Below are 72089 nucleotides of genomic sequence, written 5' to 3'. Positions count from 1 at the left end.
TGTAACAACAGTACAGCTTTTGATTTCACTTTTATCCGTTATTTTTCACACTGCTTACTCTTGCTTGATCCCCAGCCTTTTACATTAAACTTGACTTTTACTTTATTTCTTTAAACATACAACCAGGCAATTCCATATCTGCACCTCCAAAATTCCATATCTGCAGCTTTAGAGAGTTTTGTAAAGCTGCCTGTTTCCTTAGTAGTTTTGTTACGTTTGCATCTTCCCTCTTGTGGCCATTCGTTTTCTATATGTTTATTTTATAAACAAGCTGCTTGTTTCCTTTCTAGTTTTAGCGGTGGGGCTTCTTTAACCTTTGGGATGCAGCCAGTTTGCTCATGAACTCCCTTCAAGGAACGTTGGGGTTGAACATTTCCAGACCACGCAAATGGTGGCGTCAGCTCGCCAACCCTTTGGAAAGTCAGCTCTGCCTCCACGTCTTAAACCGTGATTTTACGTGGCTTTCTTTGGGGGCCAGCATGGCTGGGGGGAGTGGTAATAGCTCTCACTCACTTTACACGGAGGGTTCAATTCCTTCAGGGCTTGGACATACTGGAGGGATTCTCCAGTAAGACAACTGCTCTGTGACAAAGGAAAATTAACACCCTCCCTGTGCTGGTTTCCCAATACCTCCAGGACGAAGTTCTGTGACCTAAAGTCCATCTTCAGGTTGTCCCTTGATTTCCTGCTAGGTCAATGCTTTGAAGAAGAGGTTTTCTATCTGCCCAAGATTTACAGTTGTTTCAGCACAAGGGGAGCTGCAAGTATCACCAACCCTCCCAGCTCTCCCTGTACAAATGGCTTTGCCCCCACATTGTTTTTTAAAGATTTATTTTTATTTATTTCTTTCCCCTCCCCGCCCCCAACTGATCTGTTCTCTGTGTCCATTTGCTCTGTCTTCTTCTTCGTCCGCTTCTGTTGTTGTCAGCGGCACGGGAATCTGTGTTTCTTTTTGTTGCATCATCTTGCTGCATCAGTTCTCCGTGTGTGCGGCACCACTCCTGGGCAGGCTGCACTTTCTTTCACACTGGGCAGCTCTCCTTACGGGGTGCACTCCTTGCGCGAGGGACTCCCCTACGTGGGGACACCCCTGCGTGGCAGGGCACTCCTTGCGCGCATCAGCACTGCACATGGGCCAGCTCCACACGGGTCAAGGAGGCCCGGGGTTTGAACCTTGGACCTTCCATGTGGTAGATGGACGCCCTAACCGCTGGGCCAAGTCCGCTTCCCCCTTTGCCCCCACATTGTCCACCTTTCCCCCACCTTAGCACAGAACAATCTTTCTCAGTCCTTCTTGCCCCTGAAATAAGCACTTTCTCCTCTTGAGAGCTCCTCAGTGGTTTTCTGTTGTTTTTCTTTTTAAGAACTAGTGAAGATGGAATGCAGAATGGAGGAGAAAATGCTCCTGCCCTTACCCACCGCTCCCTCCATTTTCAATCAAATCCTGTCATAAAGTGTCAACTCTGTACCCAACACGTAAAGGACTAAATGAAGTTTTTCTACCTGCAAAAGGGATTCTTTTTTTTTTATTTTTGAGGTACCGGGGCTGAGGAGTGAACCCAAACTTCGTATGGGGACAGCCGGCGCTCAACCACTGAGCCGCATTGGCTCCCATGAGTTCCTGAGTTGTTTTTTGTTTGTTTGTTTGCTTGTTGTTTGTTTGTTTGATTTTGCTTTTGTAGGAGGCACTGGGAACTGAACCCGGGACCTTCCCTGGGGGAGGCGGGTGCTCAACCACTGAGCCACATCAGCTCCCCTGAGCTGGTTTTCTTTTTGTATGCTTGTTGTTTGGTTTCTTTTTGCCTTTTTAGGAGAAACCAGGACCCAAACCCGTGTGGGAGGTGGCAGCTCACCCACTTGAGTTGCATCGCTCCCTGCAGTAGGGACTCTGACCCAAGTGATAAGCAGACCAGGCTGGGAGAATCGGGGAGGGATTTTGGAGAGGGTACGCGACCTTTTGTCTTAGCAGAGGAGCCAAAGAAGTTCTCTGTGCAGTGGCAAGTTCTTGGCAAAATCCCAGGACCAGGGAGGCAGGCTCCCAAGCTCACCTGAATGCAAAGGTAGCTCCCGCCTGGTGGAGACGGTCCGCCCCTCCCCGAGCAGGGATGCGAGCTCAACAACTGGGCAGACGCCCCGGAGGGGGCTTGTGCCCAAGGCGGGCAAGCAGCCCTGGCTCCCTGCTGCCCCAGCCAGCTCTGTCCTTTCTTCCCTCCTGGGCACTGTCCAATCCGACACCTGGATTTACCTTCGTGGGGCTCTTGGGATGAGCTCTGAGGTTTGCTCTCCCTCTCCTCCCTCTTGGGTCTCCATGTCATCCACCTGCCCCGCTCCCTACATAGAATGTATGCCCTTCCTTTCCATTTATTGAGCCTCCGCCAACACACATACACATAAGCAATGACAGATGTAAAGCTTCAAGAGGAAGAAACAAAGTCTATGTTCGCAAAAGATGATAGCATATAAGAGCGCAAAAAAAATAATAAACCAATCTACAGGTAACTGATGAAAATCAATAAGAGTTCAGAAGTTTGCTGGGCACAAAATGCACGTTCGCAATTCTATTTTCTGTTGCATTTTTATGTACCAGCGGCAAAATGGTCAGAAAGTGAATATATAAAAAATTACCATCTACAATGCTTTAAGCAAAACAAAATACGTTAAGGAAAAATCCAACAAACCCATTCAACATGTTTATGGAGACAGTTACAAAGCTTTATTTCATTCAATTACGTTAGAGACCTAAACACATTCAACATGTTTATGGAGACAGTTAAAAAGCTTTATTTCATTTAATTACATTAAAGACCTAAATAGCTGGAGTGCTATATCAAATTCATGAATTGGAAGATTCGAGATTTTAATGATAATGATTCTCCTCAAAATGCATACACAGATTCAGTGCAATTCCAACAATTATTCATATACATATATTTTTTTCCCTTATGAGTGATAGTTCTAAGAGTGCAGGTAAATGAAAGAAACTGTCTCACTAAACAGAGAGATTTGCCTGCCCAGGAATGGCACCGCACACAGGGAAAGCTGACATAACAAGATGACACAACAAAAAGAAACACAGATTCCCGTGCCACTGACAACAACAGAAGCGGACAAAGACGACGCAGCAAATAGACACAGAGAACAGACAACTGGGGAGGGGGGGAAGGGGAGAGAAATAAATAAAATAAATCTTTTAAAAAAAAGAAGAAACCATTGTGTATATTTTCTTTTTTTTTTTTAAGTTTTAAAAAAATTTCTCCCCCCTTCCCCGCCGTTGTCTGTTCCCTGTGTCTATTCACTGTGTGTTCTTCTGTGTCTGCTTGCATTCTTGGCGGAACCAGGAATCTGTGTCTCTTTTTTGTTGTGTCATCTTGCGGCGTCATCTCTCTGTGTGTGCAGCGTCACTTCTGGGCAGGCTGCACTTTATTTTGCGCTGGGCGGCTCTCCTTACGGGCACACTCCTTGCGCGTGGGGCTCCCCTACACGGGGACACCCCTGCGTGGCAGGGCACTCCTTGCGCACGGCAGCACTGCGCATGGGCCAGCTCATCACACGGGCCAGGAGGCCCTGGGCATCGAACCCTGGACCCCCCTATATGGTAGGTGGATGTTCTATCAGTTGAGCCACATCCCCTTCCCTATATTTTCTGTATGACTTTCCTGTAACCTAAAGCTTCTAGGAAGATAAATTGAATATATATATGTATATATTTAAAGAAAAAGAGGCCATAGTGGCTGTATATCCCTGAGGAGATATACAGGTATATCTACTGAGCACCTGCTGTACATTGGGTTATCGACTGAGCACTAGCTACATACAGGGGTATCTACTGAGCACCTACTACATACAGAGATATTACTGAGCACTAACTACATACAGGAATATCTACTGAGCACCTACTGTATACAGGGGTATCTACTGAACATCTGCTGTTGACTGCGTTGTCGACTGAGCACCTACTATATACAGGAATTCTACTGAGCACCTACTATATTACTGAGCACTAACTACATACAGGAATATCTACTGAGCACCTACTGTATACAGGGGTATCTACTGAACATCTGCTGTTGACTGCGTTGTCGACTGAGCACCTACTATATACAGGAATTCTACTGAGCACCTACTATATACGGGAGTATCTACTGAACATCTGCTGTTGACTGGGTTGTCGACTGAGCACCTACTATATACAGGAATTCTACTGAGCACCTACTATATACAGGGGTATCTACTGAACACCTGCTGTTGACTGCGTTGTCGACTGAGCACCTACTATATACAGGAATTCTACTGAGCACCTACTATATACGGGGGTATCTACTGAACATCTGCTGTTGACTGCGTTGTCGACTGAGCACCTACTATATACAGGAATTCTACTGAGCACCTACTATATACGGGGGTATCTACTGAACATCTGCTGTCGACTGGGTTGTCAACTGAGCACCTACTATATACAGGAATTCTACTGAGCACCTACTATGTACAGGGGTGTCTACTGATCATCTGCCATAAACAGGAGTATCTACTGAGCACTTACTATGTACAGGGTTCCTACTGAGCACCTACTATATAGGGATATCTACTGAGCACCTACTATATATAGGGGTGTCTACTGAGCACCTACTATGTACAGGAATATCTACTGAGCACCTACTGTTTGCAGAGATATCTGCTGAGGATCTACTGTGTGCAGAGATATTTACGGAGCACAGAGGGATCTCTACTGATTACCCGCTATATACAGGGCTATCTCCTGAGCAGCTACTCTTTACTGGGATATCTGTTGAGCCTTGACTATGTACAGGATATCTACTGAGCACCTACTATGTGCAGGCTATTACTGAGCATCTATTATATACAGGGATATCTACTGAGCACTTCACATATACAGGGTTATCTAGGAGCTCCTACTATACACAAGAGTATTTATTGAACCCCAACTATATACCAGGCTCTAGGTATTAGAGATCTAGGAGCGAGCAATGAATATAGGAATTAGTGAAGTAAGACAAACCATGTGTTGTGTGTGAGCAGGCATGAGTGTGTGTGAGCAGAGAGAGAGGAGCTTGCCTCGGCATAAGTGACGAGAAGTTTGGAAACTCACTCAAGGTGACAAGGAAGCAAGGCCCAAGAAAGTGAGAACGTGAGCCGACCGGGATCGCGGCCGCCCGTCTCCATGGGCTCCCCAAAGCGCCTTAGCCCTTCTCTCCTCCCTGCCCCTCGCCCTCCACCAACTGCAGTGCTTGCAGGAAGAGAAGACCGTGCAATGAGGAGACCAGAGGGTTTTATAACACGACTCACGCTAAGTCCTCCGGGCATCCCCCACTAAGCCCCCGATGCTTTTATTTATCTTAATTACCCACAATAAGAGATTAAAAAGACACACAGCCATTCCAGAGGTTTCAGCTCCTTAGCCCAAGGAGTCCCAGGACTGAAGCCAATTTCCTGGGTTCCAACACACAGACCCTGCTTCTAGAGGATTCTGCACCTGCCGAGAGTCCCTTACTTTAGGTCATTTCTCTTTGAAATATGACACCAGTGTGTGGTCAGAACTTTAGCCCCAGCTCCTGCCCTCAGGGATAAAGCAGCACGTTCTTCTCCCAGCGAGCTGGACGTCAGGTTCCTCTCGGACCTCCCGTGCAGTTTAATTTTGCGTGTCCACCTGGCTGGGCTAGGGCTCCCGACACAAGTCTAGGGTCTCTGAGCAGGTGCTTTGTACATGGAGCTGTCATCTACAATCGGCTGAATTGAGTAAAGGAGGTGACCCTCCAGGCCAAGTGGAGGTGTCCCGAAGAAGAAGAAATCCTGCCTCTGGGACGCGGCTTCCCCTCCACTCTGGGTTTCCAGTCTGCGGGTCTGCACTGCGGATTTCAAACTCAAGGCTGCGAGGTTAATTGTGCCTGCGTTTGCAGCTTGCCAGCCCGACCTACAGGTTTTGGACTTACCATCACATGGGCCAATTCCTTAAAATAAATCTGTGTGTGTGAGTGTACATAGCGTAGGATATATACATGAATGGATATATATATACACACATACATATTTACATACACAGACCTTAGGAGACATATAAATGGATATATATGCATATATACATACATACACATAGCTTAGGATATATATGAATGGACATATATAAATACATGTGTACACACACAAAGCTTAGGATATATATAAATGACATATTTATACATACATATATACATCCACATAGCTTGGGATATATATGAATGGATACATATATTCATATATATACACATATGCATTGCTTGGGATATATGTAAATGGCTACATATATACATGCATATACACATACACATAGCTTACAATATATATAAATGAATACATATATACATATATATACACACATAACTTAGGATATATGAAAATCGATACATATATACATACATATACATATACACATAACTTAGGATATATGTTAATAGATATATATACACATACATATATATATACGCATAACTTAGGATCTGTATATAAAAATGGATACAAATAAATATACACACACACAGATTAGGATATATATATAAATGAATATATACTTATACATATGTACATACACATAGCTTAGAATATATATAAATATACATACACATACATATATAAATATATACAGCTTAGGATATATTAATATGTAAATGGATACATATGCGTATATGCATTTATACAGACACATACATTGGAATATATATAAATGGATAAATAAATGCATATGCATAGGTTAGGATATATATGTGTGTATATATACACACATATACATACACATAGCTTAGGATATATATTACTGGGTATATATGCATGCATGCATATATAAATATGCATAGCTCAGGAGACATAAATGGGTATATATGCATGCATACATATATGCATATACATAGCTTGGAATATATATAAATGGATATATACTTAAATATATGCATACACATAGCTTAGGATATATCTATGTATATATATACACATACATATATGCATACACATAGCTCAGGCGATATGCAAATGGTATATGTGCATGCATACATATATGAATAGGCATAGCTTCGGACATGTAAATGGGTATATATGCTTGCATACACATGAGCATGCACATAGCTTAGGTTATATGTACATGGAGATATGCGCACCTGTATCTCCCACTGTTTTTTCCCCCTGCAGAGCCCCGTCTGATACAGCTGCACCCTCTTCAGTAGGGCAGGCTTCCTGGCGTGGTGCTCACAGCTCCCATCCCAGCTCCCCTTTTCTGGGCTGCACCTCCTCAGCTCGGCCCACAGTCACCAGCTCCTGGGTGGAAGCCAGGGAGGCGCCCAGGCAGTTTTCAGGGCTCTAAAGGGCCTCTCCGAGCAACTCCACTCCTACTTAATTGCTGGTTAGCGTTGCCACAGCGGCTTTCGCTGGGAGATTAACCTCTGGGATGAGTGTGATCCTCCAAAATAGAAAGACCTTTCTAAATTCCAGGAAAGGAACCCGAAGCATGACATTATCGAGAGCTAATGAAATCCTGACAGAAGCAAGACACAAATGCAAAGGCCACTGTCTGGTTTTCAAGGCGGGGGGCCCCCAATGAAGCTAGAGCTGATGACAGGCGGAATCTGTGCGAGAAAAGAGCCACGTGTGAACAAGCCACGTGTTTCTGGGAGAAAACAAAGCATAATTCTCCTGGTTCTGAGCCAGTGGATTTATTTCAAGGACATGTTAAAGTTTGGGAAATGTGAATGTGACTGGACTCGGTCCTGCTTCAAGCTCTGGAACTGCTGCCCCACCATTCACTGATCCACCCACAGTCTCTCCAGTGTTTGCAGTTCTCACGCCAAGAGCCCTTTCTCTGTGTTAGCACTGGCATGCAAGGATTAGCTATTAGCTTTTATGTCTTGTTTCCTCCCATTCAGGCAGCAAATGTTCACTGGGTTCCCGGGACCCTGATACTAGAAAGAGGCCAACTCAGCCACCCACAGCTAAGGAGGGTCTGTGAGAAGACAGTTTGGTCCATTTTGGCACGGGACAAAATTGTTATGCTTGGAGGGAACAAGGAAACTTTAGCAAGGAAACCGTGCCCTGTTGGAGCTGGAAAGATCTTTCCTTCTGGTGCAGGGATTCCCCAACCCATGGCATGGTCAGTCCCCTGGGGAATTTCCTAAAAATGCAGATCCCTGGATACTGGGACTCTCTTGGATTAGGGTAGCTCCCGGGGTGTTCCCCGTATTTAAAAAATTCGCTATGAGTTTCTGTTGCTCTGAGAAGTTTAGCAATTGCTCCTTTAAGCCCTTACATTCAAAACCATTTTCTAGCCTTAAGCCCTTTCTTTATTCATATGAAATGATCCCTTGCAGCTCCCTATTTGCAGATTCACTTCCCCGTCCATATTTTATTTGCAAACCTGAAATCCACAGTTACGGCACTTTCACAGCCCCTTGCAGGCACATGCAGAGTGGTGAAATATTTGAGTCACCCGGTGGACACATTCCCAGCTGTGATGGAACTAAGGCTTTCTTATTTCAGTTCTCGTGCCGCAAACAAGTGTTCTTTTTGTGATCTCTTGAGTGACACATTGTTCTCATTTTTTGCCTGTGGGGATGATTTCACTTTTTAAATGACCCCCACACTGAAATACTGTGTCGAGTTTCTAAGTCCAAGAATGTTGTCATGAGACTTAAAGAGAAAATACTCATGTTTGAGATGAGTGATAGCAATGTTGGCCAAGAGTTCAATGCTAAAGAATCAACGATACATAGTAAACCAGGTACTGAACATAAATGCTCATGAAACAAATCAGCCATGTGGAATCTAAGCCCTGTCTTTTAAAGGTGGAGTGGACATCACCATCCCAGGGTCCACAGGATGGAGGAATAAAATATGGATTAGAATGAACTTACTGGTATTCTACTATAGAATTATTGTGACTCTAGCAATGGAAGAAATTGTATCATTGATGTGGAGACAGGGGCCACTAGAGTTGCTGAGGGCAGGGAGAGGGAGGAAGAGGTGTGATGTGGGGCATTTTCAGGACTTGGAGTTGTCCTGAATGATATTGCAGGGACAGATGCTGGACATTATATATCCTGCCATAACCCACTGAAGGGACTGGGGGAGAGTATAAACTACAATGTAAACTATAATCCATGTGGTGCAGCAGTGCTCCAAAATGTATTCCCCAAATGCAATGAATGTGCCACAATGATGAAAGAGGTTGTTGATGTGGGAGGAGTGGGCGGGGTGGGGTGTGGGGTATATGGGAACTTCTTACTTTTTTAATGTAACACTTTATGTGATCTATGTATCTTTAAAAAAAGATAAAGTCTATTTCATCTAAAGAAAAACAAGGTCAGGGATTGATCAATTGACAAAATGTGATCAGAAACTTCAGGAATCTTTGTTACCCCAGGAGCAATGGTTCCACATTTGCTAATTCAGGGTTCGTTGTGACTTTTTTTTAGGAGGTACCAGGGATTGAACCCCGGACTTCATACATGGGAAGCAGGTGCTCAACCACTGAGCTATATCCACTCTCCATTGTGACTTTGCAGAACATAATACTGTGACTGTGAATACCAAATATATATATACACACACATACACACACACACACATATATACACACACACGGGTATATATATACATACACAGATGTATACAGATACATACATACAATAAATACATGTTGTATTAGTCAGTCAAAGGGGTGCTGATGCAGAGTACCAGAACTCTGCTGGGTTTTATAAAGGGTGTTTATTTGGGGTTGAAGCTTACAGTCACAAGTCCATAGAGTTATTTCCCTCACCAGTGTCTGCTGCCACGGGTTGAAGCAAGATGGCAGCTGACGTCTGCCAGGGTTCAGCCTTCCTCTTCCTCATCTTCCAATATCAGCTGTGTGGGTTGGGATAAGTCTCTCTCCCAGGGCTCATTTCTCTCTGGGCTCAGCTGCTCTGTTCTCTCCACAAGGTCAGCTGTATATGCTCAGGCTCGTCTCTCTTCCCTGGGCCTCTGCTGTGTCTATAGAGCTGTCTCTACTCCCTTATGTTCTTCTCCTGTGTGTTTACTTCCTGGGGCTCCAGCTCAAAACTCCAACTCTCTCCTCTGCCATGCTGTTTTCTCTGTGAGTCCCCACCCACCAAGGGGCTGAGGTCTCAATGTCCTACTGACATGGCCCAATTAAAGTCCTAGTACTAATTTAATCAAGTAAAAGTGAAACCTCTGAATTTAATACCAAAGGGTATCAGAGCCCACAGAAACAGACCACCTTGCCAACATAATCAGTATTTCTTTTTTGGAATTCACCAGTAATATCAAACTGCCACATATATATATGTGTGTGTGTCTACACTTCTCTGCAGGCAAGTGTATATACATATAATAACTTTATGAATACACGCACACACACAGTTTTACAATGAACTCTTTCAGGTTCATTCATTCACAATGATGTGTGATTTCCAGCATCAGCTGCAGAGATTTAAACTGCAGAAGCAACTGAGAACCAGGTAATTGCCAACCAGCTGTGGGTGAGTAGCCACCTTGGAAAGTTGGAGCTGGGACAGGGCCCCCGGTGTGACAAGCCCAGAACTCCCATCCTTGACCCTGGATGCCTTTGAGGAATCGGCTGTCTACATGGTTTGAAACCCAAGCCTTGTTTCTCCGAGACCCTAGGGCAGTGACCAGTGTGCCATGGGGTCAGCCATGAATATACATTCCAGCAGTGAAGTGGCCCCTGGAAGGATGCTCAAGGAATGCATGTGAGTTGTCCTGACCAGGGCTTGGGTGAAGGTCACTCAGGGCTTGCCCCCTCAGCCTGTCCTGACCTCATACTTGCTGCCAAAAGGTCTTAAGAAGTAAAGTGACCCCATTAGACGTGAATTCTGCAAAGACCATTGTGGTGTTCCTATGGAGAATACCTTTGAGGAGGGCGAGTGTGGAACAGGGGATGGTGTGGGAGTTTGAGGCTTTTGTGAATCCCAGAAACAGATGTCCTCAAAACAGTCCAATGCTGTGATTAGATTAGGCTCCGTTAAGGGCCGTTTGACTAGGTTACTCCACTAAGGCATAGCCCAGGGGGGCTCTTAATCCTCTCACTGGAGTCCTTTATTAACTAGACTTGGCAAAGGCTGCAGAGACAGATAAAAACTCACAGAAGCTTAGAAAGAAAGCCACGAGAGCAAGAAGCTGAAATCAATGGAACACAGTCGTAGCAAAAGGCAACGGAGCCTGGATGAGAAGGGAGAGATGAGTAGATGCCGCCACGTCCCTCACCCTAAATCATCTGAGAGAGGAACCCAGGGACACCAGCAGCTGGTCCTTGGGGAGAAAAGCAACCCTTGATGATGCCTTGATTTGGACATTGTCATGGCCTCAGAACTGTAAGCTTGTAAGTTAGCAACCCCCATTGTCAAAGCCAACCCAAATCTGCGATATTGCTTCCAGAAGCTTTTAGTGAACTAAAACGGGAAGCTTGAATGAGCGACATGGAGGGCAGATGGGCAGAAGGGAGTGGTGGTAAGGAGATGGAATCTAGGCTCTGGGAATGGAAGAGACAGAGGAGTCCAGGAGAACCGACAATCCGTGGTTTCCAGAGTGGGAGAGGAAAGGCGGAGGGGAGTGTTGGAAGACTGGGGCTGGGGGAGGACAGTGGTGAGTTCAGCTATAGACCCAGTCGAAGGACTGTGAGGAAGCTTCCAGCATCCAGTTGCCAAATGCATCTGGACCACAGGAAAATGATGTAGCAATTACTCAGTTCTTGCATGAGGAGAGAGACTTTGGAGACATCATGTTGAGTGGAATGTCACAAAATGACAAATATCGTATGATCTCCCTGATAGGAAATGATAGCTAGGCAAATTCGTAGGGTTGGAAACTAAAATACAGGTTACCAGGGGCTAGGGTGGGGCTAGAGAAAGGGGAGTCAATGCTTAAATTGTACAGAGTTTCTCTCTGGGACGATGGAAACTTTTTTTTTCTAAGATTTATTTTTTATTTATTTCTCTCCCCCCCACAATTGTCTGCTCTCTCTGTCCATTCGCTATGTGTTTTTCTGTGACTGCTTCTATCCTTATCAGTGGCACTAGGAATCTGTGTCTCTTTTTGTTGCATCATCTTGTCTCAGCTCTCCGTGTGTGCAGCACCACTCCTGGGCAGGCTGCACTTTCTTTCGCGCTGGGCAGCTCTCCTTACAGGACGCACTCCTTGCACGTGGGGCTCCCCTACGCAGGGGACACCCCTGCATGGCATGGTACTCCTTGCACGTATCAGCACTGTGCATGGGCCAGCTCCACATGGGTCAAGAAGGCCTGGGGTTTGAACCACGGACCTCCCATGTGGTAGGCAGACGCCCTATCCATTAGGCCAAGTCTGCCTCCCAGAAACGTTTTGATAATACATGGTGGTGATGGATGCATAATATTGTGAATAGAATTAACACCATGTGTTAGTCAGCCAAAGGGGTGCTGATGCAAAGTACCAGAACTCTGTTGGCTTGTATAAAGAGTGTTTATTTAGGGCAAAAGCTTACAGTCACAAGGTCCTAAAGAGTCCAACTCAATTACCAAAAGAGGTACTTTCTCTCCCAAAATCTGTTGCCATGTGTTGATGTAAGACGGCGGGTGACGTCCGGGAGAGTTCAACCTTTCTCCTTCTCTTAAGGCTCCATGGTCCCAGCTTCTTTTGATCTCAAGTGGCATAAAGTTTGTCTCTCAGAGCTCCTCAGCTGCTTCGGTCTCTTTATAAGTTCAGCTGTAAACTATCAGGCAAATGTCTCATCTCTCCCAGGGTCTCCAGTGTCAAAACCAAGTTCTCTCCTCTGCCCTATCTTTCTGTGTATCTACTTATTTCTTCCTCTGTGTATCTTCTCTGTGTGTCTACTTCCAAGTGGGAGTCTGTTTCATCAGCCCACCAAGGGCACTGAGATTCAACTCTGAATCACACCCTGAATCAAAGCCCTAATCTTAACATAATTTAATCAGACGTCTCAGCTGAATCTAATGCAATCAACAGGTATCACACCCAGAGGGACAGACCCAGTTCACAAACATAATCTATATCTCTTTTTGGAATTCATTAATAAGGTCAAACTGCTAGATTATATATTTTAATATGGTTAAAAGGGGATATTTTCAGTTGTATACATCATACTAGAACAAAAATGTCTTTATTTTTTATTTTTATTTTTATTTTTTTTAGATTATTTCTTTATTTCTCTCCCCTTCCCCGCCCCACCCCGGTTGTCTGTTCTCTGTGTCTATTTGCTGGGTCTTCTTTGTCCGCTTCTGTTGTTAGCTGCTATCATATTTCCTGATACTGATGTACAGATTCCGGGACAATAGCTTTCAAACAAGGTGACATCTGTGCTTACATAGAACTATAAAACATGGCAAACCCTAATGTAAACCATGGACTGTTAGCTACAATGATATTTTTTCATTGGCTGTAACTAATATACCATACTCATGCAGGATTTTGATAATGTGGGGCATATGGGAACCCTAATAAAAATAATTTAAAAATTCAATGACTGTCCAAATTGGATTGAGAACTTTTGCTCTATAATCTAAGATCTGAATTCAGGTTTATCTGTCCGAAATGAACAATTTGTTTTAATTATGCAAACAAATTATCTCGACTTTGCTTTGTGCAGGAAGATACAAGATGTATCATTATGCAGCCTGTAGATTCCCTAAGAGGACAACAAGCACCCATGAAATGGAATGATTTTTCCAGTGGTTTCTGGCAGCTCATTGAATCTCTGGAGGTTGCTTCACCCCTCCCCCCCCCATGCTCCTAATGAGCGAATTCAAATGTTCCTTGTTGGGTAAATAACCTGAAGAACTCTTTTTTTAAAAAATATTTATTTTTTTATTTCTCTCCCCTCCCCCCCACCCCGGTTGTCTGTTCTCTGTGTCTATTTGCTGCGTCTTCTTCTTTGTCTGCTTCTGTTGTTGTCAGCAGCACGGGAATCTGTGTTTCTTTTTGTTGTGTCATCTTGCTGCGTCAGCTCTCCATGTGGGTGGAACCATTCCTGGGCAGGCTGCACTTTCTTTTGCGCTGGGCGGCTCTCCTTGTGGAGTGCACTCCTTGAACGTGGGGCTCCCCTACGCGGGGGACACCCCTGCGTGGCAGGGCACTCCTTGCGTGCATCAGCACTGTGCATGGGCCAGCTCCACACGGGTCAAGGAGGCCCGGGGTTTGAACCGCGGACCTCCCATGTGGTAGGTGGACGCCCTAACCACTGGGCCAAGTCCGCCGCCCCAAAGAACTCTTGAGACAAATCTCACAGCTCCTCTGAGTAGCTCCTCATCCCAATTTCCTTCTCCTTTCATCTCCTTTCTTTTATTTTTTATACAGAATCTTTAAAAATCTTTATTTACTCTCCTTCCTTCCCACAGAGGGTTGGCTCCTCTATCTGCTCATTGTTTGCTCGCCTTCTCCAGGAGACACCAGGAACGGAACCCAGGACCTCCCACCGATTGGGCCACATCCGCTCCCCTCGTTTCCTTTAAAATTCTCAGCACCTGTGTTTGCCTGCACCAAATTCACATCCAGAGAAGCTCCCGTCGCCTCGTTTGGGTTGTGAGATGAAAGTTCCCTTCTCTGGAAACTGCCCTGGCTTTGGACACAGGGCAGCTCCCGGGGTTCCTTGACCCAAACCCTCATCCACCCCCGCCAAGGGCAAACTTCTCCTGGTGCCTTGGAGACAAAGGGATTGGGCTGCTGTCCAGGCAATTAGACCAGTGCGGCGAGCTCCTGCACACACCCGAGGCTGGAGACGCCGCTCTGACCGCCACCGTTAATCAAGTTGGCGCGGGGCTTCCAGTAAATCTGTGTATTTAGGCACGCTCCCAAAACGCTCCATCGGTCCTTTTACTGTTGGGAAGGGAAAAGGTCACCCCTTTCGGACATTTTAGCTGGAGGATCTGAAACCGCACATTTTAACTCACAGGAGGCATGCTTGGAATGTAGACCTGCTCTTGCCGCTTCCAGCACTGTTCCTCTTTGAGTTCTTTTGACCTTTGGGTCCATGCTAATCTCTTCCAATTTGCTCAGAAATATTAGAATAATTACTGATTTTCAAATGGAAAATCGGGCCCTGCAAGGCTTCCTCCTTATGGATTTCAGACCCGGGATTTCCTTTGGTCATTTGGTCCTGCTAAACATTTTCCTTGCCGCGGGTTCTCAATCTCAACATATAATTGATGATAAAGAAGGGGTGTGAAGTAAGGGAAAGCAAACTTATAAACTGAAAATGGAAAAAAAAAATCAGCTCCCAGCATGGAAAGCCGACTAATTTTATGAATGATGGAATTGAACTACAATTAATTTTATGGGTGCTTTTGCAGTTACTTCTGCACCACATTTTATAACAATATAAAAATCCCAACATGTCATGAATTGATGTCTGCAGACATGGTATAGATTTATCTTCTGTTGTAACCTGCACAAAGTCGCTCTGTGTCCTCATTTCCAAAGATTCCTTCTGATCCAGTAATTGTTCTATGATGACTCTAGATGAACCAAATTTTTTTAAAAAAATTTTAATTTCTTTTTAAAAGATATTTAGATTACATAAAATGTTACATAAAAAAATATAAGTTCCCATATGCCACACTCCCGCCAAGCCCCACTTTTCCCACCTCAACAACTTCTTTCATCAGTCTGGTACATTCATTACAATTCATGGACACATTTTAGAGCACTGCTACACAGCATGGATTATAGTTTACATTGTAATTTTTTAAAAAGACTTATTTATTTCTCTCCCTTTCCCCTCCATTGTCTGTCTCTGTGTCCATTCGCTGGGTGTTCTTTTGTGACCGCTTCATTCCTTACAGCGGCACCGGGAACCTGTGTTTCTTTTTGTTGCGTCATCTTGTGTCAGCTCTCATTGTGTGGCGCCATTCTTGGGCAGGCTGCACTTTCCTTACAGGGTGCACTCCTTGCACGTGGGACTCTTTTACATGGGGGACACCCCTGCGTGGCATGGCACTCCTTGCGCACATCAGCACTGTGCATGGGCCAGCTCCACACGGGTCAAGGAGGCCCGGGATTTGAACTGCAGACCTCCCATGTGGCAGACGGACGCCCTATCCATTGGGCCAAGTCCAATTCCCTACATTTTAATTTATACACTCTCCCACTCCATTCATCGTAGGTCATGGGAGGATATATAATGTCCTGCATCTGTCCCTGCAATATCATTCAGAATAATTCCAAATCCTGAAAATGCCCCCACATCACATCTCTACTTCCCTCTCCCTGCCCTCAGCAGCTACCATGGCCACTGTCTCCACATTGAGGATATAATTTCTTCCATTGCTAGAGTCACAATAATTCTATAGTAGAATACCAGTAAGTCTACTCTAATCCATAATTTATTCCTCCATCCTGTGAACCCTGGGATGGTGATGTCCACTCCACGTCTATATCGAGAAGAGGCTTAGATCCCATGTGGCTGATGGATGTGATTCTCCTGCTCACAGTTGTAGGCACTCTTGGCTCCCTGGTGTGGTGGTTGACCATCCTCACCTCCCTGTTAGCTGACCTGGGTAAGTCCAACAAACCGGAGAGTAGGAGCTGCAACTCTGCTGAGGCACATGGACAGTCCAGAGATTCAAGTCTCCTGGGCATATACCAACCCCAGCACCAACCACAGGTTCAGTAAAAGTGACAGAAGAGGCCTGTGTAGAAAGGTCACATCTGCGTCCAACTCCATCGCACCCAGGAGCACAAATTCCAAAGGAGGGCTCACTGACAAGGCAGTGAACTCCAGAGCCATCTGCCATGACCACAGGACCTGGGTGTCTCCGTAGCCCTCAGGAGAACCATGTCTTGCAAGATCTCATAGGCTGCCAAAGTAGATTCCACCCCAAATAGACCAACCTAATTTTAATGCCTTTGGGACACTTTTAAGGTAGAATTCCACAGTAAATGAATAAGAGCACAAATATGGGAAAAATGATGACCAGGAAAGGCTGGGAATAGAGAAGGATATTAATTTTTAGGGATCTGACACAAAAACAGAAGATTCCAAGGAATACCTACACCATCAAATTGCAAATCCACTTTCCTTCATTGTGTTTTCTGAAGAGCATGAAAATAAATTCATCTCCTCTGGATAGCCACATGGCAGACTGGAAACTCCTGCCTCTGTTTGGTGCCCAAGAAGCGTTTTTGGAGTCTGAGCTCTCAGCTATTTTTTCTTTTCCATCACCAGTTTTCATTAGGTTAAGGGACTATTCACTCTTTCTCCTGGGAGTCAATATGTGAAACAAATTAACCAGAACACTTATTCCCCTAAATTAGTTAGGGAAGGCCAGGTTATGCTGAATTATCACCCCCACTAAAGGCGGTGGGGTTGAATGGGACCTCATATTTTTCGAATGTAATATTTTTAAAAAATGAATACAAAAAATTTTTTTAAAAAATATGGAAAAAAAATAGAAGTGAAAAGAATGAAAAAAAAAAAGACATGCTCAACTTCTAATCCTCAGTCCCATATATGGGACCTCACTTGGAAATAGGGTCTTTGAATATTTAATTACTTCAGATGAATTGTAGCATGGATATAAAGGCAGTGGCCCCCAGAGGTTCTGAGGGGAGGGAAAGGGAAGAGCAGGTGGGACATGGGGCATTTTGGGGACACTGGAATTGTCCCGCATGACATTGCAATGATGGATACAGGCCATGATACATTTTGTTAAAACCTATACAAATGTGCAGGGCAAAGTGTCAACCATAATGTAAACCTGTCCATGGTTAGTAGCAATGCTCCAATATATATTCATAAATTATAACAAATGTACCACACTAAAGAAAGATGTTGTTAATGGGGGAAAGTATGGGAGGGGGACATGGTGGGATATATGTGAATCCCTTATATTCTTGATGTAAATGTATATGATCTAAAGAAATAAAGACAAGAAGAACAAACATTTAAGCTTTCAATGTTAAAAATAATGTATTAGAATTTTTGTAAATGCCTCTGTCAGGAGGAAGAAGTGCCCTTCTATTGCTATTTTACTGACTTTTTTTATAATAAATGGAATTTGAGTAAGTATTTAAAAAAAAAAAGATGAAGCCAAAATGGATTCGGGTGGATCCTGATCCATTAAGACTGATGTCCACAATGAAAGAAAAATTGGGTACCTTCTCCAGATTCAGAGGAGATGGAAATGTGAGCCACAGGATGAGACTGCCAAGAAGTTCCAAGGATGTCCAGCGACCACCCAAAGCCAGGAGAGAAACACGGAGTGTATCCTTCCTCTACAGGTTTCACAGGGAGACCTCTGGTCTCCCGAACTGGGAGACCATCAATCCCTCTTGTTTCCAGCCGCCCAGTTTGGGGTGTCTTTTGATGGGAGCCTTAGGAATCTCAGACTTGCTGTACCTCCAGTATCTCAGGCGCTTAACCCAACATGGGTTTATCTGCTCAGGGCTGCCCTGCTCCAGGCGGTGACACAGGGATCCAGGCTCACGGAAGCTGCTTTGTTTAAAACACTATCCCCTCTGGTCACACGGGAAAGACACAAGACTGCAGAGCCATGTTCGGGCGCTCACCACTCACTTCTGCTCAGGTGACATTGAAGCAGATGCCACACGTGCCCTACGAGGCAGGCTGGGATATGTGGGGAGATGACACGCTGCTTGTGGCCACCCCTGTCTCTGCCCCCAACTCAGCTCTCAGCTGCCCTGACCCAACTTGCACACCAAAGAAAATACCATTTCTAAACTCATCCCAGGAGATAGCCAATTCTTTCATACTCATCGTGGGTTGACACTACAGCCGTGCATTGGCAACCACAGCAAGCTGGTTGAGTCGAAACGTCGGGGCCAAGGAAGATCCTGACGTAGATTTCTGGTTAGAGCAGAGCCCAGGCTGCATGGCAAGCCTGAGAAAAGCAATAGGCAAGGAAAAATGACATAAATGAAACCGAGCAAGGAGACCGAATGTGGGCTGAGAAGGGGGCGCTGATGCTGGGTGTGTGTAGATGGTTTAATGAGGTCGGTCGTAAGTAGGTGGTAATGGATGAGGTGAAGGTAACACATTAAAATGAGTATCGCTAACGCTGCTGATTTATAACTGTGACTGTGGCTGAAAGCGTTCGTCTGGGAAGGTTGATGTTAACTGAAAGGCAGCTAGAGGATAATCGAGGGACTGTATGCCGTAGCGATTTGGGTGGTAGATGACGATTCTGGTTAATAACGAAAATACACAAATGTTCTTGTACGGCAGGGGTTCTTAACCAGGGGTCTATGAAAGATTGCAGGGGGTCCATGAGCTTGAATTGAAAAAAATCAACTTTTAATCTTCATTTTCTCTGACTTCTAACTGAAATCTAGTATGTCCTTCACTTAGGAATGTGTGCAATAAATTACAGTAGTACTCATTTCATACCACATTAGAGTTGTTGCATAGCTCAAAAAATCTCTTATGTGCCCGTACTTCAAAATTATGATAGTTGTTAGACCTGATGCTTGCCGAATGTCATAAAACTATCTGCCGCTACATTCTGAGAAGGGGTCCATGATTTTCACCTGAATGGCAAAGGGGTCCATGGAACAAAAAAGGTTAAGAGCCCCTGCTCTACTGCAAAGTATTAAGATTATGGGGAGGCATGGGGTCAGTACAACTAATGTAACTTACAAACGATAGTTAACAGTAACACTGTAGTATTTGGTAGCTCTCAGGTCTCCTGAGAGCAATACCATATTGATGCTAAAGGTCAAAAGAAGAATGTGGGGCAGGAGAATTGCGATCTTCAGCCACATGGGATCTCTTGATTTAGAGGTGAAGTGCCCATCAACATCCCTGGGTCCACAGGATGGAGGAATAAAAGATGGATTAGAGTGGACTTCCTGGTATTCTACTATAGAATTACTGTGACTCTAGCAATGGAAGACATTGTATCATTGATGTGGAGACCGTGGCCACGGGAGTTGCTGAGGGCAGGGAGAGGGAAGAAGAGGTGTGATGTAGGGGCATTTTTGGGACTTGGAGTTGTCCTGAATGATACTGCAGGGACAGATGCTGGACATTCTATATCCTGCCATAACCCACTGAATGGACTGGGGGAGAGTGTAAACTACAATGTAAACTCTAATCCATGTGGTGCAGCAGTGCTCCAAGATGTATTCACCAAATGCAATGAATGTGCCACAATGAGGAAAGAGGTGGTTGATGTGGGAGGAGTGGGGTGAGGTGGGGTGTGGGGTATATTGGGATCTCTTATGTTTTTTAATGCAACATTTTGTGTGAACTATGTATCTTTTTTAAAAAAAACAAGAATTTTTCATTTTCAAAAAATAGAAAGAATATTGGGTTTAGTTTATGAGATGTGAATATGATCAAACATTTTTTTTCCTATTTTCTTCATTAACAAGGAAACCTTGGTCACGTCATTTAATCAATCTGTGCTCATTTATTCATCTTTCTGAACACCGGAAAAACAATCGAGCTTGTTTTTAGGAGTAAATGAGGTAAATATGCCTGCACAGAATTTTTTACAGTAATGCTTCCATAATTTGGTAAACTGCCTTTTGTCTGTTATTTCTCTTTTTTTCACATTTCTTTTTGTCTTTATTTATTATTTTTTTAATATTACATTAAAAAATGTGAGGTCCCCATATACCCCCCACCCCCCTCACCTCACTCCTCTCCCCTCACCTCACTCCTCCCCCCATAGCAACCACCTCCTCCATCATCATGAGACATTCATTGCATTTGGTGAATACATCTCTGAGCATCGCTGCACCTCATGGTCAATGGTTTGTATTTCTTGAAGTTGAAATAAAGTTTTTTAAAAAGTGAACAAAGCCGGTTTCTAATTTCCTGGTCCATGTAGGAGAGGAAGAATTCCAGTCTCTCCCTAGAAAAAGCTGCCTTGAATTGGTCTGTGTCAGGGCTTCTAGTAGCCTGGGGGTGGGGGGCTGGATAAAGGGTGAGGAGACCCCCTAGCGAGTTTGCAAAGCAGTGGTGGGGAAGCGTCAACCTGCAGAATGAATGCATTGCCACTCTTTTATCTCAGGAGAATTGAGGCTAAAGAGCCTCCCAACTAGAGGACAGCATTTCGGAGAAAGTGGACAAATGATCCAGAACAGAAAAATAAATTGGAAGTAGGTGATTTTAAGAAACCTCACATCCATATACATTTATGTTTTAAAATGGTTTTTTTTTTGAGAACTCCTACCCTTTTGAGAAAAAAAAAAGTTTGTGTCTTGCAGAAAGCAGAGACATGCAGGTGCATAAAAATAAAATCATGCCAAGCCTTCCCTTATTAGCCCAGGGAGAATGTGTCTGGTAAGTAGGTCTGTCTGTTTCACCTAACTTGGATGGGGCACCTGTCAGCCTCCGGTGTGTGCCTGTGAGACAAGCTGTGACCTCAGGGGCACAGGCTGGGGAGGGGACAGCTGTGGGAAGCCTCAAGATTCCTGCCCTTGAAGCACACTTCCCATAAAATCCCCTTCAGCTGAGTGTGGGTGGGACCTGTGAAGATGATGGGATGTCATTCCTGTGATGCTGCTACGAGTCAGTTGACTGTGAGTTCATCAAAAGGGAGAATATGGGAGAAAATATTTGGAAACTTTGTATCTGATAAGGGTTTAATATTCAGAATAACTCATCAAAACTCATCAAAACATAAACAACCCAGTTAACAAATGGGCCAAGGACTTGAATAGCTGTTTCTCCAAAGAAGATATACTTATGGCCAGAAAGCACAAGCTCAGCATCATGAGCCACCAGGGAAATACAAATCAAAACACAACAAATAAAGAAAAAAATGTAAAAAAAATACCGTATGATTGCCCTATTACGAACTAAATAAATTATGTGAAATATAAATATGTCAAATACGAATATGGATAGAATTCCATATATAGGACCATTTTTCTTTGAAACTGAACAAATGTGAGTTAATACTATATAATGCTATTATCAGACAAAACAAAAACATTCTAAGTGAAGGAGTTGAGACATAAAATATTACATATTGTATGATTCCATTTATATAAAATGTAAATATAAATCAATTTATAAGGATGAAATGAGATTAGTGGTTATGTAGGTCTGAGGAAGGAATGCTAAGGGATGTGGAGTCTTTCTTTTTCTAGTAATGAAATTGTCCTAAAATGTTTGAGATGATGAATATACAACATTGTGAATATACTAAAAGTCATTGATTATACACTTTGAATAGAATAACCAAGAATAGCAGCTATGTACAGTGAGGGAAACAGAGAGAGATTGAGAGGTGTGGCATTTTCTGGTTTGTCTGTCAGTTTTTTTGTTTATTATTATTATTATTGAAATCATGAAACTGTTCTAATAGTGATTGAAGTGATGAACGCACAACTATGTGATTATACCAAATACCATTGATTGTACACTTTGGTTGAATTGTATGCTTTACTAATATGTATCAGTAAAGTTGATTTGTTTGGGAAAAAAAAAAACACAACGAGCTACCATGTCACAACACACTAGAATGACTGCATTTTAAAAATGGAAAAGAAAAAGTGTTGGTGAGGAAGCAGAAAAATAAGAACGCTGGTGCATTGTTAGTGGGAATGTAGAATGGCACAGCCACTGTGGAGGACAGTTTGGCGGTTCCTTAGAAAGCTGATTATAGGACTACCACATGACCCTGCAATCCTGCTGCTAGGTATATACCCCAAAGAGCTGAAAGCAGGAACTCAGATTCGTGTCTATCAATGTCCACAGCAGCATTATTTGCAAGTGCCCAAAGATGAAAGCCACCCCAGAGTCCGTTAACAGTTGAATGGATAAACAAAATGTGGTACAGGCATGCAACAGACTATTACTCAGCTGTAAGAAGAAATGAATTTCTAATTCATGCAACAACATGGATGAACCTTGAAGACGTCATGCTGAGTGAAATAAACCAGGCACAAAAGTGCATTTCCTGTTTCCATTTATATTAAATAACTAGAATATGCAAATTTATACAGAGAGAAGGTAGAGTATGGGTTGCCAGGGGTCAGGGAAAGTGGGAATGGGGAACTAAGTTTTTATGGGCACAAAGTTTCTGTTTGGGATGATGAAAAATTTTGGGTAATGGATGGTGGTGATGGTAGCGCAATAATCCAAATGCAGGTAATCTGTTGCATCATATACTTGAAAGTGATTAAAATGGGTGACTTTATGTTGTTTATTTGTTACCATAATTTTTAAAAAAAATTTTAATGGAGAGTATTCTGTGTGGGCCTGACCTAATCAGGGAAGTCCTTTCAAAGAAGGTAAAATCATCAGAGAGAAACACTTCCCCACTGTCCTCTAAGAAGAAACAAGCTGTCCTGTTGCAAGAGACACTTTGGAGGAGGCCATGAGGCAAGGACCTCAGGGCAGCTCGAGGGGCTGAGGGTGACCCCTGGCCAATAGTCAGCTAGAAAGTGTGTACCTCATGCAACCGAGTTTTGTCAACAAGACTGATCTGGAAGAGGACCTGAGTTTTAGGTGAGATCGCAGCTTTGTTTAATTCCATGATTACATCCTGGTGAGACTCTGAGTTGAAGTCCCACCCACATCACTTCTGGATTCCCGACTCACAGGCACTGGGAGATGGAACATTTAGGTTGTGGTAGATTGTTATGCAGCATAGCTAACTAATACATCAGCTAAGAATTGGCAGAGCTGAGGTGGAGAAGGATGGAGGGATGGCCAAGAGTCCATCTTTCAGGGCCCATGAGGCCTGCAGTCACATCTGGAGATGGTACGTTTAGGTTGTGGTAGATTGTTATGCAGTGCAGCTAACTAATACATCAGCTAAGGATTGGCAGAGCTGAAGTGAAGAAGGATGGAGGGGATGGCCAAGAGTCCATCTTTCAAGGCCCATGCAGATTGGGGTCAGTATCTGGAGATAGTACATTTAGGTTGTGGGAGATTGTTATGCAGTATAGCTAACTAATACATCAGCTAAGGATTGGCAGAGTTAAGGTGGAGAAGGATGGAGGGGATGGCCAAGAGCCCATCTTTCAGGGCCCATGCAGACTGGGGTCAGCATCTGGAGATGGTACATTTAGGTTGTGGGAGATTGTTATGCAGCGTAGCTAACTAATACATCAGCTAAGGATTGGTAGAGCTGAGGTGGAGAAGGACGGAAGAGATGGCCAAGAGTCAATCTTTCAGGGCCCATGCGGACTGCAGTTAGCATCTGATATGATGTCCTCAGAAGCTTATTAGTCACAATTGTGGGTCACATAGGTGAAATGCCAGATCATGGTTGCAAGCAAATCCAGGGCTACACAGGCACCAGGAGCAGGTCATGCCTCTCCTCCAAAACCCTCACTGAGGTATGTCTAAGCCTTGGATAATGTTTCCTTTCAGTCAAGTTGGAGGTGAGCTGGCTACTTCTTTAGGCTTCTCCTGAATGGGCCAGGGAGTCCACTCTTGAGTGTATTCTCTGCTGATCAAAATCACCCTGGCAGGAGGCTGTGGAATGAAGGACCCGGTGTGGGCTCACAAGGACGTGGAGGGGTAAGGAGGACTCCATCAGAACTAAGCATGCACCTGGGCAGCCTCACCTGAGGATAATTCCAGGTGGTGGAGGAGGAGGAGGCAGCTCTGTGTCGAGAGATAACCTCTTCTCTTCTGCTTCCCGAAGAACCACCATGCCCATTACTAGGGAGCTTTCTTCCTCTAGATGTGTCCACCTGCACTTCTGGATCATTTTCCAGTGCCTGGAAACATCTTTTGGTTGTCTCAAGTAAAGGAAGCATTTCTACCAGCATTTAGTGAATAGAGACCAGGTACTGCTAAGCATCCTACAACGTACAGGTCAACTCCCCAACCCACACATATAACAAGAATTTTCTGCCCAAGTGGGTGAGAAATCCTGGTCTACAATGAAACACAGAGCATCAGGACATTTGACACGTAGGCTCTATGCTCACAATGACTGATTTGCCAGCAGCTGTGGTGCAGAGGTCAATCAATGAAGTAGATGACTTCAAACGTGTTGGCTGACCCCAGACAGATAATGGAAAGCATCAGGCAGTGAAAGACAAACATCAAGTCTGACTCTGTGTTCTTTTCCTAGTTCTGAATCACTCATGTCCCATCATCTCCACGTAACACCCAGAGCAGAACTTCCCCGCCCTAAGCAGCTGTGCACAAAGAAGACTTCTTAGCAGGAATTTAGAGCACACCCCTTCTCTACTGTCCTGAGGGGAAAATGGGAATCAGTTTTGCTCGGAATGGAGAAAGGAATACAGAATGTGTATGAACTGTTATTTCTTCTCACTGTCCATTTTAGACATCTGTTTGAGATTCAGCCATGATTGGAAGAATTCCTTATGGAAAGAAAGAGAATAAAGGCACATGTTTTAACTCTGAGTCTTAAAAACTGATTTACATGGATGACTGATGCAATTCTCCTGCTTGCAGTTGTAGGCACTCTCGGTTCTCTGGTGTGGTGGTTGACCTTCTTCACCTCCCTGTTAGTTGACGTGGGTAAATCCAATGAACCAGAGGGTAGGAATTGCAACTCTGCTGAGGCTCAGGGCCCAGCTGGCACAAGGCCAGTCCAGAGATTCAAGTCTCCTGAGCACACACCAACCCTAGCACCATCTAGAGTTTTACAGTACTCTGCATTGCTCAACACAATCTCAACCAGCATTGCAAGGTTTCACGCAAACTTGGTTGAAGCACCCAGCCCACATAAGTACATCAAGCTGTTGCAACAAGATGACAGGATGGCACTGCTAGGTGATAATTTCACGTTCCCAGTATAATGCGAAGATCCCAGCAGGCTGGAGGGAATGATTCCGGGAGAAGCCCCATGCAGCTGTGGCCTGTCTCAAGCTCAGGGTGAGAATACTGGGAAATTTTTGCAACATATCTTGCCTATGAAACAAATGTAGGTCTTTTGGGCAAGAGACGATGGCCCTCCAAGGAAAACTGGGTCCTCCAGGTTGACTCTTTGACATGAAAACATGACAGTTCAGATTAAGGTGCTTCTCAGGATGCACGCAGGTGACAGTTAGAAATCCCCACTCATATCACTCCTCCAGGTGGCTCTTGTCATTGCCTGACTCTGGCTGTGGTTAGTGCAGCATCAGGTGGCAAGTGCTTCTCAAGGGACAGCATGACAGTTTGATCGCTGTAATTGCTTTAGACAAACTTAAGTGGTACAAAAGATGGTACAAATGCTTGAGTAACCAACTGCAAATCTTCCACGTCTAATGTGAGTGCTAGAACAAATCTGGCATCTCTTCCCCCCCCCCCACTTGACCCACCCACTCTGGAGTTGAGTTCACACAGGAGCACCACTTCCCACCTTGGAGCTCAGTGATTCCACCTTCCACTTTCAGGGTCACCAAACTCTACCCAGGGAGATAAAGTGAGTGTCCCATGTTGGAAATTCTGCTTGCCCAGTGCTCTCTCTCTCTGTTGATTCTATTGGTTACCATTTTGGCAAAATGCAGACATTTATTTGATTAAGCCATGTTGGGGTCTGAGGAAAGAGTTCCATTGTAATCAAAGCAAGCCCTTCAGGTGGGAAATTTCTCCTGCTTTCCATCATGCTCTGTCTAAACATTCCAAAAATTGGAATTCCTTCCATTTTTAAGAGTGGGGTGGCTCCATCTTGTGTGAAGGCCAATGGTGGTCATAGATGGCATCCTTGTAAAATATGGCACTTGCCCAATGAGACACCTGAAAATAGCAAGAGGGACCCTGTGAGAGCTGACCACACATGTGGAGTGATGTCTCAACTCAATCATACTTCTCCTTCTCTTTTTATCTCCCCCACTCTCTCTCTCCTTTCCCCTTTCCCCTCTCACCAACTCCATCTTACCACTCTTTATCTCTATCTCTATGTCACTATTTTTCTACTCTCTTTATCTCTCTAACATCTCTTTCCATCTCTATCACTCTTTATCACTCTCTTTCTAGCTCTAGCTCTCTATATCTCCTATTCTCTATCTTTCCCTAACTCTATCACTTTCTATCACTCTCTATCTCTAGCTCTCTAATCTCTAATTCTCTATCTCTATCACTCTATATCACTATCTATCTCTCTAACTCTAGCTCTCTATCTATATCTCTAATTATCACTTTCTGTCACTTTCTCTCTAGCTCTAGCTCTCTAATTCTAGCTGTCTATCTATATCTCTAATTCTCTCTCCATCTCTATCACTCTTTATCACTCTCTCTCTAGCTCTAGCTGTCTAGCTCTATCCCTGTATCTTTAGCTCTAATTGTCTCTCTATTTCTATCACTTTCCATCACTCTCTCTCTAGCTCTAGCTCTCTAGCTCTAGCTCTCGAACCTCAAATTCTCTGTCTCCATTACTCTATATCTATCTCTCTTGCTCTAGTTCTCTATCTATGTCTCTAATTCTCTCTCTCTCTCTCTCTCTGCCACTCACCAGATTATTCCTATCAGCAACCTAATGGCCTCCAACATTGTTCATATTTAGAAAAACCCTTCTTAGCTGACATTAGCTTCACCTCCGATGCTTGCTCCATTTATACATCTCTCGAAGTCCAAGCTGTGGAACAAGTTGTCCACAGTCTGTCTCCCAGTGCTCCACCTTCACATCCCCTGCTCTGATTCCCTCTTGCATGAATCCACTGGAAAAGAGCTTGTTAAAGTCCAGTGACTTCCACACTGACCAGAGTTTGCTTCCATCATTTTGTTCCGGTTCTCATCAGCCTTCCGTGCAGTCAGTCCCCTTCTCTGCCTCAAGCCCCTTTGTCTCTTGCGCCCCTTCATTCCACCTTGTCTTTCTCACTCTCCTTTGCTGAGTCCTCTCTCTATGTCTGACATCCTGGGACTCTGTTGGAGCTTCCTTTCCCTTCCACATTCTCTCCCCCTAGGACAATCGCTATCTCCTCATGACCCCACATCCCTATCTGCCATCCAGAAGTCCAGCTCCGTGTAACTGTATTCCTTACCCCTCAACTTGGAATTCTGAAAATCCATGATTCTCAGCACTCCACAAGACTTTTCCCAACTCTTCAAATATTAATCCATATTCTTTAATTTGCAAGGAAGCTCAAGTTAAACTTGACCAAGCATGAATAAAAGCAAAACACAAAGTAAGGTTATTTGTTTGCTCATAGATTTTCAAGTTCCAACTACAATCTTCAGTTATAGCTGATCTCAATTTTCAAACAATGTCAGCAATCCCTCCTCTCCTTTTGGCTCCACTTGCTTCTGGGTTGGCTTAATTCTCAGAAGCCTTTTACTGAGAGCTGGCAAAGAGGGTTTCCAGCAGCACAAGTCTTAAATCCTCCTAGCTTGGCAGCCCAGAAAGAAAGAAAAGTACCACCCTTAAAAAAAAAAGAAAGAAAAGAAAAGCATGGTGCTCTACCTTTAGAACAGGCAAAAATCACAAAAGTCCACCATCTTCACTCTTCCCATCATCGCAAATGGTGTCATCCACTTGTGTGCACTAAAATGCCAGGGTGTTTCCTTGGGTCCTGCTCTGCTTCCTCTCCCACAGCCATTGCCTCTGAAAGTTTTGCTGATTCTGTCCATACCATGTACTTCCAGTCTTTCAACCGCTCCCCCAGTGGCTGATCCCAAGCCATCTCCATCACCAGCCCTGACCACCTCATGATCTCCTAACTGTGCCTCTCACCCTTCTTTGACATTGCAGGCAAAGCACTTGGTCGCCAACCACTCAGCCTTGCTCCCGTGTTGTGGGCATGAAACATCTCCCCGCCGTACCTGCCTTTGTCACCTGCCTGCACCACAAGCTCTCCATTGCACCCACCTCCCACCAATTCCAGGTCCACCAGGATTCTCTTTGCTCTTAGAACCCACCCTGTCCTTGCAGGGGTCAAATGTCCTTTGCTAGGGTGCCTCATTCTTTCCAGGAAGGCTCAACATCCATCTCCCCTTCGTGCAGAGGCATCCTCTGGGTTTCACATTCTAAGGCGGCTTTCCTCATGACTTGGCCATCACCTGTTTGTTTCCTCAAGACCCACATCACGCTCTTTGGCTACTGGTGGGCTTTGCGCTCACCATCTGCCTCTCCTATCCCAACACATGCTCTCAACGAGCAGGAAATGTCTTTTTATTGGGGATCCCCTCAGTGTCTATAGGGCATGTCTTGTACCAGGTGATCAATCACTATCTGTTTGACAACCATGTCCCATCTCTGCATCTCATCCTTTCTCCCACCAGGATGTCTTCTCATCTTCCTGAGGAGCTACCCATTCTTCAACGCCACCCTCTACAGTGAATTCTTGTCAAAACTGTGACTTGCTCCTTCATTTCCAAGAGAAATCTATGTCCATGCCTGGAAAGCAGGTCCGCGTTGCACTCCTGTGCCAAAAACATGGAAGGAGTTTGGCTGGACTTGAAGCTAAGGATAAACAAAGCAAAACATGGTTTAGGGCTATTGGAGGGGTTGAAGAGGATTTTAAAAATATGATTAATAAGTTTTATGACATTCAAGAAAAAATTGGGATAGTCTGTCCTAAAAATTTAACAAACTGAGATAAAAGGGTCTGCACAAAACTGAAAACCATTACAGCCTAATTTAAAATATTCATGCATACAGTTTTCACTGTGAGAATCCAAATTTTAGTGAAGTAGAAAATCAACTAGGAAAAAGTATTTCTAGTGTGCAGAATAAATGATGAAAGAAGATTAAAAGAGAAATATTAAATTAAGACATTGAGAAACTGTATTCTAGTTTCTGGCTAATGGATTTTCTTATTTTAATTCTGCTGTATCCATGTGATCATTCAATATTTGTCCTTTTGTGTAAGGAGTGGGAAGTTCATTTTTAATTGTGCAGAGTTTCTCCTTGGAGTGTTGGAAAAGTTTTCATAATGTGTAGCGGTGATGGTTAAAATGGAAAGTTTTAGGTGGTTTATATGCTGCTAGAGCAAAATTCTAAAAAATACATAGGAATGTACAACACAAACTATAAATCCTAATAGTATACATAATAATAGATAGGAAAGAAGAAATAATTTTAGAAATGATAGTAGATGAATGTCGTAAGCCCAAGAAATGGTCCGACAAATGACCATGCATGTTGAGTTCCAAATGAAAATTTACAGGAGAACCAATTTTAGGTTTATTCTGGTAGAATTTTCAAATAAGAGAAAAATAAAGAAAAATACACAAGTATTCATGGGAGACAAACAGTAACAGAGGGCCAAAATGGTTTCATCTCATTTCATCTCAATCATACTAAATGACAGAATAATATTGGTTTGCCAAACATTAATGGGGAGAAATCATTATTTAAAACTTCTACAGTGAAACCATTGTAGAAGTATCTATTTTCCCCAAAATATTGTCAGCCATTTAAAATATTGTTGATACAATTATAGTGTAGTGCCCAAAACTCAGTGATGGAAAGGAAACCACATTTTCTAAGTAAGTTCATGATTCCTGCAGTGGAATAGATTAATTTCCGAAACCAAACCTTTTTTTGTCGTGATTGATTATTCCATTCGAAGCAGTTAGAAAGCTGTCAATATGGTTTGATTCTTAACTCAAAGTTCAGAAACCATCAAACCCCAAAATTAAACAGATTGTGATTTCCAAAAAACCAGGATACAGCCAACCAATATTCTCATTCAAATCTATGAAGTTATGGAAAAGAAACAATATTTTTAATAAGATTCCCATTATCTAACTTACAGACAAATGACTAATTTGCATACTCCTCTCTGAGGGACAAAACCAAAATTAGTTCATTTTAATTTATCTGATAGTTTCCCTTGTAGATTAGTTATTTCATGGGGAGAGCGGGTAAGCTCTCTATATTATGGTTTAGAGTTGAAAATTTTTAAAAAAACTAGAGTAGCTTCTAAACTTTCCTCCACTTGTTACTGGTAAAAAAAAAAGTACATTTGTTTGGGAAACTAGAATTCGAGCCATTGAAGGTGGTGTTTTAAGAACTAAACATCTATGAGTCTGCTAAAATATGTATAACTTTTATCATTTCAGAAATCCAGAATAATACCTTTATGGAGAGCTATTTTTATACCTAGAAAACGGAATCTCTGGTGATAGAAATCTGTGCCATTCACAGTTACGGAGAAATTGCACATCACACCCTGCTGTGTGTGCCTGTGTGTGTGTATCCATTTGACTGTGTGTGTGGGTGTATGCATATGTGTCAACATTGCACATGCATGTATCTACTTATCTGTGTGTGCATGTGCCTCTGTGTTTCACATGCATGTGTGTGTATGTGCATTTGTGCACACATGTGTCTGCATAGGATCATGTGTCCCAGTGTGTACGTGTGTGTGTAAACATGTACATGCATTTGTTCCCATGTGTCTGTGTGTGCAAGTGATGTGCATGTGTGTACATGTGGTGTCTGAGTCTGTGTGTACACGTGCATGTGTATCTGTGTGAATGTGCATGTGTGCATGCATGTGTGCTTGTATTGCACATGCATATGCATATTTGTGTATGCATGCGTATGTGCGCACTGGTGTGCATATGTGTTGCATGTGCATTTCTGCATGCATGCCTGTTTGTGTGTATATGTGCATGCATGTGTTCCCATACATCTGTATGTGCAAGTGCACATGCATGTGTCCATGTGTGCATGTGTGTTCCTGTGTATCTCCGTGTACAAGCTCATGTGCATGTATTTCCATGCATGTATATTTGTGTGCATGCATTTGTTCCCATGTGTCTGTGCAATCACATGCATGTGTATCTCTGTGAATATACACATGTATGAATGAACATGTGTGCTACACATGCATGTGTATATTTGTGTGTGCATGCATATGTGTACATGTGCTACTTGTGCATGCATATGCTTTTGTGCATAGGTGTCTTCTGCATGCATGTCCATATGTGCATGTGTGTTCCTGTGTGTCTCCATGTACAGGCCCATGTGGATGTGTTTCCATGCATGTATATTTGTGTGCATGCATTTGTTCCCATGTGTCTGTGCATTCATGTGCATGTGTATCTGTGTGAATGCGTGTGCATGAGTATGTGTGTGTTACACATGCATGTGTATATTTGTGTGTGCATGCGCATGTGTACATGTGCTGCTTGTGCATGCATGTGCTCTTGTGCATAGGTGTCTTCTGCATGTGTGCATGTGTGTTCCTGTGTGTCTCCATGTACAGGCCCATGTGGATGTGTTTCCATGTGTGTCTATTTGTGTGCATGCATTTGTTCACATGTATCTGTGCATTCATGTGCATGTGTATCTGTGTGAATGTGAATGAGTGTGCATGAATACATATGTGTTACACATGCATGTGTAAATTTGTGTGTGCAAGTGTATGTATGTGCTGCTTGTGCATGCATGCACTTTTGTGCATAAGTGTCTGTCTACGTATGTGTGCTCCTGTGTCTCCATGTGCATAGGTGTCCATGCATGCACATGTGCATGTGTGCATGCATATGTTCCTGTGTGCGTGTGTGTGCAAATGCACGTGTGTGTGTCCATGTGTGCATGTGCATGGAGTGACATATGTATCCCATAAGCTCCTTAGTAGAGATTCTTCATTTGAGCTCTTTATGCAGGTCCATGGAGGGAGTGTAGCAGGAGACTCCCTACCATGCCAATCCCACAGGAAACCCCCCAGTGCAAGCCCTCGGCCGAGGGTCTGAGGCCCAACCTGGAGGCAGACGCTGGAAGGCAGTTGCTCTTGGCAGGGGGCATGGAAGCCGTTGGGACCCGAGCCCCTGCCGGGGTGTCCGTGGACCTCGTACTGATAGCACACCCGCTCCAGGTCACCAGGGAGAGTCGAAAGGGTCGGCGCACACAGTCCCCCGAGGCACTGAGGGCTCACGCCCCGCCTGGCCCGGTGCCCAGCCGCCTGCCCAGGGTCACCCACACAACGAGGAAACTGAGGCAAGGCACGCTTGAGCAGCATCCTCAAGGCTCGTAGGGCCGTGAGAGTCAATTCAGCATCAGGAAGCTTCTGGGCCAATCGTCCATTAATTTCACCAGCCCTGTCGGCACATGTTGGAAGAACCGCCAGTCCAGAATTGGAGAGGGGCATTCTTTCCATTCTCCCCAGGTGAGGCCAAAGCTGCTTTCCCACACCCAAGCTCTGATGACCTATGACCAGACCTTCTGAAGCCCAGGTCCACTCAGGCATGGAGAGTGCCCTGATTTCCAGTCACCCTGCATCCCCCAGAATCCTTGAGTGGCATCCTAGCAAGGCGATGCTCAAGCACCTGGACGCCAGGTATGCATGGAAGCTGTTGCCTCCCGAGGCGTCTTCTGGGTTGTAAGCTTCGTGTATTCTGGCGAGAAAGCTCCTCAGCTGCAGGAGATAACACTGGGGTCAGGGATACAGATTTCTAGGCTTCTACAAAAAAGAGTCACCATCATTAAAATGTGGCTCTAGTGATAGAGCTTCTGCCTACCATATGGAGGACCTGGGTGCAATCCTTGGGGCCTCCTGGTGAAAAAGAAGAGAAAGCGTGCCTGCATGGGGAGCCAATGCCCGCACATGTCCCCGTGTGGTGAGCCAGTGCCCTGTGCAAGTGAGTCACGCAGCAAGGTGACGATGCTTCAAAAGAGAGACAAGGGGAGAGTCAAGGTGAAGCACAGCAGAAACCAGGAACTGTGGTGGCGCAATTGACAGGGAACCTCTTTACCCATCAGAGATCTCCAGGACCGAATCCCAGTGATTCTTAGAGGAGAGAAAATGAAAAGAGAAGACCACACAGACAGCAAAAACAGCAGGGTGGGAGGAGGGGAAGGGGGTAAATAAATAAGTAAATCTTTAAAAACAACAACAACAATAACAAATGTGTTGTAGCAGGAAGAGGCAATTTTCGAGCCAGCCAGGATGGGGAGGGCTCAGGGAAGAGGGTTCCACCTGCTCTTGAAGCACAAACACACAAAACCATGCACGGCCACCCAGCTACCATCTCCCCTGCGTTCCCTGTGCCAGCCGGGGCCCCAGGGCACGCCTTTCCTGCTTTTGAGAGCGGTTCCAAAGGGTGAGTTCCAAAGACGAGCCACAGGGGAGAGATCAAGTAACGGCGATGGTGCAGATCTACGACCAGATGCGTAGAAGGCAACGCAACGAAGCCAGAACTCGGAGCCCTGCACGGGGGACCTTCCCAAGAGAGCACACAGTGAAGAAAAGCGCTTCTTCCAACTCAAAGGCACGAGGATGCTTTTTGTGGTGGTTTTCCTCCAAACACAGATAGAAAGGGAGAAATCCAAGGGAGAGGACAAAGCCTGGCAAAATCGGAAAATCGGAAGTTCTTTGAGTTGTCTTGTATTTTTTTTTCATGCCCTTCTAGAATCTTTTCTAAGGGAGGCAAAAACGAGTGTGAGGGCTCGCGGTATGTTACGATGCACACGAGGTCAGCACGCACTTGTGAGCGTGCAAAGCGTGTAAGAGCACCTGAGGGCACCAAGGTTGGAGCTGCCTTCATGCCAGTCCTCAAAGAGTTGGGGGTCTTTTCCTAATGCAATCATTCCCTTGCTCTCTCCATCACAGCCCCCATTGCCCTCTCTGCCCTCAACATGTAGGCCCATGTAAGCTGCCCAGCCCCTCCCCAGTGTCCAGCGATGCTCAGTGACACTGGGGCTGGACCTGGCTTCCCTTCGGCTTGGGCATGGGCAGCTCTGGACCAAGCCCTCGAACCGAGCAGCATTGTAACATAACGGACCTCAGCCCTTCTCCTTCATCCACGAAGGAAACTGTTTAGCTGTCTATCTAATCTTCTTCAGCATCTATCATCTAGCTAACTAGCTACCATAATCTTTTTCTCTATCATCTATCATTACCTATCTATAAATCATCTATCCTTATCCATTATCTATCATCTATCTTCCTATCTCTGTATCTAATCTTCACCATCTATCATCTAGCTAGCTGTCATTTTCCATCTATCACCTATGTATTTATCCATCTATCTATCAAGATATTATCTGCTTTTTATCCATGATCTATCATCTATCTATCTTCCTATCTATGTATCTACTCTTCACCATCTATCAAGTAGCTAGCTGTCATTTTCTATCATCTATAAAGATATCATCTGCTTTTTATCCATCTGTTATCTATCATCTATCTTCCCATCTATGTATCTAATCTTCACCATCTATCGTCTACCTAGCTGCCATTTTCCATCTATCACCTATCTATCTGTCCATCTATCTATAAAGATATCATCTGCTTTTTATCCATCTATTTTCTATCATCTATCTTCCTATCTATGTATCTAATCTTCATTACCATCTATCCTCTAGCTACCTAGCTATCATTATCTATCATCATCGATCTAATCTATGTAACATCATCTATCATCATCATCTCTCTTTATCCATTACGTACCATCTAATATTCATCATCAATCATCTACCTAGCTAGCTCTCACTATCTATCTATCTATCTATCTATCTATCTATCTACCTACCTACCTATCTATCTACTATCTATCTATATCATCTACTATGTGTTTATCTAGTATCTTTTTATCTAATCTCCATTCTTATCACTTGTCATCTATCATTATCTATCGATCTATCTAGACACAGATTTTTAAAATTATATTTTACAACCGTGCTGATAGAAAGACAATGTACTAGTAACATATTTTAAAACATTTTTCTTCAACCTCTAAACTGCATGAAAAAAATGGGTGAAAAAAAAATCTCCAAGACAAAGGGATATGTTGTCCTCTTATGGACGCTTGAAATTTTTCTTATTCTGTACAGCCTATAATTTATGCAGCAATAGTTTATATACCAGAGACTATCCATGCCCTTTAAGACTGAAAATAGGGATTATCTGAAATGTTCTTTTTCAGGTTAGAAACGATCTCTCCTTGAAACAGAAAGCACCCTGAAATTTAATAATGAATAGTGTCGTACTAAGATACTGGTTATTTCGGGATGTGCATTTCAAAGGCCTTTGGGTACCCCTGCCCTTGGAGGCAAAGCATGTTCTTCTGGCAGGTTCGTGGGGTCAGAGTGCAGCACCCCTCCAACCTGGGCACAGCGCCTGCACCACAAAAGGCTGAGGATGCCCTGCCTCTGGGGACAAGTACAGCAGGTTTTAAAGCTCAAGGTTTGTACTTTGTGTATACGTCTTTATGTAGCCTTATTAACTGATTAAGTCTTCACACTGAAGATTTCCGGGCTTGGCGTCATGCATAGACATGCTTGCCCAGTGTTGAATGAGTGGATAAGTGACCAGCTCTGATGAGATGGAGGCACGGGATCCATTGAAATGGAAAAATTGATGTCAGCGCTGGAAGGTCTTAGAGCGCAGTCTCTAAGGAGACTACAGGCAAGACTCAGATATCCATAATGGTGAAGCACGCTTCTCCCAGTCAGTACTTTGTAATTTCCTTGCAGCTTTCTGGCTTTTCTCTCCCTTTTCTTTACTTGGCACATCATCAGCTCAAGGCACTCTGTGGGATGGATGTTTCCTACCCGAATGGAAGCTTGTTTGAGAAAGCTTCTCTCTGCCCCATGCCCTGGGGTGTGTGTGTGTGAGTGTGTGTGTGTATACAGACATACACACACACACATATATATACATATATATTAAATTAAATATTAAATATTATATATTAAATTGTCTTTTTTTAAAAAGATGCATAGATCAAAAAAATTATATATTAAAAAATATAAGAGGTTCCCACATACTCCACACCCTATTCCCCCATTTCTCCAACATCAAAAATCTCTTTCATCATTGTGGCACATCCACTGCATTTGGTGAACACATTTTAGAGCACTGCTGCACCACATGGATTATAGTTTACCCTGTAGTTCACACTCTTTCCCAGTCCATTCAGTGGGCTATGGCAGGATATAGAATGTCCAGCCTCTGTTCCTGCAGTATCATTCAGGACAACGCCAAGTTCCAAAAATGCCCCTGCATCTCATTTCTGCTTCCGTGTGGGATTAAGCCCCCTCTCAATACAGAGGTGGAGTGGGGTGTATTTTAGAAAGGAAGCAAGTGATGGTGCCAGAGGATATCTCCTTTTGAGAACAATTCCCTCTAACACAGGATGCCAAAGCAGGAAACCAGAGGCTGGACGTGTTAGAGCAAGTTTCCATAGGGTGAGTTTAACCCTAACCCGAACTCGAACCCGAACCCGAACCCGAACCCTAACCCTAACCCTAACCCTAATCCTAACCCAACCCTAACCCTAACCCTAACCCTAACCCTAACCCTAACACTAACCCTAACCCTAACCCTAACCCAACCCTAACCCTAACCCTAACCCTAACACTAACCCTAACCCTAACCCTAACCCTAACCATTTTGCGCAGTGAATGGAAACCACCCTGAATCTCCTAAGCAGAGATACTCTGGATTCTTCATCCTCAAGTACGTCCATTCCCATGTTGGCTGCAAATTATTCTACATGTAGTGAAGTGGGAGGGATGCTCTCACCTCTCCATGCTGTCCTGTGATTGTTAAGGGTTTTCTTAGGAACCAGCATGGGAAACTCCTCTCCCCCACTCCCTGCCACACCAAATCACAACCAGCACTGATTGAGCACTTACTGAATACCATTGCTGCACCAAGCTTCTCACACAACTCTGGGAGAGGGCCAGAAAGATGCTGTTTCCATTTCACAGTTTAAGGGATAGACATTTGGAGAGATTAAATGAGTAGCTCATGGCCCCACTGCTAATTATGGATAGAGCTTCCCCTTGCCTAAGAGAAGCCAACATTATCTTGAGCACTCACCTGATAGCAGTAATTACAGAAATGAAGAGTTCGAACCCACTTTTGTCAAGTGCAACCCCCATATTCAGGCAATGGGTCCATTTTCCATTTCACCGTAGCAAACATGGAAACTTATGCAAATTGCCCTTCTTCCCCTTGGACATGATAACAGACCATGTTTTCACTACACAATGGAACAGACAGTACCTAAATCAACTCCTTTTTTCACCACTTTCCCATTTATTGACTTTGTTCTGTCCTGATTCTTCAGTGGAACAGGCAAGCATATGCATCGTTGGGGTCATAGATTTGGTGCATCACCCAACGTGTTTTAATCAGAATTGGGAAAATGCCACAGGGTTACTAGGCTGGCAAGGGGGAGCAAATGTTCTTCTGATCCAGTGCTTTAGTTTTCAGGACTGCTCAAGCAAATACTGATGCAATGGTTCAGCTTAAACAATGGGAATTTACTTGCTTATGTTTTAAGACTAAAGTTCAAATCAAGGCATCCTTAGGCAAGGCTTTCTCCCCAAAGACTGTGGCATTCTGAGACTGGCCACTGGTGATCCACGGACCTTAGCTTGTCACATGGCAAGGCACCTGGTGGCCTCTCCTGAGCTCTTCCTTCTCTTTCAGGCTGAATTTCAGCTTCTTGCTTCCGGGTTTTCTCTCTGTCTTTCTGAGTTTCCTTCCACTTATAAAGGACTCCAGTAAAGAGCTCAAGACCCATCCTGATTGAGTTGGGTGGCCCGTTAAACATAGTAGCATCATCAAAAGGTCTACCTGAGATGGATTAAGTTTAAATACAAGATTTTCTGTGGTGCATACAGCCTCAAACCCCCACAGCTGTTGTCCACACTTTTCCCACCCCATGCATCTTTTTTACTAAACTTGGGAGGATCTCCTTTCACTCTCCCTCTCTCCTGGGCTCCCCTTCCCCATCTCCTCAGTGTTTTCTTTCTTGGAAGGGTACCTAAGAATCACAATCCCCATCAAAGGCCATGGCACCCATCTCAGTCCCTGCCTTACCATCCTCCAAAGAGGCAGCACGTTCTCCCTCTTCAAGTGGCAAGATGCTAGAATGCCCAACTTATCTTGACTTTGCTCAGAAATTTCTTGGTTTTAGCACTCACCCTCTTGACTCCAGGAAATCTGCTCAATCCAAGGCCAACCAAGAAGGCTGATAACATTAGAAAGTGCTTGATTTTGGTTGGACTCATGCCAGCCTTTTTGGGTTGGATGGTGTCCCTCAAGAAGATACGTTCAAGTCCTAACCTTGTGGAATTAGTGGTTAGGGTCCCTGCAGATGTAATCAAGTTAAGATGAGGTCATATTGGAGGAAGGGGAGCCCTAATCAATATGACTGCTGTCCTTAAAAGAAGACAAGAGAACCTCCAGGGACACAGAAAAGAATGATACGTGGAGACAAAGGTGAAGACTAATCTACGCTGCCACAAGCCAAGGCATGCCAACTTCTGGAAGCTGGAGCAGGCAAGAAGCATCCTCCTCCAGAGCCTTTGCAAAGTGCAAAACTTCCCACACCTTGATGCCTTTAGAATTTGGGAGAATCAATAGCTGTTGTTCTAAGCTGCCCAGCTTGGGGTTCTTTGTTATAGCAACCACAGGAAACTCAACTACCATCAACATTGCAGATTGCATTTCCCAGCTCCCTTGATGTAGCTGTGGCTTCATGGCAGGACTAAATTAAGGAAAGTCTCCTGAGCTAGCATCTGGAAACCCTCCTGCTAAGACAGTCCTGGCTTTCCGGTTCTTCTCTTCCTTCTTCCCACTTGCTGGCTGGAATGTAGGTGGTACCATCTTGGACCACTTCCATCTAGAGATGGAAGTCCACAGAGATGCAGAAACCACTGAACCTGCCCTGTACCACGTACTTCAGGATGACCTTTACATGAGAGAGAAGCCAATGTCTACAGTTTTTAAGCCCCTATTGTTTTTGAATTTCTGCTCAGCAAACATAATCCTGATGCGGCATCTGAGCTCTGCACACTCTACAAACTACCCCCTCTATCCCCCATCCCTCTGCATGCTAAACCCTCAATCTCAATTACTCTGAAGCTGCCTCGACTATCTCCGTAATCCGATTTGCTTTTAGTGCATATTGGAAAGGATAAAAGGGGGTGACCTTGAAAGAAAGTCATCCAGCTACACCAGGAAAACGTACTATTTGGGGATGAGCATTTGTTTGGGAAGGGCTGGCTCGTCCTGGCTGCCACGGCTGGGTGATATCCGAGGAAGCTATTAAAAAGTATTAAAAATTGGATGTCATTCTAAAGTGCACGCTTTGCAAGTCTGACCTAGGTCAGCCGAGCCAGCAAAGTGAGCCAGCCTTTGGCATGGGGCGCCCTTTCCTGCTCGCCTCAAATTACTCATTATCCATTACCAGTCAGCGAGTTATAAATGCTTTCAGATTGTTATCCCACAGAGCTCCCTGGAGAGGTACATGCTGAATGAATACTACTGGGTAGCCGCAGTCCAAGTTCTGGCTGGATATTTCTGAGTCTCAGCCTTCCTTTTCTTCCTGCTCCATGGTTTTTGGATGCCCCAGAAGAGATGAAGCTCTGGGAGGATCAGTGGCCCTCAGCAAGTAAGCCTATCCCCTCAGAATGCTTTCCTGATGTACTGAGATGTTTGTGATTGGAGGCGGCAACGATGGGGCTTGCAGAATGGACCATCAAGCCTGATGGCTCATGTCAGAAGAAGGAGGCTTCTCGTTGCTACCAGATTCTTTCATGGGCTGCTTGGAACCAGAATGAATCTATAGTGCTGATAGAGAGCAGGGCAGATATTATTAGGTAATGAAACATTTAGGGATAAAATATTTATTTTTAAAATATCTGGCAAATGCTTGGGGCATGTTTGACTGTTGACTTTCCAAAGGGCCAAGAAGGCATATTGGAAATGCATGAATAGCTAGCCGTCAAGCTGAGGACAATTTCTGATTATGTTCTGGGCAAAAAACAGCCTCCAGTCTTTACCAAAAAGAGACATCTGTTGCTGTGTTTTTTTTTTTTCCATTCCAGAAATCCAGATAAATCTTTCAAAGGGCAAGTATTTAATCCAGTTCAAAGAAAATGGGATTAAGTGAAAAGTAGCTTTAGAAAATGCTACTGAAATAGTGCAATCCTTTAAAAAACAATTTTGCAAGAGTGCAATGAAGGCTCTGTGTGTGTTTTTTGCACATGCGAGGGGATTTTTGCCTGAGGAAAGTAGAGACACCACAGGGCTCGGTGGTGAGCACTCAGGTAGAATTTAATGCATGCTATAATTCTACAGAAAACTCTTACAAAACAAGAAAGCATCCTCTTCAACTTCATATCCATATTTTAAAACTTCATCTCACCATGTTCTTTCTCAATGATAATATGATTCTCCTCTCTCCCTGAGCGCCCTTGATTTTCCAGTAGCTTTTATAATTGAAAAAACATAAAGACATGGCTAGAGACAAATGTGAGATTGTGCCTTGGAGAATCCAGCAGAGGTCACAATCCATTGTCCAGCGGGGAAGCTTTCCAAACAAGGGTGGACACCTCGCCAGTTTGAAAATCATCCTGTGTTCGTAGGCTACGCTGCTTCTCCAAGCAAAGGGTAAATCAAGGCACAAACCCTCCCCTGCCTCTCCCAGTGCCTGCCCAAGTCCTAACTGCCAGCTCCTGCCCTCTGGGAGTGCAGGGATTTCACAGCCACCATCAAAGAAGGTAATGAGTGTATAAATACCCCAGCTCTCTCCCCAGCTTGCTCGTCCTCTAGTGGACAGTTCTCAGTTCTCACCAGCACCCAGATTTCCCAGGCAGAATAAATTCCAATCACCCACATTTCTGCTTGGCCTCCATAGTTTCCTGTACAACCCCAAATAAGCCAGAATCCACATCTCAGTTTCCATGTCTGAGGAAACCCAAGCCAAGACGGGTCAAGCAAGCTCCATGAAGGAAATCCTGCCCCAGCTAGGATAAAAAACCATGAATGTGAAGATTCTGTGCAATCACATTACATCCATAAAGGTCTGAAATAAAAGTCTACTTTGTTATTAAAACATTAACTTCCTCCTCTGAATGAATTAGTCTGGTTATCGTCCTTCTGATATTTTATTTGTGTACATGGACCTGGAGAAACCGGGAGGAAAATGAGGAGACTGTTTGGGTTTTGCACTTTGATTGCTTTAGAGTCTCTAGTTCTAGCTCTATCTATTTGCAACTGTGTATCAGAATACCTGCTCAAACATTTTTTAAATACAATTCTTTATTTGCATAAATTTTAAAAAAATATATATTTATTTCTCCCTTCCCCTTTGTTTTGCGTTCACTGTCTGCTCTCTGTGCATTGTTCTGTGTCTGCTTTTCTTCTCTTTGGGCGGCACCAGGAACTGATCCTGGGAATTTCTGTAGTGAAAGAGAGGTGCTCAATCTCTTGCACCAGCTCAGCTCCCTGGTCTGCTGTGCCTCTTGTTGTCTCTCCTCTGTGTCTCTTTTTGTTATGTCATCTTGCTGTGCCAGCTCTCTGCGTGGGCCAGCACGCCTGTGTGGGCCAGCACTCCATGTGGGCCAGCTCTTCACACGGGCTGGCTCTTCACATGAGCCAGCTTGCCTTTCACCAGGAGGCCCCAGGAATAGAGCCCTGTACCTCCTATATGGTGGAAAGGAGCCTGATCGCTTGAGCCACATCTGTTTCCCCCTGCTCAAACATTTTTATCGGACAGATCCAAAAAAGTCTGGAGATTGCTAACTTAGACCAGGGAGATATAGATATATAGATATAGATATGGAGATGATATGGATATAGATACACAGAGATAGATATAGATGTGGATATAGATATAGATACATAGATAGAGATATAAATGCAAGTATAGGTATAGACTATATATACACATAGACATGACTAATTTTTTTATAAAGCAAAGAATAAGAGAAGGTTGATGACTGAAAGGCAGAATGTATAAATCTGAAATAATCCAGTTATAATAATAAAAGCAAGACAAAAGCAGAATGCATGGATTCACCTACACTACGGCTGAGTTTTTAGGGACAAAATAAGTGATATTGTTGTAGCATTTGAGAGAGGTTCAATTATTTGGGTATAGAAAGGCCAGAACTCAGGGATGATTTTGAGAAGGAAAAATGGTTTATTGACAGCCAGCCAGGCTTGGGAGCTTTCTGTTTCAAAACAGAGCCGGAACAAGATTTTCAAGTTCTTTTTATACAGGGTGGGGAGTCAAATGGTGCTTTTATCAAAGAAAACTACTTTCTTTGTTAGTTAAGTCTTTGCCTGAGAACCCTAGGTTTTGAATGAACATATCGCCCACACCTCAGGTGAGCTTGAATTAGCACCTTGCCCACATTCGGTCTGGATGCAACCTTGAATACACATTCAGTCTTACATCCTTTCTGAACATTCAAAGCCCCTATCACTAAACTGGATTTCTAGAGACTAGGCACACTTGGATACAGAATTAGATGATTTTGAATTTATGCACAGGCTATATCATATTTCCCATTCGAGGCCAAGTCCAAGTTCCCTTAAGTTTCGGCATCGCCACCAGCAGAGTTTCCCTGCACTGACTGATATGTATAGAGTTTGCATTGCTAAATGGCCTCCTGGGACTGGAGTTGTTGCCATGGTCACCGAGGGCAGGACTGCAGCCTCTTACCGTCACACACCCACAAGTCAGGACAGACAGCTGAGGTTAAGGTTATCTCCGAAGAGACAAAGAGCCTCCCACCCAGAGCCCATATCAATATACCTATCAAGTATCCCCTAATCTAAACAGATACCCAGGGCTCCACATTTTCCTCTGAAGAGGAAGCTTAAGGCTAAATGGTGTGTGAACTTACCTTTGACATCTGGTTTCATTTTGTCTCCGTAGATCATGGACTTGGGCTGAGGCACTCATTTCCTTTGTCCCGAGTGAAAGCTCCTGACCCAACTCTTTAACTCGTCTTTGGATCGTCTTTGCCCAGCCCAGGTAGGGGCACTCCATAAATAATTACTGCATAAGCAAGTGAATACACGGCCAAGTAATTGTGGAAATTATGAGAGAGCCTAGATCGAATGAATGATGAGCCAAAACAGCGCTGCCACATTCGAATTCTATTTCTACAAAAAGAATGCGATTTCCACGCCCTACTTTCAAATCTCGCTGCTTATGCAAGAAGCAGCTCAGCCAGTTGTCCAGCCCAAAAGCAAGTCTCTGACCTTGGAGCTGGTCTCCGTGCTTTTGAGTTCCAGGTGCATGCGCCACTGTGTGTCCTTGACAAGTCATTCACCTCCTTAGAAGCTTTTAGTTGCTCTGGAAAACGTGAGTAATCATAATCATCTGATGAGAGTAATATTAACCCATCATGGTGAGAATCACTGCAAAAATTCATGGGAGAGTGTGTCGTTAATTGCCACCTGTCATTTAACTTAGAGAGGCAGAGGATGCAAGAGTTCTTGACATTGGTTAAATAGAAGAGGAAGGTGATTTCTGGAATCTTTAGAACATAAGCACTGTGAGTGGGGAGGGGCATACCCTCGGATTTCGGACATGTGAATGTTGGAGATGGGGCCAGTGGGAGAGTGACACGTTGAGGTCTCTCTAGATTTTAGTAATTTTTACAGAGAACAAAAGGTGCTGACGGTTTCTATATTCTGATTCTTTCCAGGAGAAGAATAAACAACTTCCCCCGGGGAACTGAAATCAGTTAAGTAACAACCGCCATCATTAGTCTGGAATAGCAAGTGATTTCCATTGGGAACGCTCTGAAAAAAAAAATTTTTTTTAAGTCATTACATAGCCAGAACAAATCATGTATCTCCCAATAATAATTCAAAAATGAACACAATTTAAAGGCCAGTCCTGCTCAGCCTGATCACTTGGGAAAGTGCACGATTGAAACTGCAAAGTAATTAAATGATCAGGAGTCATTCTTGTATTCTAATGCCTATAAGCCTAATCAGGAGCATTCTGGAAAAATAAACAGAGCACTGATATGGGCTTGTCCTGATTTCTTGATAACTTCTCCAAGGAAAAATGGAATCAGAATGCAATAAGCAAAACCAGGTGAGGATCTCAACTGCGGGATTGGCACGGTTTAATCCCAATTAGTCAAGAATTAAGCCGTGTCAGTCACAAGCTTTTCTTTCTGCTGGCCTCAGAGATTTTTTTTTCCACAAGACCTCCAGGATGTGAAATCGGGGATGTGGAATTGCAGGAAAAAGAAAACCATCTGCCTAACTGATGGGTGATGCTTAAATAGACTCAGGCAACCCTTTCCAGGACATCTTCAATCGCCCCTTCATGGCAAGACCATTGCATTATTCTTTTTTTTTTTTCATGTTGTAGTTTTTTATTGCAGTAACATATACGTAACAGAATTTTCTATTTTAGCTGTTTTTAAATATATAATTTAGTGGTATTAATAACATTTAACATTCTGTGCTAATATCATCACTATCTCTTACCAAAACTTTGATGTAAATGTAGACAAAGGGACAAATCAACTCTTTAGACCTCTCGAGATATCAGTGGTGACTGGACTTCACAAGACGCAGCTTGAAAGTCGTAACTCGGAAAACATAGATTTTAGAAAAGGTTGATTCAGCTCCTAGGATGGAGATAGTCTACAAATGAACTCTAGGAAAAAAAAATATCGTGATAATTACAGGCTTATTGATCTGGCAAACTAAGGTACCCTTCCTGAGGTGGTGATGGAATTGCGATGAGTATGAATTTTAGATCGGAAAGATGTCTTGAGAAGCACTGAGTGGAAAAACCCTCCAGGGTGGAGGTGGCTGACGTTTTCACCGCTCCAGTTTTCTGAACTCTGGGTGAGGCCTGAAGGACGGCTTAAAGATTGTGAAACACCGTGCACAGGGGATAGGAGTTCTCCTTGACAATATGCTGGTTTCCTCCTGGTGCTACAGTAATTATTTCAGCACATGGGGCTCCAAGGGGCATTAACTGGGTGCTTAAAGGATCTCAAGTCATTACTTGGAAATTCAAGATTTGTGGGAACGTGATCTACTCACTTGTTTCTTCCACTACCCTCTCTTTCCCACAAACGTGTTTCACAGGTGAGGAATTCAGGTTAGGCACTTGAGAAATAGTTATCGAGTAATTGTTTATTCTGACTCACCTGTTTACCTGATTCACCTGACTATTGGGTGTTTAGTCTGACTCACCTGTATATCAGGATAATAATCTTCTCAGTACCCCACACACAAACTGGTGGGGGGCTGGGGGTATATGGGGCCCTCATATTTTTTGAATGTAACATTTAAAAGAAAATAAAGGAGAAAAAAAAAAGTCTTGAAAAGTATGAAAGCTCAAGTCGCTATGGCAGCCAGTGATGCAGATAAGGTTGAAACCACTGCAGAAAATATTTCTTTTTTGTCTGTCGATTACCCATTGACTGTTGAATTTTGCCACCCCTCTTTTTCATTTGCATATGCTCATACTTGTGCATTTTAATATTTTTATAATGTGGAGGTTTATTTGGAAGAAAAACGACTCTTCACCTTTCAGTGTTTATCCTGCAAGTCCTGTGTCTACGCTTGTGTAATATTTCATCTTCACATTTCACTTTATCTTATATCATGGACATTTTCTTATACTCCTACTGTATGTTTCTAATACTGACGACAATTTGAAATTATGTAGTTTTGGCTTCTATTTTGCTCTCCTTCCCCCTCCCCCCCAAGTTGTCTGTTCTCTGTGTTTATTTGCTGCCTGTTCTTCTTTGTCTGCTTCTGTTGTTGTCAGCGGCACGGGAATCTGTGTTTCTTTTTTTTGTTGCGTCATCTTGTTGTGTCAGCTCTCCATGTGTGTGGCACCATTCCTGGGCAGGCTGCACTTTCTCTCGCACTGGGCAGCTCTCCTTACGGGGCACACTCTTTGTGCGTGGGGCTCCCCTGTGCGGGGGACACCCCTGCGTGGCAGGGCACTCCTTGTGCGCATCAGCACTGTGCATGGGCCAGCTGCACAAGGGTCAAGGAGGCCCAGGGTTTGAACCGTGGACCTCCCATGTGGTAGAAGGATGCCCTAACCACTGGGCCAAATCCACTGCCCATGGTTTTGGCTTTTTAAGTGACCCCTCTCTACTCAAAGGCAAAATCTACAGAGAAGAAGCATTTGTGGTCTTGATGCCATCAAGTTCCAATATCTGTCAGAGCTCATCACATCCAGATGCAACTCAATGCGTTTTTCATGAATGAGTAGTCTTAAAGAAGATAATATTTAGCCTTTAAACTTTGGTCTTAAAGAAAGTCGTATCTTATTATAACCTAGCATCCTATAATGGAGTGACTCAAACGGCCTGTTTCTGTGGTCCGGCATTGCCTGTCACAACAGTCCACCCCGACTCATTCTGAAATGCTCACCTACTGTCTTGGATCTCCTCTTCTCTCCAGTCACTCCTGCCTCCTCCTCTATGACAGATTGGGACTATTTGGATCTACCTGGTACCCTGAGAAAGAGCCAAGAGGCTGTTGAAGTTTCCATGGGAACAGAAGACCATTCTCAAGTGAGTGATAACTTCATCCATCCCGGGCAACAGATGGGAAAGGTGGCATGCCGAGATGACCATCCCTTTCAAAGTCTGCTCACTCCGAGGTTGCCCTCAAGCTTTGTAACGGTAAATCCAATTCTGTCTTTGTCACTTTTGTTGTTGAGCCACAAAATAACTGAAGTACGATCGGATTATAACCCATAGTGTAAAATGAGTATCTGCACTGATACTCATTTTATTTATTCGATGAGTCATACAAGAGTGAGGGATGCAAGACAAATCTCCTGTGCAGAAGAATTCTAAGTTATTTATGTAGATGCTCCTTCCTCAAGGAGGTGGAGGGTAAATTCCCACTCTTTAATTTTGGGCTAAGGTAGTGGCCTTCCAAAGAGGATGGCCTGGAAAGGGGAAAAAAGAGTAACTTGGCAGTGGAGTAGCCAGACAGTCCACCTCAGCCAGTGTCCAAGGTCAAGCTCAACAGAAGTAAGTCGGGTGGCTAGTAAGTACGCTTGATGGGATGTGATGAGAAGGATGCTTTGTCTCTCTGGTCTTCTTCCAAAAACCTGGAATCCCAGTCTAACCATCCAAAAAATGGCAGACAAATCCCAGTCTGGGGACATTCTACCAATACCTGGCCAGCACACCTCAAAACTGTCTAGATCATCAGAAACAAGGAAAGCCTGAGAAAACTGTCACAGCTCAGAGGAGCCTAAGGAGACGTGAAAGCTAAATGCAATGTGGTTTCCTAGATGGGAGTAGAAAAGGGATATTAGGTTTAAAAAAAAAAAAGCAAGACATTCATTGCATTTGGTGAATACATCTCTGAGCACCGCTGCACCTCATGGTCAGTGGTTCACATCATAGCCTACACTCTCCCACGTTCCACCCAGTGGGCCATGGCAGGACATACAATGTCCAGCAATTGTCCCTGCAGCTCCACCCAGGACAACTCCAAGTCCTGAAAACGCCCCCACATCTCATCTCTTCCTCCCATTCCCTACCCCCAGCAGCCACCATGGCCACTTACTCCACACCAAGGCCACATTTTCTTCAATTATTTTTGTTATGGGGGGAGGAGTGGGGTGAGGGGGATAGGGCGTATATGGGGACCTCATATTTTTTGAATGCAATATTAAAAAAATAAATAAAGACAAAAAAAAAAAAAGAGGAGAAACCAGAGATAGACAGAGGGAGAAAGAGAAAAAAAGTAAGGAAAATAAATTCTAGACTTTGATTAAGACAAATATTTCAATATTGCATCATTGATTCTGACAAATACCACATTAATACAAGTTGTTAACATAAAGGGGAAACTGGGTATGGGTTATATGGCAAGTCTTTGTACTAGCTTCTCAATTTTTTTGTAAACCTAAAAATATTCTAAAATTTATATGTGTTTGTCATCTCACTGGAAGTGAGGGCAGCTGATGAGAGCCCATCAATTTTCTAGAGACTTATGAGCATCCAGGGGAAGTGCTAAGCTGAAGGGCCCCAATCTCCTCCAATCCTGGTGGTCACATTCCTTCTCCATTTTACGAAGCTTGGGGTGGGTCTGGTACTTGGGTAGACCAACTAACAGATGCCTTTCTCTTTTAGGTGGTTCTTGTTTCTTCCTGGTCATTGGCCAACACTCCCCAAAGGCAGTAGAAGCAGTTGCCTCCAGGGGGCACTCTCTGCCGATGGGTATGTGCCCTGGGGAAGTGGGCGGTGGGCAGAAGTGTGGGTGGGTGGGAGCTTCCTCGGAGTGGATTCGAGGGAAGAAACCATCTGGTGATCATTTCTGGGTTGCTTCCATTGATAGCTCAACAGTAGCTTCTTGTTGGAAATGCGTCTTCCTAGCTCAAGCCTGCCTGACTGGCATGGTTTAAAATGAGCTGACCCCCAGCCCTCTATGTTGTCCCCCAACTCTCTGCTTTGACGTTGAGTTCTGTGGGCCCGTTCTCAAAGCTAGACGGACACAAGCCTCCCTCACCCTCTGGCAAAGGCCATGCTTTTGGGGGGAGTTGCTCATCGTTTTGGGTCTGTTTGGTTGACACCTGTCATCGCAGCTCTCCAAAGATCCGTCTGGAAATCCAGGGGCCATCCGGCAAGGATTTACTGCAGGCTTTCTATGTCCCAGGCATTAATTAATTAGTCTAAATGCTGAAGGCACCATGGTGAATAGATGAGGCATAAATTCCACTTTCATAAAATTTGCCACATTGTGTCAAAGGATATGTCTGTGCTTTTTTATCTTCTTCATATTCTTAATGTAGAAGCAGTCGCCAAAACCTGGGAATAGCAATGCAAAGCAGCAGATTTATGGATGCAAAAAAAAAAAAAAAAAAAATCATGCTCAGAGATTTCCCTTGGGATCCAAATATGGAAGGAGAGCAAAATCAAGGCAGAGTTGAGGCATGGTGTATCAGTCAGCCAAACGGGTGCTGAAGCAAAGTACAGAAATCTGGTAGCTTTTATAAAGGGTATTTATTTGGGGTAGAAGTTTACAATCACAAAGCCATAAAGAGTCCAACTCAAGGTACCATAAGAGGTACTTCCTCACCCAAAGTCATTGGCCATGTGTTGATTCAAGATGGCGGGCGACGTCTGTGAGGGTTCAGCCTTCCTCTTTCTTTTAAGGCTCTGCAGTCCCAGCTTCTTCTAATCTCACCTGTGGGCTGGCACAGAGCTCAGCTCTCTTCCCAGGGCTTGCTTCCTTCCGTGCTCAGCTGCTCTGTTCTCTTCACAAGGTCAGCTGTAGACTATCACTCTCATCTCTCTTCCCTGGCTGCAGGATCTTCTGTGTATCTTCTCCGTGTCTACTTCCGTGTGAGAGTCTGTTTTCTCAGCCCACCAAGGAGGCTGGAACTCAATGCTGAGCCGCACTCTAATGGCATGGTTGAATCAAAGCCGTAATCTTAACATAATTTACTCAGACGTTTCAGCCAAGTTTAAAGGGTATCACCCAAAGAAGCAGACTAGTTAACAAACACCATCTCTCTTTCTTGGAACTCATAAATAATCTCACACTGCCACACATAGGTGGAGAGCAAAATCACCCTGACAGGTTTTATGTCAGAACACATAAATCATTCAAAATCCCACACAAACACACCCCATGCATGGGTGCACTTACCACCTTCTATATAGACTGGTTTGTCATCCTAATCACATAGCAACCACTCCATTCTTTTCATATTATCATCATTAAACCAGGGAAGAAATTCAAGCCCAGAGAGCGTACATAACGTGCCCAAATTTTCCGAGCCAGCACGTAACGGATACCAGGAGAATTCCAATCAAATCCACGTGTCTGTGCTCTGCCTTGCTACTCCTTTTCCCAATAACAATGATGGCATTAGCCAAGAAGCTTGGATATCGAATCAGCAAACTATTGGTAGACTAATGTTGTTAACAGAATATTATTAATAACATCAAAAGAGATAGTCTCAGGTATGGCTTTGTTTTCTCTGTCCATTTTCTACATAAAATGGACGTCAAAGCACAGAGTTCAGGGTCTTTCCCAGTTTTTAATGAACACAAATTAAAACAGATAATTTGAATTTGTGTTTAGGTACAATGTCGTGAATGCTAATTAAACAATGTCTTCCCTGCCCAACTGCTTTGCAATTCAAATAAATTCTTGTAAGTTGCAAAGATGTTAGTCTTTGTTTTACTGAAACAGCAGATCTGTAAGGGGTTATGTCCAACCATATAAACCACTGAGATGGGTTCTCATTACAGCAGATTATGGAAATGACCCAAGGCGCATCCCCGTACTACCGCCCCCCAAGACAAACCCACGTCTGAGCTTTTGATGTGAAATCAAAGGCAGAGGAGTAAATAAATCTACCATTAGGTCTGGTTTGCTGAAAAGGGCATTGTAAAAGACCTTTTCCTTGAGAACATGGCATCCTATTGTAACAAAGAACATTTATCCATGGTTATGATTGTGCTGCCTCTGATAGATACATTGTCTCTAATCCTCATCAAAGTCTAAACAAAATTACTGTTATCATTTTACAAATGAGAAAGCCGGAGGCGCTAGGACTGTTAAGTAGCTTGAAGACAAACATGCAGCTAGTAAACAGCAAAGTGAAGGTGTGGATCTTAGACTGTCAAAGCCAAAGCCCCATCTCTTCCCACCGTTCTGGAACTTTCCATAGCCTCTGCTCTTCCCAGAGAAGAGATGCCAATGGACACGAGGAGAACATACTGTTAAATTGGCCATCAAGGATGGGATGACAGAACTATACATTATTGTCTAGAAATGAATAGAAACGGTGAAAGCACATTTTAGGGTTTGTAATCTACAGCACAATTATATGGGTTTGACAGTGGTTGAAAGGAACATTCTAAGGACATGTATATCACTGGAAGGAAAGCTGAAAAATGAAACATGGGACTGTGTGACATGAGTATGGTTAATAGCGTGTACATAAGAATGGTTTTCTCTGAAACAGAACAATTGTTCGTTAATGTTACAAGAAGTTAATATCAGGGTGATATTTGGGCAAAAATGCAACTAAAGCAAACAATGGGCAGTAGTGTACAGTAATATATTAAAAATCTTCCATTAATATTAAAAGGAAATATGCTGAGTGAAAGAAATGAGACAAAAGTACTACATATTGTTTGACTCCTTCTATACAAAATGTAAATACAAATAAATTACAGAGATGAAGATAGATTAATGTTATGTATGGCAGAGGAAGGCTAGAAAACTACTAAGGGGTCAGGGTTTTTTGATGTTTTTTTTTTTTTTTTTTTAAGTCTTTTTTTTATTTTATTTTATTTTTTAATATTTATTTATTATTATTATTATTTTTTAATTACATTAAAAAAATATATGAGGTCCCATTCAACCCCACCGCCCCCGCCCCCCACTCCCCCCACAGCAACACTCTCTCCCATCATCGTGATACATCCATTGCACCTGGTAAGTTCATCTCTGAACATCACTGCACCCCATAGTCAATGGTCCACATCATAGCCCAGACTCTCTCACGTTCCATCCAGTGGGCCCTGGGGGGATCTACAGTGTCCCGTAATTGTCCGTGAAGCACTATCCAGGACAACTCCACGTCCCGAAAACGCCTCCACATCTCATCTCTTCCTCCCGTTCCCCACACCCAGCAGCCCCCATGGCTACCGTTCCCACACCCATTCCACATTTTCTCTGTGGACATTGGATTGGTTGTGTCCATTGCACACCTATGTCAAGTGAGGGCTTAGATTCCACATGGGTACTGGATGCACTCTTCCCGCTTCTAGTTGTAGACACTCTAGGCTCCATGTTGTGGTGGTTGACCTTCTTCAACTCCATGTTAGCTGAGTGGAGTAAGTCCAATAAGTCAAAGTGTAGGAGTTGAAGTCTGTTGAGGCTCTGGGCCTGGGTGTCATATTATCAGTCCAGAGATTCAAATCCCCTACATATATCTTAAACCCAGCACCAACTACAATTCCAATAAAGTAGCATGCAAGTCTTGTGAAAAGAGATCCCCTCTGAGTCCATTTCCATCACGCAGAAACACCAGCTCCAAAGAAGGGCCATCTGTCATGGCAGTGAACCCCTTCTGCCATGACCATAGAACCCGTGGGTCTCTTTATCCCTCAAAAGAACCAATACCTGGGGTTGTATCTACCTTATCTGTCTCTTAGACTCTGTTCAGTTGTACATAGGGGTATTCCTTCTGACAACCTCCAGACTCTTTTTTAGAGACTCACAGCCTTATAATCTCATTTCTCTTTTCCATTTCCCCCTTACATTAGGTCAAACTGCTTCCCGAAGTCATGTTATTATATGTAGATAGGTATATTCTGCTGTTCCGCATTGAATCTTTAATTCAAGGTCATTTTCTAGTTGCTTCTTCAGCTGGTATGTGGTAGTGATCCCTTGGTGCCAGGGAGGCTCATCCCCGGGTGTCGTGTCCCACGCTGGGGGGAATGCATCACATCTACACGCTGAGTTTGGCTGTAAGAGTGGCCACATTTGAGTAACATGAAGGCTGTCAGGAGGAAACCCCCAGGCACAATGCTACTCTAGGCCTTGTTCTTATTGCAGGTGCATAGGCTCAAAAGTGTAGCCATTAGTATCAAGAGCCCACTGTTGGGCCCTCCTTCCTTCCTGGTTCTTGCCGTTGCACCTGGAGGATTGCCGCTGCTCTCCCAGGGCCCACAACAGTGACCCCCCGGCCAGGAGCCCAGTACCCCCCCAGCTGTTGTTTTTAATTGTTTCCACTATGAGTATATATAGATATTACCATATACCCTGGGCATATGCCCTGTATAACTCCCTGTCAACCATATATATCCTGTCAATAACATCCCATATCAGTATTCCTCCGCTGCCATTGTTGAACCACTCTGTGATCCAAAACTTCCCGTAAAGTGAATACCAACATAATGTCAGCTTCAGAAGAGTCTTAGATCACCAAAATTCATATATACAATATACAGTATTTCCCCAGATCCACCATAAAACCTTTTCCCTTCCACAGCAATAATCTTTTAACTTATTTATATCATATTTCCTGAAACTGATGTACAGATTCCGAAACTATAGTTTTCAAACAAGGTAACATTTGTGCTTACTATGTGGTCCATACTTTAGGTTGTACAGTTTTCTAAATTTTTTAGTTATCCTATGTTTTGTCTTATGGTTTTCATTATTAGTCTGTCATCCCCTATATGTTTTTGGTGTAATATTAGCTGTTTTATATTCATCCTCGTGTACTCTCACATAACTCCTCTTTTGCCCCCTTATTTACCTTTGTTCCATCCATTGCTCGTCCATTTTCCCCTCCCCTTAGGGCCCACAACGCCTGCCAATCTAATGCCCTGGGAGCCGTCCTTTCTCACGAGAGATACAGTTCTCTCTATTCGACGGCATTAGTCTTCCCCAGGATATGGGTCCACCCCACCCAATGGTAGAACCCACCTTGGCAAAATGAGCCTTCAGCTATTCCCTCCGGAGTCCTCCCGCATCAGACCATACCCCCTGAGCGTCCTAACCAGGTAACCCTCCTACTTATACTTTGATACGTTTTACTCAACATTTAGTTCTCAATGAACTTCTGGCACTCTCCCATGTTTGTATGTTGCCCCTCCCTCCCACCTATTTCTTGGACCATATTTCCCCTCTTCCCATCCCCAGCCCCCCTCAAACCCAGAAAACCCCACCCGAAGGTAACCCCTTGCCCCCATTTTGTCCCTTCTTTGTGCTCATACTTACCCCCAGCTCATCACAGATTCCACCCCTACAGACATTAACTCACATCCTTCCTCCACCCCCCGATTTCCAGTAAGCCACTTTTCCAGACTCTAGCTCTCTGAGGCAGTTAACTTATTTCATATCATTGAGGTCATATAGTATTTGTCCTTCAATGCCTGGGTTGCTTCACTCAACATAAGATTCTCAAGGTTCATCCATGTTATCACGTGCGATTGTAGTGTATTGGTTCTTACAGCTGAGTAGTATTCCATTGTGTGTATATACCACATTTTATTGATCCACTCATCTGTTGATGGACTTTTGGATTGATTCCAACTTTTGGCGATGGTGAACAATGCTGCTATGAACATTGGTGTACATATATCGGTTTGTGTCCTTGTTTTCAGATCTGATGGGTATATACCCAGCAGTGGTATTGCTGGGTCATATGGCAAATCTATGGATAATTTTTTGAGAAACTGCCAAACTGTCCTCCAGAATGGTTGGATCCTTCTGCATTCCCACCAGCAATGGATGAGTGTTCCCCTTTCTTCACATCCTCTCCAGCATTTGTATTCTACTGTTTTTTTCATGGCTGCCAATCTTATGGGAGTAAGATGGTATCTCATTGTAGTTTTGATTTGCATTTCCCTGATAGCTAGGGATTTGGAGCATTTTTTCATGTGCTTTTTAGCCATTTGTATTTCTTCTTTGGAGAAGTGTCTGTTTAAATCTTTTTCCCATTTTTTAAATGGGTTGTTTATCTTTTTGTTTTCGAGATCTATGAGTTCTTTATATATGCAAGTTATAAGTCTCTTATCAGATATATGGTTGCCAAATATTTTCTCCCATTGTGTGGGTTCCCTTTTTACTTTCTTGACAAACTCCTTTGAGGTGCAGAAGGCTTTAATTTTGAGGTAGTCCCATTTATCTATTTGTTCTTTTGCTGCTCGTGCTTTTGGTGTGATATTCATGAAGCCATTTCCTATTACAAGGTCCTGTAGATGTTTCCCTACACTGCTTTCCAAGGTCTTTATGGTCTTGGCTCTTATATTTAGGTCTTTGATCCATCTTGAGTTGATCTTTGTATAAGGTGTGAGATGGTAATCCTCTTTCATTCTTCTACATATAGCTATCCAGTTCTCCAGGCACCATTTGTTGAATAGGCCATTCTCTCCCAGTTGAGAGGGTTTGGTGGCTTTATCGAATATTATATGGCTATATACATGAGGTTCTATATCTGAACTTTCAATTCGATTCCATTGGTCTGTGTGTCTCTCCTTATGCCAGTACCATGCTGTTTTCACTACTGTAGCTTTGTAGTATGTTTTGAAGTCAGGAAGTGTGATTCCTCCTATTTCGTTTTTCTTTTTCAATATGTCTTTGGCTATTCGGGGCCTCTTTTTATTCCAAATAAATTTCATAGTTAGTTTTTCTAGTTCCTTAAAGAAGGCTGTGTTGATTTTTATTGGGATTGCATTGAATGTGTAGATCAGTTTTGGTAGGATAGACATCTTAATAATATTCAGTCTTCCTATCCATGAACAGGGAATATTCTTCCATTTATTTAGGTCTTCTTTGATTTCCTTGAACAATCTTGTATAGTTCTCGATGTATAAGTTTTTTACATCTTTAGTTAAATTTATTCCTAAGTATTTGATTTTTTTATTTACTATTGTGAATGGTATTTGTTTCTTGATTTCCTCCTGATCTTGCTCATTATTGGTGTATAGAAATGCTACTGATTTTTGCGCATTGATCTTATAACCTGCGACTTTGCTAAACTCATTTATGAGCTCTAGGAGCTTTGTTGTAGATCTCTCAGGGTTTTCTATATATAGGATCATGTCATCTGCAAATAATGAAATTTTGACTTCTTCCCTTCCAATTTGAATGCCTTTTATATCTGGTTCTTGTCTCAGTGCTCGAGCCAGTACTTCCAAGACAATGTTAAATAGTAGCGGAGACAATGGGCATCCTTGTCTTGTTCCTGATTTTAGAGGGAAGGATTTCAGGATTTCGCCATTGTAAACAATGTTGGCTTTAGGTTTTTCATATATACTCTTTATCATGTTCAAAAAGTTTCCTTGTATTCCGATCTTTTGGAGTGTTTTTATCAGGAAGGGGTGCTGTATTTTGTCAAATGCCTTTTCTGCATCTATAGATATAATCATGTGGTTTTTTTCTCTCAATCTGTTTATATGGTGTATTACATTGATTGATTTTCTTATGTTGAACCATCCTTGCATACCTGGAATAAATCCCACTTGGTCATGGTGTATAATTCGTTTAATGTGTTGTTGAATACGATTAGCAAGTATTTTGTTAAGTATTTTTGCGTCTAGGTTCATTAGAGAAATTGGTCTGTAATTTTCCTTTCTTGTGGTGTCTTTGTTTGGCTTTGGTACTAGGGTAATGTTGGCATCATAGAAGGAATTAGGCAGTGTTCCTTCTGTTTCGATTTTTTGGAATAGTTTCAACAGGATTGGTGTTAGTTCTTTCCGGAATGTTTTGTAGAATTCACCTGTGAAGCCGTCTGGCCCTGGGCTCTTCTTAGTTGGGAGATTTTTAATGACTGATTCTATCTCTTTGCTTGTGATTGGTTTGTTAAGATCATCAATTTCTTCTTTTGTCAGTATGGGCTGCTTATGTATTTCTAGGAATTTGTCCATTTCCTCTAAATTGTCATTTTTGTTGGAATATAGTTTTTCAAAGTATCCTCTTATGATAGTCTTTATTTCTGTGGGGTCAGTGGTGATTTCACCTTTCTCATTTCTTATTTTGTGTATTTGCATCTTTTCTCTTTTTTTCTTTGTTAGTCTCGCTAAAGGCTTGTCAATTTTGTTGATCTTCTCAAAAAACCAGCTCTTGGTCTTGTTTATTTTTTCAAGTGCTTTCTTATTTTCTATTTCATTTAGTTCTGCTCTTATCTTTGTTATTTCCTTCCTTCTTCTTCCTGTTGGGTTACTTTGTTGTCGTTTTTCTAATTCCTTCAAATGTGCAGTTAATTCTTCAATTTCTGCTCTTTCTTCTTTTTTGATATATGAATTTATGGCTATAAATTTCCCTCTCAGTACCGCTTTTGCTGCATCCCATAAATTTTGGTATGTTGTGTTATCATTATCATTTGTTTCAAGGTAGTCATTGATTTCTTTTGAGATTTCCTCTTTGACCCACTGTTTTTCTAAGAGTGTGCTGTTTAATTTCCAAATTGTCGTGTGAAGTCTGGGTCTCTGTCCCTTGCAAATTTCCAGCTTGACTCCACTGTGGTCAGAGATATTGTTTTGTATGATTTCGATCTTTCTGAATTCATTAAGCCTTTCTTTGTGGCCTAGCATATGGTCAATCTTGGAGAATGTTCCATGTGCGCTTGAGAAAAATGTATATCCTGCTGTGTTTGGGTGTAATGATCTATATATGTCTACTAGATCCAGCTCTTCTAATATACTGTTCAAATGTTTTGTTTCTTTAGTGATTCTCTTTTGAGATGTTCTGTCCAGAGTTGATAGTGGTGTATTAAAATCCCCCACTATAATTGTAGATGCATCTATTCTTTCACTTAGTTTTTCCAGCGTTTGCCTCACATATTTAGAGGCGCCCTTGTTAGGAGCATAAATATTTATGATTGTTCGATCTTCTTGACAAATTGTCCCTTTCACTAAAATATAGTATCCTTCTTTGTCTCTCACAATTGTTTCGCATTTAAAGTCTATTTTGTCTGATATTAATATAGCTACTCCTGCCTTTTTTTGGTTGTTGTTTGCTTGTATGATTGTTTTCCAGCCATTCACTTTCAACCTCCATGAGTCTCTGGGTCTAAGATGTGTCTCTTGTAGGCAGCATATAGATGGGTCATATTTCCTTATCCAGTGTCCCAGTCTGAATCTTTTGATAGGTGAGTTTAATCCATTGACATTCAGTGTTATTACGTTTAGAGAGTTATTTATGGTAGCCATATTTTGGTTGGATTTGTGTTTGTTATATTTTGTTTGTATTATTTTATTTTCCCCTTCTATTTTTGTCTTTCTTGTTGCTTTTACACTCTCCTCCATCTCTGACTGTCCTGTTTTTTCCTTTCTTCCTGCAGAATTCCCTTAAGAATTTCTTGAAGGGGAGGTTTCTTGTTGATATACTCTTTCAGTTTCTGTTTATCTGTGAATATTTTGAACTCTCCATCATTTTTGAATGCTAGTTTAGCTGGATAGAGTATTCTTGGTTGGAAATTTTTTTCCTTTAGTACCTTGACTATATCATACCACTGCCTTCTTGCCTCCATCGTTTCAGATGAGAAATCAGCACTTAATCTTATGGAGTTTCCCTTGTATGTGATGGTTTTCTTTTCTCTTGCTGCTTTTAGAATTTTTTCTTTGTCTTGAGCATTGGATAATTTGACAAGTATATGTCTTGGGGTGGGCCTGTTGGGGTTTATGACCAGTGGAGTGCGCTGTGCTTCTTGGATATGTACATCTGTCTCTTTCAGTAGATTTGGGAAGTTTTCATTCATTATTTCCTGCAACACTCCTTCTGACCCCTTTCCCTTCTCTTCTCCTTCTGGAATGCCTATAATACGTATGTTTGAGCGTTTTGCGTTATCATTCAGGTCCCTAAGTCCTATCTGGATTTTTTCTACCTTTTTATTGACCACTTCTACTATCTGTTTGATTTCCAATGCACTGTCTTCCACGTCACTAATTCTCTGCTCTGCCTCTTCTAGTCTGCTGATATTTGCTGCAAGTGTATTTTTTATTTCTTGAATTGTGGTGTTCATTTCCATCATATCTGTTACTTTTTTGCGCATGTCTGCAATTTCCCCTCCGAGTGTTGTCTTCACGCTGTTAACCTCTTTCATTACTTCATCAAATTTGTTGGTGATAAATGTTCTGAGATCTTTCATTGCTTGTGCGAAGTCCTGCCCCCCTTCCTGATTTTCAGTTTGTTGATTGGATTCAGCCATGTTTTCCTGATTACTGGTTTGGTTTGTAGATTTTTGTTGCTGTCTTGTCAACATTTTTTCTTGACGGGTTTAATCAGTTCCTTAGCTTCTTTGTCTAGTCTTGGAGATTAATTAGCTGTTGTTTTTGCGTAAGTGTTATATCTTCTCTTTGTCACTTTGTTCTTCTTATTCCAATTTCTTATTGCTAGTTAAGCTCACTTTAAAGGAAAGTATTAGTGCTGGGGAAAGTCAATTGTGTAAGGAAGGAAAAAGTGTGAAGTAGTATTGGTGATATATGTTTACAAAGCAACAATATGAGTTCTGGGAGGATGGAGGTTAGATCATGTAAATTGTGTAGAGTTATAGTAGTAGGAAAGTACCTATAATGAGGTAGACGACTGAATATGGGAGGAATGTGGTACGTACTAAGAGGCTATTGTTTTCGTGAGAGAGGGAAAGAGAAAAGAAAGGTAATAGTTTCAGGGATGAATACCAGATGGAAAACTAAACAAAGGTATTAGAAATTAAGAGTTAGACACTTTGTGGATCAAAGAAAGGGAGATGGAATATAGGAGAGATAGCAGATGGTGGAGGATATCAAGTTGTAGGGGAAAGGGGATAGTGTAGATAGGCTAAATCTATTCACAGAGAAATGAGGCAGTGGAGGGTGAGGAAACCCAGCAAATGTGAGGTATTTCCTGTAGGACCTATTGTATTGTTAAGGTAAAATAGTATAAGAAGAATATTGGGGACAAGAAAGAGAGGATTGAAAAAAAAAAAAAAAAAAAGAACAACAAGAACAACAAAAAATAAAAAATAAAAAAAACCCAAAGAACAGAAACCCCGCCACCAGGCTCGGCTGGGCTCAGCTGGGCTCCGGTCCCCCGCCTGCCGCCCGCCGCGGCTCGGCTGGGCTCGGCTGGGCTCGGCCGGGCTCGGCTTTCCCGCCCGCCGCCCGGCGCGGCGCAGCGCGGCTTGGCTCTCCCGCTCGCGGCGCGGCGCGGCTCTCCCGCTCGCCGCCCGGCGTGGCGCGGCTGGGCTCGGCCGAGCTCAGCCGGGCTCCGCCCCCCCGCCCACCGCGGCTCAGCCGGGCTCGGCCGGTATCGGCTACCCTGGCCGCCGCCCACCGGGGCTCCGCGCGGTGCTAGCTGCCTCGGCTCCACCTACCCAAGGAGGGAATCCTCCACACGTAGCTGGGATCTCCGTGTATATTTCACAGATGGATCCTCTCTGTTACCTTCCCTCCAAATCGATGTCCAGACACCTCCGGACCAGGAAAAATCCCGAAACAGCCAGTCCCAAAGAGTCTCCGACGCCTCCCAGCCGATTCCCCCCAGGAGCTAGTAACCGGGAAGTTCACTCAGCCGCCATCTTGCCTCCCCCTCCTGAAAAGTCCCAATTTATATCTTATAGACCAGTCCTTTCCGTTACCTTCCCACCAAATCGATGTCCAGACACTTCCTGCCCTGAAAAAATCCTGAAAAAGCCTGGTCCCGGAGAACCTCCAGCGGTGCCCAGCTGCCTCGTCCCAGGAGAGACGGCAAGGCAAGCTCACTCAGCCACCATCTTGCCGGAAGTCCCTTTGATGTTTTGTTCTTTTCTTTTTTTTTTTTTTTTTGGAGAAGTGAAAATACTCTAATGTTGATTGAAGTAATGAATGCACAACTCTGTGATTATACCAAATGCCATTGATGGTACACTTTAGATGAATAGGTTTCAATAAAATTGATTATCAATTTTTTTGAACTATGCATTATTAAAAGTGGGGGCAGGGCAGTATAAAGCGGGATATTTGGAGATTTAAGCTGAATTTTAATTAACACTTCCTTGGAAGCAATACCTACACAGTCTGGCATCTCAGGATGCTCTGGGAATTGGGCTGTTTGCAAGGATTGCTTTGAGGGCTACTGAAGCTTTAAGCAGCATGAAGCAAGCTGAAAAATTAGATCGAATTACCTTAGCATCCTCTGGGCCTCTTTTAAAAGGTGTACCCCCCAGGAATCTCTGAAGGAGCACAGCTGGATCCTGAAAGGTATACAGCAATCCTTTTCTAAGAATTCTATGCCTCGGCTTTTAAACCTCCAGCCTCCCCAAGTCCACGAAATTTTCCTGTATTTTGCTCATTCTCTTTTCTCCGAATAGGCAGGGTAAAAGAAGTCAAGGAAAGAGGTGGGATTGCTTCTCTAGGAAAAGAGTCACAATCAGAAATGCACTGTCCATTTAGGAGAAGGGAAGCATGATCGTCAGTCCGTTTCAGCCCGTTCTCAAAAGAGGTTCCTGAGAACTTGCACAGAGGTTCTTCAAACACTCTACCAACAGCATGATCCCTCACAGTGGTCCAGGTAGGAAGGTTGAATGTTCGTTTAATTGGTCATCAAACAGGATCCTCCACGCAGGTGAACTCATTTCAAATGACTCCACCAGCCTTATATTGTTGAAGCATTTGAGAGAGGTTCAATTATTTGCATACAGAAAGGCCAGGACTCAGGAATGGTTTTGAGAAAGAAAAATGATTTATTGATGGCCCGGCCGGACTCGGGAGCTTTCCGTTTCAAACCCGAGCCCCGAACAAGATTTTTGAGTCCCTTTTTACAGAGAGGAAAGGCCAAATGGTCCTTTTGTTTCAGTTCTCAATAGGCTTGAATTAGCATATATCTCTTCCACATCTTAGGTAAGCTTTTAGCATGGACTTCCCTCATTCTAGTTAAGCTTTTAGCACATTTGGTTTGCATTTCCCCTGAATATTTAAGTTTATAGACTTTGCACTGTTAAACTGTTTCCTGGGACTGGAGTTATTGCCATGGTTACCAAGGTCAGGCTGCAGCCTCTCACCATCCCACACCCACAAGTCAGGACAGACAGCTTAGGTTAAGGTTATCTCTGAAGAGACAAAGAGTCTCCCACCCAGAGCCCACATCAATATGGTGGAACGCCACAAGCATCTTGACTTTCCCATGGTTCCCACCATTGAGCACTGGGTTCTAATGTCCATTACCTGCTGCTCAGGTGTTCAACCAGGTGCCACCAAGCCCTCTCCCAAAAGGTAACATCCATGCACCCCATGGGACTGCAGCTCCCTGGACCTGTTGGCTTTTCCAGCCAGAACTTGGACCTAAATGGTGCCCAGTGGCTTTGTGGCTTACAAAAGTGGTCAGAGCAAATTGAAGGATGGATCTCCCAAATCTCAGACAAGATGTTCAACACCACGGGCAGTTCAGAGCACTGAGAGCTCGCAGCTTGCTAGAGCTCATGTTTCCTGCTCAGTGATGACCCGGTAGGAGGACATGGTCATTTTACCCCCACACATGGTCTCCTGCTGGCCAAGGTGCAGGAGCATTTTAACTACATCTCTCTGTTGTAGAATTTGAGAGAGGTTCAATTATTTGTGTATAGAGAGGCCAGGACTCAGGAATGATTTTGAGAAGGAAAAATGGTTTATTGACGGCCGGCTGGACTCTGGAGCTTTCTATTTCAATCCTGAGCCCTGAACAAGACTTTTAAGTTCCTTTTATACAGAAAGGAAAGGTTAAATGGTCTCTTTGTTTCAGTTCTCAATAGGCTTGAATTAGCATATATCTTCCACATCCTAGGTAAGCTTTTAGCATGGACTTCAGGCATTCTAGATAAGCTTTTAGCATATTTGGTTTGCATTTCCCCTGAATACTTAAAGTTTATAGACCTTGCATTGTTAAACTTTCCTGGGACTGGAGTCCTTGCCATGGTCCCCAAGGGCAGGACTGCAGCCTTTTATCATCCCACACTCACAAGTCACAGATAGTTTAGGTTATCTCTGAAGAGACAAAAAGCCTCCCACCCATAGCCCACATCATCTCCATGGGACCATTTACTCTCCAGGTGTCTGAGCAACAGGTACCACACACCCAAAAAAATTACACTAAGTTACAGGCCCAAGAGTGAACACAACTTTAATTACTTATTTACTTATTGAATAAATGAATGCTATTGATACATACTAATAAAGCATAAATCCATCCAAAGTGGACAGTGATATTCAGTATAACCACGTAGTTGTGCATTCATCACTGTAATCATTTTAGAGCATTTTCTTATTCCAATATGATAACAATAATAATAAACAGATTCAAAAAAGCTCATCACCTCTCAATCTATACAAAACTGCTGTTTCCATCTCTCTAGTTTATTTGTATTTATGTTTTGTCAAGACATTCACTTATGCAAGATCACCCATATTCATATTTTACATGAGGTTTCACTAGGCAATACAGTTCCATTTTACAAATTTTAGCTTTCCTTCTAGCAATATCCGTGACCTTAGACTTGCCCTTTCAACCACTGTCATACCCACATAATAGCTCTGTTAGCCACAAACAGCATGATGTGCTCTCACCGTTTCCATTCATTTCCAAAGATTTACAAACAACCCTTTTACCAATTCTGCACAGATGAACCCTCAGCCTTTCATTCTCTAGCCTCATTCTATTTTCTCATGACCTATATTCCAATGACTAACTCCTTGAGTTTACACAGTATATTTAGTTCATAATAGCACAATCATACAGTATATTTGTCCTTTTGGGGAGCAAGACTTTAACCATAAAACACACACCACACTGGCCAATGCCAAATGCAAGTTTTCAGTAAAGCTTGGGAAGGCAAAACTGTGGGCATCTTTTCCACCCCAGGAGGTTTCTTAGCAAGCAACTGGAGGCACTTGAAAAAGGTAAAAAAAAAAAAAATAAATCAGTCCACATGTTTGTTTAATCCTGTGGCCTTCCAGGTTAGGTAGTACAAAAATCTGCATGTGACATTTGGTTGGATATTTGAGGGATTTTGAGTATGGGTAGGACAGTGTAGGACATTAGAGAATTCCTAAGTTTCTCTGGGGTCATTGTATTATGACAGAGAGTCATTGAGAATGTATCTAGGGACAAAATGTCAAGATGTCCAGCTGCTTTCCAATGGCATGGATAGAAAGAGAGAGAGCATAAAAGGAGAGAGACAAGCAAACAAAGAAAACTAAGAGTTGTCGAATTGAAGTAAGTGTCTATGCCCATTCTTTTAACATTTCTCTATGTTGATATGGGAGGAGTGGGGTGAGGGGGGTAGGGGGTATATGGGGACCTCATGTTTTTTTAATGTAACATTAAAAAAAGAAAGACAAAAAATAAAAATAAAACAATGCATGCAAAAAAAAAGTGTTCATAATGTAAGTTTGAAATACATCCTCTGAGCCAACCTGGGCTTAGATGCAAATGAAGTATTTTTCCAGTTGCTACTATTTGTCATTTTCTGTTGGCTTAGCAACCTGGAAAATTAACTACATTTAAGCCCCGTGAAATGCTTACTTTACACAGCAGCCGTCATTTCTTACACGCGGCAGAATGCCATCCACGGAGCAGCGCCGTCCCTTTTTCTTTCCCCATGTGCAAATGGGTGCCTCACTGGCTGAAAAATCACAAGTCCTGTTTCACCCCGTGGAGTGGATATTTGCCAGCAGTGGTCAGTATTTCCAAGAGCCATCAGTGCAGGGAAGTATCACCAACGATGAGTTCAGACTTCCACGCTTGCAAGAAACGTTCTACTTTAGGCGACAAAAAGGTAAAAGTCTCACGACATGTCCACGCATATACTTGCTCACGTGTCTCAGCCCAACACAAAACCGCCTTCTGCATGGATGCATAGACCCAAACTCAGCAATTAAGACCGACTCTCTGCATTTGGCATCTTAAAAGAGCCGTACTCACCTCTTGACATGCCTCAGATAAAGAAGCCACTGTGCCTGCCTTGCTGAGTGTTTCCGTGCTGGGATTTGCTTTGTCGAAGGACCAATGCCTCGTAAACACAAGAATGCATTTCCCCCTTCTTGTTTTAATAGACCACACGCATGTTCCCAGAAAGAGGGAAGCAGCAGTTTGCCCCTGGACAATTTGGCCTGCCCCAAGTGTTCTCTTCCGTGTGAATAAGGGAAATTGGCTGGTTTACCATCTTTACAAAACCTTATATTGTTAGTGGTCTCCCAGGAGAGCAGACACAGGCAACCGATTCCATAATTCCAACCCATTTTTGACTGCACTTCCCAAGAGCAGCAATGGTAGAGGGTTAAACTAGAATGAAATGCTGGGAGCATTTGAGCAAAGGCTCAAAGAATAAGTCATGACATCCTCCAACTTTGTTCTTCTTTTTCAACATTGTTTGGTCATTGATTTGGTTATTCTACATCCTTTGTGAGTTCTATGCAAATTTTAGAATCAGTTTGTAAATCACTACAAAAGAGCTTGCTGGGGTTTTGCCTGGGACCCTTTGAATCTATATATTAGTTTGGAGAGAAATAACATCTTAACGATATTGAGATAAATATTTTCCTAGTTATCTACATTGATTTCTTTCAATAAATTTTTTTTGGCTTGGGAAAAAAAACCATGATGGAATATTATCCAGCAGTAAGAAAAAATTAAATCTTGAAGCATGTAACATGGATGAACCTGAAGGACATAATGCTGAGTGAAGCAAGCAAGACACAAAATGACAGATGCTTTCTGATTGTGCTGTTACGAACTAAATATATTGTATGAACTATAAATATATTTTGTGAAATGCATATGGGTAAATTTTCATATGTGAGACCATTTTTCTGTGGAGCTGTACATATGTAAGTTAATAATGCAAAATGTTGATATAGAAAAAACGAACTAAGTGAAGGAGACTAGACAGAGTGCTGCATACTGTATGATTCCATTTATATAAAATGTAAATATAAATCAATTTATAAAAATGAAATTCAGTTAGTGGTTGTGTAGGGCTGGGGAAGTAATTCTAAGGGCTTTGGAGTCTTTCTTTTTGGAATAACGAAATTGTTTTAAAATTTGTGATGATGGCTGTACAACAAAAAGGACTTGATTTTTCACTTTGATTAAAAAATTGGACAGATTTTCAAAAAAAAGAAAAGACACTGGGTGTAGCTCTGTGATTGAGTGCCGGCTTCCAACATATAATGTCCCAGGTCCAATCCCCAGTCCTAGTATTTCCAAAAAGAAAGAAAAGAAAGGCACATCTATGGAAGAGAACTTTAAAAATATCTCCAATTAATTCAGAATTCTTATTTTAAAAAGATTTGATAATCGGAGAGTTTCAGCATACACAATCATACGCAGGTGGAGAAGGCTGCCTCCACTCTCGTTAACAGATTTCTTAGTAGATCCCTGGTTGGATAAGCTCTCTACACTCAGCCACCTGCAGGTGGATTTGGCCAAAATTTCCATAGCAACACCTGTGGAATTCCATTTCTGAAAGTCTCATTTAAATTTCACGGCTCCAACCCAGCTGCTCTGTGCTACCCAGCCTCTTCCTCATTTTCATATTTGTTTTTCTATTTACCAATTCAAAACCCGACGAGGCCAGCCTCGACCTGGTTTTCAAGGCTCGTGTTCGGCAGTCTGCCTGGGATTTATTCATTCCTACGGAATTTAGTGCGAGGTGCTCTTGAACCAGCCCTGGCAATTCCAATTCCCTCAGGCAGGTTCTCAGCAAGCTCTACATGCTCAATTCTCTTTCTCGACATTCCGCTACAGCTGTTGACTCTAATTTATATTCCTCAGTGCAGATCCTCTCGATCCCAACGATGCAGAACCCTCCATGAATGCATATTAAATTGTTCCTTGGAAATAACTACTGCCAGAATTGCAAGGCCAAAAACTCTTTGGGACGATTCTTAAAATCTGATTTTCAAAGGGTCGAAAAGACTTTAGGGAAACGGACTTTGGCCCAGTGGTTAGGGCGTCCGTCTACCATATGGGAGGTCCGCGGTTCAAACCCCAGGCCTCCTTGACCCGTGTGGAGCTGGCCATGCGCAGTGCTGATGCGCGCAAGGAGTGCTGTGCCACGCAAGGGTGTCCCCCCCACGCGCAAGGAGTGCGCCCGTGAGGAGAGCCGCCCAGCGTGAAAAGAAAGAGCAGCCTGCCCAGGAATGGCGCCGCCCACACTTCCCGTGCCACTGACGACAACAGAAGCGGTCAAAGAAACAAGACGAAGCGAATAGACACCAAGAACAGACAACCAGGGGAGGGGGGGAAATTAAATAAATAAATAAATCTTAAAAAAAAAAAAAAAAAGAAAAGACTTTAAACGCTCGGTCAGGGGAAATAACCCCAGAAGAAACATACTTGCAGGCACTTCTGCTCCACTCATGAGATCTCAGTGTGAAATATAAGGTGGGTGTCCAGGAGAGCAGAAGGTAGGAAGGAAGAAAGCAAGTCTACGAGCCTTTTCCCATCCCAGATCTCTATGACAAGAAGTTTCATTTGTTATAATAGTGTGAATGCCAGAGAGTCAAAGTGTTTTTCCTGGGGTTTTATAGTTTCAATTTGAGGTCTGGGGAGGTATTTTCCATTTCATTGCTTTGGCAGCAAAGAGACCTTTTCTTCTTAATTCTGCCTTCTTCATCAGCAAACCTCTCCTTGGGTGTAAGAAAGCCTCTGGGAAATTTCTCAACTCTCTCCCTGAAATGGAGGACCTGGGATGGAAGTTATGGGGGATACCACCCCCTCCCCAAGGCAGAGCTGAAAAGACATGAGTTTCTGCTTTGTGGTTGGAGATTCCGACAGCATCTGGGGGTCCACTGTGACCATCGCACTGTTTTCTTTCTTTCTTTCCCAGCTGCTATGAACTGTGATAAGGGAAGTTGTTGATGTGGGAGGAGTGGGCGTGGGGTATACGGAAACCCCTTATATTTTTTAATGTAACATTTTTTGGTGATTTATGTATCCTTAAAAAAAAGCAATTTAATAAAATCCATATATATATAAAATAAAAATGAAAGATTTGTTTGAAAAAAATAGATTAAGAATGCAAAGAACAGTGAATGGCACCTAATAGAAACTGAATAAATATTAATTTTTACCCCCCCCCAAAAAAACTGTGTCTAACTCATATCCAAGGCATTACTTATTCTTTTGCTTCACTGAAACCAGAAATTGGCATTATTTCTTCAACTTGACTTAACCCAAGGAAGGAAAAGAGAAATGAAGGAGGGACGAGAACAACTAATAAAAAGAGAGAAGACAAAATGTATTTGGGAAACACACGGCGTTCTTCCTCTGCATTGGAGGTGGTGGGGCTTGGAGTGGTCGGGGAGGTAGAGGAGAGAAAGGGTAGAGCTTACCTTGAGCTCCTACCTGCAAGCAGCACCGTGTACTGGCATTCACAAAACAAATTTATTATAACACAATTTTGGGGAATTAGAAGCTTAAAATGCATCTTTCCCTGCACTAAAATCAAAATATAGAACTACTGTGACTCTAGCAATGGAAGAAATTGTACCACGGATGTGGAGAAAGTGGGCACAGGAGTTGCTGAGGGCAGGGAGAGGGAAGAAGAGATGAGACGTGGGGGCATTTTCAGGACTTGGAGTTGTCCTGAATGATACTGCAGGGACAGATGCTGGACATTCTATATCCTGCCATAACGCACTGAACAGATGGGGAGAGAGTGAACTACAACATAAACTCTAATCCACACTCCAAATGTGTTCACCAAGTGCAATGAATGCGCCACAGTGATGAAGGAGGTTGTTGACGTGGGAGGAGTGGGGTGAGGGGGGTGGAGGGTATATGAGGACCGCATAATTTTTAATGTAACATCTTTTGAGATTTATGTATCTTTAAAAAAAAAAAAGACAATTAAATTTTTTTTAAAAAAAGGTGTCTGCAGGGGCTTGCCCACACCCAAGGCAAGAACCATTTTTTGCCCTGCAGTTTCTAGAGGTCACCTGCCTTCCTTGGGCTCCTGTCCCTTCCCTCCAACTTGCAAGCAAGTAACGGCTGGTCAAGTCCTTCCCTCAGCACATGCCCCCGATTCTCTCTTTTTGCCCATTGAAGGAATCTTGTGAATTCATCAGACCTTCCGCCCCAGGTAGCCTCCATCACAAGGTCAGCTGATTAGCAAGCTGGATCTCCTCTGCAGGCTGCCATCCCCGCTGCAGGCTGTCGTCCCCTCTGCAGGCTGCCATATTCATAGATTCGGGAGCTTCATGCACGGTCACCTGTGCTGACCGTTATCCTACTTGCCACCCATGGCCAGGAGGGGTCACAGATGGGATGTGGAACCACACCCTTTGCTATGAGCCAGGTCTCGATCAGGGCCAAAGTTTTATAAAAGCTCCTCCACTTTTCCCCATTCCTCTTGTGAAGTCTTAACCGGACAGTTTCCTAACTCAAACTGGAGTCGGCGCTGCTCCCCCAAGATGGAAAACACAGTTCCTCTGCCAGAACGTGGCTTACAGCACAAAGTCACTCCACTAAAAATAAATGATGTGTGCGGGGGAAGTAGCTGCTTCTCGCCAGGATATTTTGTCACGCTCGCCGTAGCCTAGACACTAGCCTGAGGCTACGCGACTCCAGAAGCAGTTTCTGACTTTGGTTTAGAGGGGTGACGTCAGCAGGGACTCTCCCCACACACGAGGAAGAAATTTTCCAAGAAAGCGAGCATACCCTGTTTTTCTCCATCCCCCACCTCCCCAGAACTCTGTGACAGAGATGCTTTCATTGATTTTTAATGCCGATTTCCAAGTTGACGGAGCAAAAAGTTCACCAGAGGTTCCACTCAGCTCAGAGGGACAGTGTCTTCTGGGCTTATCACCCAAGGTGTCTAGAGTTTACTTTTTCTTTTTTTTTTTCACTGTGGCACATTCATTGCATTTGATGAATACATTTTGGAGCACTGCTGCACCGCATGGGTTATAGTTTACATTGTAGTTTACACTCTCCCCCAGTCCATTCAGTGGGTTATGGCAGGATATACAATGTCCAGCATCTGTCCCTGCAGGACCACCCAGGACAACTCCAAGTCCCAAAAATGCCCCCACATCATGTGGTAGGTGGGTGCTCAACTGCTTGAGCCACATCCGCTTCCCTCCCTACTTTTTAATTATATATATTTAAGATGCGTAGATCATCAAAAATGTTACCTTAAAAAATATGAGGTTCCTGCATACCCCTCACCCCACACCCCCCACACCTCCCACATCAACAACCTCTTTCATCAGTGTGGCACATTCATTGCATTTGGTGAATACATTTTGGAGCACTGCTGCACCACATGGATTATAGTTTGCGTTGTAGTTTACACTCTCCCCCAGTCCTTTCAGTGGGTTATGGCAGGATATAGAATGTCCGGCATCTGTCCCTGCAGGACCACTCAGGACAACTCCAAGTCCCGAAAATTCCCCCATATCCATCTCTTTGTCTCTCTCCCTGCCCTCAGCAACTCCCGTGGCCACATTCTCCACATCAATGCTACAGTTTCTTCCGTTACTAGTCACAATAGTTCTGTAGTAGAATACCAGTAAGTCCACTCTAGTCCATATTTTATTCCTCCATCCTGTGGACCCTGGGATGGTGATGTCCACTCCACCTCTATATCAAGAGGGGGCTTAGATCCCACACAATTGATGGATGTGATTCTCCTACTTGCAGTATTCAACAACATTAAATAGAGAAGGACAACAACCACTCTGCCTGAGTATGGGCTGGGCGCCCTGGTAGGAGCCAGTGGTCTCAGAAATGGTGTAGAGTTATTTCCACATTAGTGAATTTAGTGCTCATGTGGGGGATTATTTTAATCATTAAAATCATGTTGTAGGCTGGCATTCACTCAACGCCATATTTATGATGTGGGATGCAGCTTATATCGGCACATGCTAAGAAAATAAAACTCATAATGTGGAAGGAAGAAAGGGAGAGAGGGAGGGAGGAAGAAAGGGAAACATAGAGGGAAAGAAAGGAAGAAAGGAAAGGAAAGAAGAGAGGAGAGGAGGAAAGAAAAAAGGAAGGGAGGGAGGGAGGGAAGGAGCAAGGAAGGAAGGAAGAATGGGTGGGTTAAAGTGAAGAGAAGAGCCTCCCATAGATATTTCAAAATATCAATTGTTTATCATAGGACACCTTAAAAGACAAATACAGAAGATTTTTAGCAAAAGAAATGGCCTTTTAAAAATGGCCAGCCTCACAAAGATTGGCCAAGACTTTCCAGCCTAATCACAACTGGAGAAACATTGAAGAAAATTAGACACTATTTTTCATGAACCCCAAGATGAAGGGCTCACGTTTTGAGGATGCTCTATGCCAGGAAGGATGTGAAGAAAGAAGCTCTTGGATGGGCTGCTTGTGAGAAAGTTCATTGGTGCCACGGACACTGCACAGACAATTTGATAAAATCTAGCAAAACCACCAATTTGGATGGTGACCATTGAAAAACCGCCTCACTGCCCACCAAGGGGGGAACGGTTTCATTCATATGTGCATCCACACGGTGGAATGATATACTTCTGTGAAGAAGGAGGGGATAAAGAGAAGCGGGTAGCAAGTGGTTGCCCATAAACATTGCTGAGGGGCAGTGGGACAGGACAGTCCAGGTTTGTCTTGAGTGTGAATGCAAATCCAGTTTATGGAAAGTCACTTACAAATAACTCTGCCTCAGTGTGCCAAGGGAAGGAGAACAGTAAGTTGGTGCATGAGAGGGACATTTCCCTCAACATCCAGACTCACAACAACATAAGGTCAAATAGGTAGAAGAGCCTGCTCGGATCAAGATGGCGGACTGAGAAGCTCCACTCTCCCAGAGAAGATTGGAACAACTAACAAGAACTGGCAGAAGCATCTTTCTCAAAACTCCACCAAATAGCTAACAGCCTGCAGCAGCAGGATGGCTGCAGAATCGTAATGAAAGGCTACTTAAAAGAGATCAGCTCTTGAGGCACCCTGGCTGGCCATCCCACTCACCCTCGTGAGCTTAGAAGGGAATCCGCATTTCCAGTGCACATCTTGGTCCTGGGTCTTGAGGGGCAAGAGAAACCCCTGTGCACATC

The 72089-nt window shown here is 43.4% G+C and overlaps 1 long non-coding RNA gene across 1 annotated transcript; it reads left to right on the top strand.

The window, feature by feature from the left end:
* Window positions 1-43504: 43504 nt before the first annotated feature.
* On the top strand, window positions 43505-60950 carry LOC131277292 (uncharacterized). Its single transcript, XR_009184477.2, has 5 exons — window positions 43505-43936; window positions 44283-44320; window positions 47029-47252; window positions 48723-48809; window positions 60665-60950. It is a non-coding gene; the product is annotated as an uncharacterized lncRNA (long non-coding RNA).
* The last annotated feature ends 11139 nt before the right edge of the window (window positions 60951-72089 follow it).

Source organism: Dasypus novemcinctus, chromosome Y (genome assembly GCF_030445035.2).
Source record: "Dasypus novemcinctus isolate mDasNov1 chromosome Y, mDasNov1.1.hap2, whole genome shotgun sequence".
In the NCBI taxonomy this organism is placed as follows: Eukaryota; Metazoa; Chordata; class Mammalia; order Cingulata; family Dasypodidae; genus Dasypus; species Dasypus novemcinctus.
This window is presented reverse-complemented; position numbering and strand designations above follow the sequence as displayed.